Source organism: Dufourea novaeangliae, unplaced genomic scaffold, assembly GCF_001272555.1.
Source record: "Dufourea novaeangliae isolate 0120121106 unplaced genomic scaffold, ASM127255v1 scaffold443, whole genome shotgun sequence".
Lineage (NCBI taxonomy): Eukaryota > Metazoa > Arthropoda > Insecta > Hymenoptera > Halictidae > Dufourea > Dufourea novaeangliae.
In genome coordinates this window covers 113,021-185,109 of record NW_015374322.1, presented here as the reverse complement: position 1 = coordinate 185,109, position 72,089 = coordinate 113,021, and the positions used below count along the sequence as shown (strand labels likewise).

The 72,089-nt window shown below is 35.4% G+C and overlaps 1 protein-coding gene across 1 annotated transcript; it reads left to right on the top strand.

Annotated features, from left to right (window-relative positions):
• The first annotated feature begins 12,294 nt into the window (after positions 1–12,294).
• Positions 12,295–51,767, top strand: LOC107192867 (paired mesoderm homeobox protein 2B). Its single transcript, XM_015582215.1, has 5 exons — positions 12,295–12,379; positions 29,478–29,683; positions 41,170–41,335; positions 43,126–43,339; positions 51,269–51,767. The coding sequence occupies exons 1-5, from the start codon at positions 12,295–12,297 to the stop codon at positions 51,750–51,752; spliced, it is 1,155 nt and encodes a 384-aa protein (XP_015437701.1). The 3' UTR covers positions 51,753–51,767.
• The last annotated feature ends 20,322 nt before the right edge of the window (positions 51,768–72,089 follow it).

The following is a 72,089-nucleotide window of genomic DNA, read 5'->3' as shown; positions in this document are numbered from 1 at the left end:
TTTTAATTTATAAAGCAGAACTCATTCATCCTTTATGAAGCACATATATCTGTTGACAGTAAAAAATATGATAAGTACGAAAATATAATTAAAGTCCCTTTTATATGTCAATAACATTGAAAAATAATTAAAATATTAAGAATATTTTTAACAAATATTTAATGGTACACTCAAGAGGCTATGTGCTGTAATATTAAAACACATAAGGTATAGTGATAAAAAACTATATGTACTTAATACCACCGTTTTATAAATTATTTTTCTGTTCATACTTATTATTAAGTACTTCATCACTTTTACTAAAACTTCATCCCACGTACAGTACCGGTAATATTTGTTACAGCACTCGAATATTAACCACGTCATATCTCTCTTACTATTGACACCAGTAAAAGTAAGTAAAACAGATATTCGTTGCAAGAATGTATAGCTCACTATCTTGACCAAAATACGTTGGATATGAATAATTTTATTAATCATATGTATTACATACTATGGAAATTCTAGATACTACGTAAATTCTAGAATGATGGAATAAAATATTTCCAGTACTATACATTTTTAAGATAAATTAACAATCATTGTTATAGTGCGGATTTTCATGCAAAATGTTATATTTTGAAGTAATTTTCCAAGACAAGAGCAAATATAGGAACATCTTTCTCGTAAGGGGTAACGTCACGACGATTGGCCAAAAATAATACGATAACTTTGGAGGTAATTTAAAAAAAATTTAACATAAGGCCCTTATTATATGTTTACAAAAGAACAATTTTGTTTAGAACTTTTTAATAACATGTAGCGAGTCATTCTGCGTTATAAATTCCACTGACAATGAGTCATTCCGCGTTATAAAATTCCACTGATAATGAGTCATTCCACGGTGGAATTTTTCACGTCTACACCGTTGTCCTAGAATAAAATAACAAAACGTTTTGTTATCTACACACCAAATACTAAAGAAGTACCTTTTTCTAATTAATGATGTTATAAGAAATTTTTTAAGAAAAAAGAAGAATTGTTTTCAAATGTTCGCCATTTTTAAAAAGATCAATATTTTTTCAGAATTTCGGGTGCTTCTCTAGTATTTAGTGTGTAAATAATAAAGTTTTTTGTTCTTTGTTCTAGATCTATCTGTGGACGTGAAAAATTCCACCGCAGAATATATATATATTTTTTTTCAAAAATTCTAGAAGAAAATTTGTTATCCTTGTGTATATCATAAGGACTTTATGTTACATTTTTAATGACACCCATTAATTCCTCTCAAATCACCTTCAATGTTATCCTATCATTTTTCGCCTGTCATCGTGGCGTTACCCTTTAAGTATAGCAATTCGGTTCAGAATAAAATAGAAAACTGTTGAGGTACATGTGATGAAGCTTTTGCTTTTTACTGTAATTCACAGAACTTTATTGGCTCTAAATGGACAACATACACAGTCTAATAATTGCCAAATAAATTTGTTAAATTATGCCTACGTTCCACATTCTGTTCCTCTTTTCAACTTCCCTGTAACTTCGACTGTTGGATGGAGTTTACGAAAAATCCATAAAATTGACAGCGATCAGTCTGAAAGTTTCCAAAGGCGTATAGAAGCACGATACGTGGCACAATCGTCGAATAACCGAGTGTTTAGATTCCGCGTGTATAACACTGCAATCATTAGAGAGCGGCGCTAATTACATAATTGGTGCCGGCAATTACGAGCAAAGCGGTGCCCCGTCGGGTGACGTCAACATCCAATAATTCGGCACGCGACGACAATCGCGCTGCACCGCCGCACCATTGCGCAAATAGCACGAATCGCAATTAAAAGCGATAATTCTATAATTAGCTTGCCGTCACGCTTGTCCCCGCCATCCACGTTTTCGCTCTCGACGTTTCCAACCCCTCGGATTCGACGTCGATGCGGAAGGGGCTGAATCCTGGGACAAGTATTACGTCTACCTTGTGATTCCTTCTCCCTCTCTCTCTCTCTCTCTCTCTCTCTCTCTCTCTCTCTCTTTGTCCCCCCTTTGTCCATTCTTCGTTCTCTTTTGAAGATACTTATTGTTAGTCTCGTGGTGTTGATTGAAGGACTTAGGGAACTAGTTATCACACGAATTTAATAGAGTAGACTGATGGAATAGAGTAAGTTAGACTTTGTAGATGAGACTTATCGTTAGTATGTTAGTGGTTATTGAAGGATTTATGTAGTAAGCTAATTTTCAAATGATTTCGATGGAGTAGAGTAATAGTATAAAGTAAGTTAGACTTTGTAGAAGAGACTTATTGTTAAGCTGTTAGTGGTTATTGAAAGACTTAGTGAATTGGTTATAACACGATTTTGATAGAGTAGATTTATACATATAGTAGAGTAAGTTAGACTTTGTAGATGAAATTTACCGTTAGTATGTTAGTGGTTATTGAAGGATTTATGTAGTGAGCTAATTTTCAGATGATTTTGATCGAGTAGAGTAATAGCATAAAGTGAGTTAGACTTTGTAGAAGAGACTTATTGTTAAGCTGTTAGTGGTTATTGAAGGACTTAGGATTTTAACCGAGTAGATTGTTGGAATAGAGTAAGATTAAATTTTCAGAACAGAGTTATCGTTAGGCTGTTAGTGGTTATTGAACGACTTAGTGAATTAGTTATAACACGATTTTAATAGAGTAGATTTATAGATATATTGGAGTAAGTTAGACTTTGTAGCGTTCCAAGTGAACTGTAGGTGGTTAGTACAATTATAACTCTAACAGCCTATATTGTGGAATCTTCCGTGAAGACTTGGTTTAGTACTCTTTGTTGGCAGATTTAGTGTATTAGTTATCACGCGATTTTAATAGAGTGGCAGTAGATTAATAGAATATTGTAAATTAGACTTTGTAGCATGATAAACAGGTTTCCAATAGTTATTTATGTTTTAATTTTTGTAGACTACTTTAGAAAATTTTGTTTAAAACGTGGTTTTATAGTGTCTATTATATACTAAATTATTTTTTAAAAAGAATTACTTATCATGTAATTTTAATGTAGTATATCAGTAGAGTGTCGTAATCTAGATTTTTAATTTGAGACACTAATTTCAAATATTTTGAATTTAAAAAAAGTTTCATAATAATTCAAAATCAAAATAGCAATAAAAAAGTATAACCAATTTTAGTTAAAATAAGTGGGAAAATTTGTCGTATTCTTTTAGAAGTTTTTCAAATTGCAAGAGTAGAGAAAGTAATGAGAAACACCTAGTAATTCTATAATATTTAATTCTTCAAATGTTCTTAAATCGTTCCTTAAATAGGTAATTTTACGTTCCATATTATTATAACAACACAATCCCCTTTAATTAATGAAAAACAATCACAAAAGGAGAAATCTTTGTTTTGTAAGTACACGTGTTTCCTTATTATTTATAATTGTAACTAATATTTATAATACAATCAATTTATATCGTTTTTATTTAACTTCAGTGTCAAGTTATCTTTTATTTGTTGATTTCATTCTACTATTTTAAATGTTAACCTATACTAAGTCTCTGATTGTTTCTTTATGTCTCATCGATATTGATTCACTGTATCAAAATTCAATTACTAGTTACGTTTCTTGGTCGAATAAGTGATGCACGATACTTGCCAGAATGTTAAAGCCACGGTAACTCAATCACACTGGCCCTGCGCAATTAGAACTACGGGTAACAAGATATTCTACGTGTACCCAAATAATTGAATACTGGCATTACCAGGATGCCCATAATCCGAGTTACCGAACCATTAGATGTGTATATTACTCACACAGCAACACGGAACTAACATCGCTCTAATTTTCGTAAACTTCATAATGCGCCAGCTGGTAATCACGTGAGTTGATATCAACGTCAGTATCGACGAATCAGCCAGGCTTTGATGAAGCAGTTTGCATATTCACGTGAAACCGCCAAAAATAGCGCAAAGCAGAGAGAAGCACTTGTTCACGTAAATATTAACGAGACGCTTCGTGAATAATGATACAAATTGCTATTGAGAATAATTATATAAAAGGCAGTGTTAATGTGGCGATTATTTTAGAAATCGATCTTCTCTTGAAATAAATTTGTGTTAAAAAATTGCTAATGTTTTATGGTAGTTTATGTTTCTAGTATTTCTGTTTCGAACTTTTATTCGAGCTACAGAAATTTAAATTTACTCAGTGAAATATATTAAAAATAATTCAACTGGCGGCACTAGTAATTTATAGTAATGTAATACAGTAATATTCATAGAGACAATACGAAAGAAAATAAAAAAAGGATAATAGTACAGCACTAAAGGATCAACGGAAATGATATTTAAGTAGATCCATTCTATTCTCTTAATCACACATGAATTAAATTTATTAGATGTCCAGTACTACTGAAATGAAATTCTGACCGGAATTATCTTATCATACTATGCATTATATAGACAAAAAGAATACATAATCAAAAATTAGTATTACATAGTAAATATTCATTTATAGGCATGAAGTTAATCGAATTTACGTCAGTAACAATAATTACAGTTTAATCATGCATTCAAAGAATATCCGTCAGTAAATTGCAATATCTAGAACACAATGTATATGTATAGTATAATAGGTCCATAAGTGATAGTATAACCTAGACGAAAGTATTAGGTGAAAAAATAAATGGAAAATATGCATGCAAATTTTTAGATAGTATTTACGAGAAAATAATAAGGTGGATGAAACATCAATACATAATGCAAACACTGCTTATTACAAGTAGAATCAATGTCTAATAGACAGCCAGAATCTATATGAAAAGTATATTTCATCTTTTAACCAGTCTGCAGAAGAAAATCATTTTCCTGATGACATTTTTGAAATATTTTTTATTTTGTAATATTCTGCTTGCATGCCTGTTCTGTTATATGTGCGCGTATGTGTTTGATACACAATTCTGGGTGTATGTTAAACCAGAATAGGAAAAATTAGCGAAAGAATATTTTAAGGAACTACTAAATAGATTGCCCGGAATTTGATTGGAAGTCATTTAAAATACAGGTCATTTAATGAGACAAAAATGTGTTAGATAAGATATGTATTAGAAAATAAGTTTAGAAACGATAAGATATGCACGTGATGCAGCGATACGAAGATTGCAACTTTGCATTGACGCAAACGGTCACCATGTCGAGCATCTCCTGTAATGTAAGAAAGTTTATTTTACTACCACATTTGACCTTGCATGACCTTTAATGATAGCTCGCTGAAGTCGTCTCAACACCGGCTATCACATCGCGATAAAAAAAACATAGCCTTCCATTAAAAAAATAGAAATGACCTTGAAATCTCTATGCCTTCACCCACGCAGAAAATGTTTGTGTAACAATATGCCCCCCTCTATACCGTATAAGTTTTGTATATAGCATTTTTTCATATTATTACAAATAACGGCAATATTCAAAGTGGACATAGCTATTACCCCACCCTGTATATGTATAAAAGCAAAAGTCCTGACTGACTCATCCCCATTAAAACCGGATTTTACTTACGTAATCGCGTTTTTGATGCTCAAATTGCTCTTTTATTTTTTAATGTTAGTTTCTAAACACCAGGTACATACAAGTAAATGTATTTCTTTGTTTTTCTGTAAATCAGAGTTCCAATGTAATAATAAAATTGTTTGTACACAATTCTTTATTCCTTACGTTTTTTTAAGTAACATAAAGAAAGTAACAGTATTTGGGACACTGATAGTAATCGGGATATGTACCCTATATGCTTTTGCGATAAAAAAATCTGAAACTTGATTTTTTAACATTGTATTTACTTAACTGCTTTCAAGTGGTAATGTAGGTATACTCTTTTTTGCGGCATAACAAAGGCCGCATTACAATCATTACCAGTTTAATCCAAAAAACAAATAACAACCCCGAATTCTACCCCAAAACCGTCTCAATCGTAATAAAATTAATTAAAGCCCAGTACAAAAATCCAAAAACCCCATGGTAATTCCAAAAACAATCCACCGTCCCAGATTTCACCCCCCGAAATCCACTCACACTTACAATCGAATCAATCACAAACATTCCTCCGATTCGAATTCCATTCCCGCTTAACCATTCTGGACGGTCGATTACGCGATCACAGGAACAACAAGAACATCGTGTGTATAACGAGCGTGTAAGAAATCCACGGTGCGTGTGCCGATCTGTAAACACCATTCCACTCGAGGCCCCCCACAATCCCCTTTCCCCGTTGCGGCGGGGTATAGTCGGACCGCCGCACAATAAAACACTGGCATAACGTTTCGCCCGGCTGGTTGAACACCGCAAATACAGCCCCCGGACCGCATGCCGGTTTATTTTGGTGGGGGGGGGGGCGATAGAGCACGTGGGGTCGCGTATGCCCCCTTCTAGCTCAGGGGCCAAAGACCTGCCATAACTCCCCCCTCCCCCTTCTCTTGGGTACTCGGCTCGGGGGACACCCTCGGGGACCAGTCGCGGATTAGCCTCGCTACATTTCGCCCCTTATGTCGGCGCGTATGTTCCGTCATTACGCGTCTAACTCCACGACTGCCACGGAACCCTGCGAGGGAGAGATCGTTTTCTTTTTGCAAGGGGGGTTGGTTGGTCTGGTGATTCGGCCCTCTTTAAGTCGCGACGAATTGACTAATCCTTTTATTGGTGTCACTGGCTCTCGCGATGGTTACCACAAGGGTTCTTGAATTCGGACGATCCTTTTTGATTTTTGATGGTTTGGGTATTTTGTGATTGGTGAGTTTGTATTATTCGGGTATCTGTTCAGTTCATTTTGGTATTAGTTACCATAATACTTCCTGTTGATTGGTGACGTGTCAAGTATTTTGTGATTGGTTAATAGTTACTCTGTTATTGAGTCGTCTGGTGAGTTACTTTCGTAATTAGTTGCTATGATAGTTTCTGGTGCCTTGTGACGGTTTGGGTATTTTATAATGGGTGAATGAGTACTCTAGGTATTATTGCGGCATCTAATGATTTCATTTCGTTATTGATTACTATAATACTTCCCGTTAATTGGTGATTTATCAGGTATTTTGTGACTGGTGATTAGTTACTCTGTTATTGAGGCGTCTGGTGAGTTAATTCCGTAATTAGTTACAATAGTACTTCCTGTTGCTTTGGGACGGTTCGGTTATTATGCGATTGGTGGATATCTACAGTATCTTTGAGTTCATTTCGCAATTGTTTGTAATACTTGTTGTTGATTTGTGACGCTTATGCTATTTTGTGATTGGTGACTACTTGCTGCATTATTGTGTTGATCACTTCCTACTGATTTGTGGCGGTTCAGATGAATTTTGTGACTGGTGCATGTTTAATGTACAGACTACGGATCTTTATGCAAAATAACATTTTGTAAGGTAATTCTGGAAGACACGAACCATAGTAGGAGTTTTTTTCTTCCCTTAAATATCTTCTGGGGTTAAGAATAAAATAGAAACTTCGTTGCATCTGATGGAAGTTTTGTCCATTATTGTAATTTACAGAGTTCTATTGGCTATAAATGCACAAAATCCGCAGTTTATTAAAATATTATTGAGTCGACGTTTCATAATTAGTTATAATACGTCCTGTTGATGTTTGATGGTTCAGGTATTACGTCATTGGAGAATGCTTACTGTATTATTGGGACATCTAATGACTCGATGTCGTAATTAGTTATGATTAGTCTGTAGATTTTATATATTTGTAGCATATATGATTGTTTAAATGTCAGTATACAAAAATATTTTGTTTTATTAGGAATCTAATAGAGGCATCCTTAGTGAAGTAAAGGAACTTCTGTTTAATGTCAGTTGTAAAGTGGAGAATAAAAATCTATATTTGCATAAAAATCCGCCGTCTAATTATAACGAAATACGCAATTTCATTAGTCTTGATGTTCGTCTTCCAAAACATTTGTCTTGCGTAAAAGCGTATTATCTATTTGATTATACGTCATCCTGCAGAAAATGAAAGAAAACTTCAAATATAAGTATTTTATATTTGGGTAGAAAATGAACTAACATTTCATCCAAAAAAATAAAAAAGAGTGCTATTTTTTAAATGTATTGTTTAAACAAATGGATTATTCTTAAATCCAGTCATATAGCTGGATTTCTTATGAAAAGAACACAATACGGTAATGTCTCGATGAGTGCGACGTACTCGGGTCCGCTTCGGAGCATTCATGACAAGGCGGAAATGTTTTCAGCCCCCCATAAATTTGTTTCTTGCACGATGCCGAGCCTCTGTTTAATTTCCGTTTACTCTGTTTTCATTGGTTCCAGAAGGGGAGCCCCGCAGTGCTGGAAATAATGCAGTTGTTCGTCTCGCACTTATCAAAGAATCACTGTATTGCAGTTCGAACCGTTTTTCTACCTCTAATAGTTTCTGAGATATTCAACCAAATACATTTTACATCCCTAATTTTGAATGCTGTGTTCATCCCGTCGACGTGGATAAGAACAGCTAAAAAAATGTGTTCACTATTTTCACGAAAACTATTATCTCACATAGTTGCATAAAAATCGGCAATTGTTACTTCAGTATGTTACCTTATTAGTTTGACATACAGAATTCACCCTGCAAAAGTGTCCCACATTTTTATAAAAACCCTCTATACCATATTCTCCTAACAGTCAACTAACGATCATCTAAAATGCATCACTCCAAATCACATTCTCAGCACATGCCCAAATTCCTCTGTCCAGAAACGTACAACTAACTTCGAGACCGTTCTTCTCGGAATCATCCCCAACCCCCACAATCGTGACCCCCCCCCCCATGAAATACACCTATGTAACGTCCACCGCTGCCCCGGTTACTTCCGATTTACCCGAGCGGCGCGGCGGCGACACGCGGATTTTCGAAAGCGGGGTGAAACACGATTAAGAGGATGCGCGACAGGGGTGGGCGCCGTTCACGATCACGGCGGAGTACGGAGGGTGGGATTGGTGGATCGAGGGCGAAGGGAAGGGTAGAGCAAGCGTGTATGGGCGGCCGATTACGCCGATCTCCATTAGAGGGATTGTAAACTCTTGTAAATAAATAATGCACGTATCGGCGAGGAGCGTGGAGGGCTCTTTGCCTAAGCAGCCATCGGTCGTGGAACTTAATAAACGGGCGCAGTTATCAATTTATAATGGATCGGCGTGTCGGGCGCATGCGCGTGCCTACAGGGTCGTATCTCTGGTTACATAACGGCGTGCACGCGAGTGGCTTTAAACTCGGTGTATTCTAACCGTGCTCCCACACACCCCTCTTCTCCCCCCTTTCGTCTCCGCGCGATTCCACGTTCTCCTCGCTTCCTACCCCCTCCTCTCCGACGCCAACCCTGGCTACCCCCTTCTACCCCCCTGCACTGAACTTGGTCTTCTTCGTCTTCCGCCTCTCTCTCTCTCTCTTCACCCTTTGCGGCTCCGCTACAAGGGACAAATTGAATTTTAGATCATGCCCGTGCTCTTCTGGGGGTCCACGGGATACTGGAAAGGGGCGGAGGGGGAGGACGAACGGGGCGAGAAGCTCCGAAGGGGCGGAGCAGACGTCGAGATGATACTAATTGAAATTTGAAATTGATATTAGCGAATTATTACCCCTCTACTGCTTCTGCTTGGCCCAACGCAATTACGGCCGCGTGTCGGGTATCAAAAGTAATTGCTGCCAAACTTAACGAAATTCAGGCAATTTTCGTTTTCGGCCGGCCTGACCTTCCACGACGACGAATTACCGGCTCGGGTTTCGCTTTACGTATGCACGTAGTTTTCATTGGGGGGGGGGGGGGGGGGAGTTGGGCGAGGAATCGTTTGAGCGACACGGACACCAACGATGGTCTTTGGATTTCCGGTCGCGTATTTGGAGACGGTTGAACCGTGGCCGATTTGAAGGAGATTTTGGTTTTTGAATTTTTTTGACCGTTTCGATGGAAGTTTGTTGTTTATTGTTTTTTCGGTAGATTTGTGGCGGATACGCAGGTCAACGTTTATTAGTATGACATAGTTTAATCATATAACGCCTGAATTTTTATTTTAAGGAAAAATCTTCTTGATGCTTCAGTTTTATATTATAAACATATAAATTCTAAAACACATCTAGAAATTGATAGGTTTACTTTTCTTTTCATATGTTATAAAATCGTCATATACGTCCTTTGATTAACTTTACTAGTATGTAATATATCGTTATAACCAAGGGTTACGAGAAAGTCATGTTCGGTGTTATCGGGTTAAGAACGATATTCCTACAAATATATATACATTTCTCATTTCATTCACTGTCAATTATTGTATGGAGATGAGGATTTTTAATGTAAAGAATATTTAGTTACTTGGACTCCATGATGTAATAATTTCTATACAGTTTAATTGACAACAATTTAGTTCATAGACTGTTAAAGAAATTTACATTCAATTAATTCAATTTTACTCTTAATCAGAATATATGTATTTGTAGTTGGCATGTCTGACTGTAACTAGCCTTTTCTACTGTATGGTCGATTGTAATCATTAGCTGACAGTAGAGCTTCTTTAAAATAAAATTATATGGGGTGGTTATATAATGGTGACCATTAAATGAAATAAACAAATATCTCCCCAATTTCTCTGAATTTATTGTTAACTTAAATCATCTATTCTAAACGTATTTAATTATGAGCCTCCATTACAATTAGTCGAAATTCTTAAAAATTCTCAAATTGTTTCTCGTGTTTCGTTGTTATTAGACAACGAAACTTGAATACATTACGCATAAAATAAGAACAGGAAACTAGATGGGCCTTCTTAAAATACACAATTTTTTAATATTATACAGGGTGATCCTTTTGCTGCGCAAACCAAAAGTCGTGTCGTTCCAAACAATCACGATCTTCGAATTTGCGCAGCAAAAGAATCACCCTATATATGATAATACATAATTGTTTATTAGCTATTGAATTTATATTATACTCTACCTACATTTAAACTAGTGTCGTAATAAATTATTTGCAGACAATCTATGGATGTTTAGTCAGAAAATTTATATGAAATATGGTTTATTGAGTGAAAAATGATAAAAAAAACTGAATAAATACATGCAAAAATTCACTTCAGTGACTTTTCAAATCTTTAAATGTTACTTCTGAATCTCCCTTCACAATTTTTTAACTACTTATGAATATATGTTAGAAACTTTCTACCAACGCTTGGATTTTTAATAAGAACTGTATTTACCAAAGATTCTGGGGTAAGTGCAGTGCGATTTAACACATTCCTTTCACCAGAAGGTACCCTTACCTTCCCTAGATCGTGACCAGATCCTCCAAAAACAATGTCCTTACCTTTAAGACAATGCAACCTCGGCCTACTCACTATTCCCAGCTTTCTCTCATTTGTCTCACATTAACAAACCTACGACAGTCGATAGCTGAAGGACCCAACGTTATCCGCAGATATTCTGTGACATTAGGGCTGTTTAGTTTCACGCCTTCTCTTTCAGATCCGCACATAGCCTAAGTCTCTATCAGAAATCCTTCGAAAGCAAAATAGGGCCAGGAATTCTACCTTCGACTCCACTCGAAACACGTTGACGACAACACATTTTTAAAAAAATTATTAAAATCTACGTCACTTCTCCTCATATAGTTTCATATTATCCTAAATGCAGTGAATTAACCCTCGAATTCAAACGTTTCTGATCATTGAATAGACGACGGCCACTGGGTATAAATATGTCCGTCTGTCTTTAGATGTGTTTTGGAACGGATTTCTTCAAATGTCGCTGGTTTTCTCATTTAAAAGCTAATACGAATATCAGTTAGCTTCTGTACTTACAGGAATAGTGCATGAAGTTTCTGGCATTTTGGATCAAAATAGACCCAGACACCTTCCGAGATTTAAAGGAAAACAAAAATATATGCTTACAATACGAGATTAAGATTCTATTTAACTAAACCAGTCGTCAGTTGGGCAAACAATAAAATTAAACGACAAGTCACTCCAATAGAATCTATCGGGGGACAATTATAATCAACGAATTAATTCTTTCATCTCTGAGTGACTCACTCATCGTCAGAAGTACACACGAGAATCTTCTAAGCGTGGTCGTAATAGTCTCTAATTAATTTCCCCAGAAACATGATTCATAACGCAAAACACGTCTGGTTGCAGATTGGAACTGTTCACACCCATCAACCCAACAATAACCACCACCACCCGCACCATCAGCAGTCGCAGCAGCAACAGCAGCAGCAACAACAACAGCAGACGAGCCAGCCGCAGGTGCCCGGAGTCGGCGGTGGTGGGGGGCCGGGGGGTGGCACGGTGGCCAGGGCTGGGGGCATGTTCTGCTACCACTGCCCCCCGGGTCTCCCAACGCCACGATTACCGCCCACCCTTGAGTACCCCTTCACCGCTACTCACCCCTGTAAGTTAGACGATTTGTTCCGTTGATCGACAGTGGAAATTTTATGCTACGTTCTACGAGATTTTATATTTTCTTCCTCTTATTAACCTCTTAACCTCTTCAGGGACGGATTCATTAGGAGTAGAAAGAAAAACAGTTTTTCTTTTTTTTCAGCTATTTACTTAACCCTCGCATAACGATGGCTGGGTCACTTTGTTCGAATGAGGATGTGTCTGATGAATGAACAAAAATCAATTTCTATAAAAATGCAAGTTTTATATTATTTGTTTATAAATTTTTATAAATGAATGTATTAGGTCGAGTTACAAATAACTTCTGTCATACGTATTAAGTCAATTATGAAATAACAATTGGATAGCAATGGGCATAGGATTAGTTAACACTAGAACTACCAGCATTGAATGTATGCTGAGTGAAATTGTGTAATGTATTAATACGTGTAATATACATATAATGCAATATAGCTTAGTATACTATAATATAAATTGTATAAGAAATTGAAGGTTAACATGAATTCCGATGGAAGTATCTCTACGATTTCAATAATTGTAAAATAAAACATCTGGAATCCGTCATTTTGACGGGTTTCGTAGTTCTAGTGTTAAATTGAACATCAATTATTAAGTTTACAGGTAATGAGGAATGTTGCATAAATTGATATTCATTGTAAGATGCCTTGAATTGACATAAATTTAAAAAACTACAACGGATGTTATTTATAGCTCAACCTAATAACATTTTTATGTAGTATCTGTTATGGGTCACGTGTGACCCGGTCGTCGGCTGCCACGTCTATTAAGCGTGAGTTAAAATATATTAATGAATATTAATGAAAATCAATTGGCAGGATATCTTTATTTTTTGGGTGAGGAATTTCTTAATGGGCACTTATTCGCAACGATGTTTATTATATCATTTGGAATCATGCTTAAATGAAAAAGAAACTAAACGTACACATGTGTGGTACACAATATCCCTCAAGAGGTTAAACGTTGTGGTTCATCACTGAAAGTGCAGTTCACAGTGGCACGAAATTTTCCACCGTTGGCGTACACGTACACTCTCGTCCATAAATCACTGGACACTTGCGCTACTAAACGTGAAATAAAAAAGAGTTAGAGTTAAAACATTATTTCAGGCATGAAATAAACGTATTCTTATTAACTTTGCACATCGGAGAGAAAATACTAATTATATTCAGTGTTGTCAACAATATTAAATATCCATTTAACCCCTTAACGTGCTCTTTTTTTGAAAAGAATATCGTAAAAAAATCAATTTCTTTTATTTGCTGATATCATTACTTGAACACATTTTTGTACAATACTCACACATATGGGGACAAGAAATATTATATTTAATTAGAAACATTAATTTTACTTCTTTGTGTTATACATATACGTGAAATGAAGGCACAATAACTAAATCGGTTCGAAGGACAACACAAAATTAAAATTTTTATCTCATTCTGTATTAGAACCACAATGAATGAAACTGATTGCTGAAATAATAACAGTCGTAAATAAAGCAAACTTTTGAAAAGCCGCTCTCTCGACGCTTGTATTTATCGATGGGTATAGATGAACAATCACGATATTTTAGACTTACGAAAAATTAGGTTAAATTATGCAAACAGTGATGCAATAATTCTTTTTGTATACAGATTATTTTTTATTGTTCGTGTTTATTGAAGCACGAACAATATGACAACATAAAATTCTATGGTGCTCGAGTTAACTCGAGCGTGCACGTTAAGGGGTTAATTAGTGTTCATTTCATTCAGGAATATTTATCCAGATGAATCGTGGCACTTTAACAGTGACTTTTTTGAAGCAATTCTCTCCCTCAATCAATCGAGTTTGCACAGAATGTCACGTAGGAAATTAATGGTAGTAAAAAGTAGCAATTGCTTTATGAATCATGGAGGATTAATGGTAATATACAATGTAAAATCGGTGATTCCATTACACATCATACAGTATAATAATCGAGTCTACAAACATGCTCAGCTATCAGAATCCCCCTACATCATCCGGCGACACGATTACAAACTTCCCTAGGGTACCGTTTCGCCCCGATTTACCTCTCCAAGAAAAATTTGATTCCGCCCATAATCTTACATTTTCTCATCTATTTTCACCCTCGCCATTCTCCCCCAATTTCATTCTGACCGCTGCAAAGTAGACTTTAAAACGAACTATATCATGAAAAACTGTCAAACGCCTGATGCAATTTTCTGAATTATTTTCACTATACGAAAATGAAAAAATATTAGGTATATAAGTATAATATTCCAATACAATTTGACTTGTTATAACCAATAATAACATGTTATATCGAACAGGGTAAGGATATTCTCTTATAGTTTACTGTAAAGCTTCGATCGACAATAAGAGTACTCCTAAAAATAGTTTCAATAATTCTAGTTTATTTGTTAGTTCATTATCAATTTATACAATTTGTAAATATGTTCAAGTAGGATTTAAAAGATAATATATGTCTAGACTGCTCCTTGAAAATAAAATCGAATTTCTATAGAACCAGAATTTACAGTGAAAGCTAATAATTTCAACAATTTATATATTTAATATTCAAAAGTAAAAATATGGTGTACGACTTTAAAAAAGATTATAACTTTACTGTTCATTAAACATAGGCATCGTACTGCACATACTGGAGGTTACTATAAGTGTGCCATTTTTGAAAAGACAATTATACATATATAAGTATTAAAATTACGAAAAATGTTTACATGTACGCAGTGAGTATACATGCACACTCAGGTGTTCCACAATAAATATACAAACATTATACAATAATAAAAAACAAATTATTTGAAAGTTTGTATTGAGAACCAATGGGAATAAAACCCCGACGTACGTACATATATGTATACATATATTAGCCCTAGGAAGTCACAGGTCCGTTCTACCTGGCACAAATTAGCCACTAAGCTTCTAAAAGTTTCTAAAGAGAAAAATAACAAAAAAATTCACGTGCTAAGCCCAGGTATTGGCTGGTAACGATCTCTGTCCCTGTCCCACCTAAATGGTCATCACGTCCCTTTGTTTATAGTCGCTGATTCAACTCGTTGGATAAGGTACAGACTTTTAAATAACCATTTCAGAAAGTCACCTCTAATTGTCTTGAAGTCATATAATATGTTCAGTTTGCTACGAATATCCGTGCAGGTCGCCTCGACGAAGAATCGTTTCAAACACAGTGCATAAACTCTCAGAATGTTCGGACAGTATATTCACTTCAGTCTTTCCATTATATCACACTAGTTTCGTCTGTACATTTGTTTCCTTTATGTCTCTTCGTGTACTTGTATTTCTGTTAGTTTTCTTGTGCTTTTGTGTCTGTACTAGTGTTTTGTGCGGGAACTCCTCTGGATATGGGTGTTCAAAAGAGAGGATGTAGTTTCAAACAACAGTTGTACGTGAAAGGTAAGTGTTTAATAGTATTTTTATGAGTTGAAGTATATGAGTAAATTAGGGTAACTCTTAAAACCACTATAGTCTTGCTACACTATGGTGGTTATCCTTTTTCAGGAGTTTATGGTTGTTTCGTGGACAAAAGAAGAATTTGTGATAGGAAAAGTCAAGCCTTTTCAACTGTACAGGGGGTAAAAGTATTATTTGCATATACCCTTTTTTAAAATGATTCTATGGATTCTTACATTATTGTATTAAAATTTCTGTTGCCTTACATTATCTTCATATACTTCAATCATGTACTAAATTTTTAAACATGTTATTCATCGGTATATATTTTTCGTTGTGTTCAATACGTTTACCACAAGAAACCTGAGTGTGCAAATAATGGTTTTACTCATTACATGTGCACAGAAACTTGGTTTTATTATTTTAATTTACAGAATAGTTACTCAAAAAATGTCCACATTTTTAAAAACACCCTGTACATGCTTATAGTTACAAAAATGTATGTGAAAAACAATGCCGGCTATCATGTAAATCTAAAAAAGGTTTTAAATGATTGCCAATCTCATATTGCAGAGCATTTATTAAGAACAAATACAAATAGTTAAAGCATTCCGTGATATCGTAGAATCCAAGAAATATTTAAAATAATTGTCTATCTTATAGCATATGTTATTTTCTAAGTATCAAAATAGATGTTTAGAATAATTTACAATATCACCTAAATCCAAGAAAGATTTAAAACAATCGTCTATCGCATACTATAGATAAACCAAAAAGCCTATCCACAATACCACCCAAATTCGAGTAAGATTTAGACTAACTCTCTATCCCATATTCTACGTTATTTCATAAGTATATAAATATATATTTAAAGCAATGTATGGTATCATTTAAATCCAAAAAAGATTTCTATACTCTAGATCACTTTGCATTCCATAAAAAGAAATGAAGATCTATTTTTCTTTCCATTACCAAAAAAGAAAAAAAAAACAATTTAACGCTTCCATTTTGCATCCACAACGATCAGAACCTGGAAACACGGGAACAGAAAGGGATCGCGATAGAATGAAATAAAACCGGCTACAAAAGGTGTGTACGGGGTGGGTAGTTTGCCGGAGAAAACGGGGGAGGAAGAGAGAAAAGGGAGATTGATTGTACCGGCACTTGCTCTGGCGGAACACATCGATGAAGTTACATTACCGACTAGACCGAGTTACGCAAAGTGGACGCTACAAACTGGACGGCCGCTAAACTTAATTTGCACTTCGAACCAACTTCCGGTTAAACCGCGTCCCGACGGCGGCGGTGCCGAGTCGCCTCTTCGGAACTTCGACGGGCGGCTCGCCTGCCTATTCACCGATCGCTTTCCAAGTTGAATCTCGTTTTCTATCGGATGACGTTAACCTCCGTTTGAGGAAATTCCATGCTGGTTTACACAGCAATGTCGATTTTCATGCTTGATTTTTATCGTATCGACGAAAGCTATTATTTAGAATTATTCTTTATAGTTATTGGGTGAATTTGGATAGTCCTTGACAGGTCATGCCCCATAGTCAGCACGCCAAGAAAGATTATATTTGGGAATTTTTTTAAAGAAACTAATAGATTTGTTTTTACAATTAATACTTTATTCAAAAATGTATACATTGATTTATTATATAAATATATATAGATTATATAAATATATAATAAATCAATATGCTTATGCATAATGATATATTTTTATGCATAAAAGACTTATTGTAGTTTTTTGTACCAAAATATTAAAATATAAGGCGCTTTGTGCTGAGCACGATTTCTCGAAATTGGATGAGCTGAAATTAAAAATTTAGAAAGATTCTGGTAATATATGATTTTATTTGGTAAGCGAACGAAAGGTTTTTTAAGAAATTGATTGTGGACAGAATGGCAGACGTTGAACGCAAATATAGGGTTTTTCGATGCTTAACTTTTCGTTTTTCGTGAATTGAAAAAGAGTTCTCATTAGGAACAAAAATTCTTCGTTCACCTATTAAATACAATCATATATTAACAGAGTCTTTTTGAATGTGTAATTTCAGAACGCCCTGCTTCGATAAATCGTGCTCACCGCAAAGCGCCTTAATTTTTTGATATTTTGGTACAAAAAGGCTACAATAAGGTGCACAATATATGCATTTTTGAATGAAGTATTAGTCTTACAAAAAAGTCGATTAGTTAAAAAAAAAACTTCAAAGGTCGTCTTTTTTTGGCTTGCTGACTAGTCATGACCCCTTAAGAGGGTACTCTAGTGTAGATGGTCGGAAAAACGATTTTTTTTTGCATTATCTCGTAGTTTTTGGTGCGACTCATTTTTAGACTGTGGATGTTTATGCAAATATAGGCTCTTGTGGATTAATTTATAAAGATTTCAGTCAAATAGAAATTTGTTTGGCTTATTAAGGTTTCCCTATAAGGTTCGACAGAAAGTAAAATTCTCACTTCAGTTTGTTAAAAATTTGACTGTACCGAGTTTTAGTCAATCGTGTATGCTATAAATAGTCAGTTAAACAATTAGAAATGTTTCTTGAAATATATTAGAAATGTGTCTTCAGTATATTTCAGTTACTCTCCACCAGCGTTAAAGAATTCGTTTCTTTGCATTGTCAATAATTAATATTACTTTATCATTTATTTTCCTTTTTATATACGCCCTTCTCTTGTTATCATAATTTTGTACTAAAGAGTATTTATCCCGTTAATAAATAAATAAATAAATAAAATATTAGTGGAGCGCCACAGACCAGTATCAGTGTATCATTCAACCCCCGGATGAAGCTACTTGCAATTCTTGCGAAACATTGAGAAAATAATTCCACAAGGATACAGCTTACACCCGGAAACCTCAACAGTAAGAACTGTATGCAGTGAGGATTTCAATTTCTGTCGAACATTATAGGGGAACCTTAATAACTCGAACAAATTTTTATTTAACTCCAATCTTTATAAATTAGTCCAAAACAGCCCTATATTTGCAAAAACATTCGTAGGGTGCTCGTAATGTTTCGTTTCAATATTTTCAGATTTTCTTTGATATTTTTGTAGCTTTTGCATATACTTTTTTTATAAATTGTACAGTGTAGTATTATACTTTGCATACCATTGTTTGATAATCGTTAATAAATATAGATGCTTGAGGCTTCTGATATTAATTGAGTCGTCGATTCAATGATTGCATCTGCTTTTTACCAACAAAATGTTTTAAGTAAATTAAAAAGAAAATGCATGTCAATTAGGTAAATTGTTACATAAATCTTTAAATAAAATACTTCGATAGTCCATTTTGAATATTTTTGTTTTTTTTTTGTATTTATTATTGCATCTTCTTTTCTGCGGAAAAGTTTTCTCTATAAGGAGCTTGCTTATTTATTTTTAGTACTCAAAAATTGACTAAAACATCGACAACTACCAATTCTACTTTACGGTAATTTACATATCTACTTTCAGAAGAATGATACAAAAAACCACGAAACATAAAATTATTTTCCTATACTGTTTTATAAACTTAAACAACGAATGGTGGTTCTAGTTTCCTTTATACTTTCCAAACACGGTTCATCGAGTCACCGATGTATATGCTCACTTTATTGCATATTATGAGCCTCAATGAGATACATGTGGTAGGTAGATAATCGAATGGGGAACGTACGTGTAGAGGGGCCGGAGGAGGGGGGTGAAGCCAGTATCCTCAGGGACGTGTAAGTGCCCCTTCTATCTAGACGCGAAATACAGTTTAAATAAAATATTGATTTCTCCGGCGCAAATTGAAATTATGTTTTTAATACGCATTTATCATTCCCTTTATAGTCAAAGATACCTGCATTTCCACTTAAAATTACACGTAAACTCATGCGTGCGTTTATCGTGGATTAAGACACGGTGTTTGAATATTGAATTGAAAAACGAACGAGGCCACGCTACTGCACAGAGAACCTATCAGACAGGAATTGAAAGTTAATTCTCCGTGACTTTACACAATAATGTTTCATTTTTACATGCAACGTACAGTTTCGGCTTTTTAATTACTATTGATATTAAATCTATACAGTGGCTTGAAAACAAGAAGATAATTTTAAGTGTAGGTCTAATTTAAAAGATAATTTTTTTTTTGGATCTTACAAAATCTTTTCATTATACATACATCAACTTGTTCTATTACGTATTGGAAAAAATGATGATACCAGACAAACAAAATGAATGAATGTCTATAAGAATGAAATTGAATTTGGAGGACTTCTTAAGGTAGGAATTATTCCACCAAAAAGGGGTGTTGCACTGGCGGAACATGCAGTTTCCACTTGAAATAGCAGCCGATTTTTTAAAAAAGTATTTTGATAGTCAGGTGCTACAAAAATTGCACTTTGTCATCAATACTTAAACAATTGTTTATGCTGTAGTTGCATAAAATCTCCGCTCTACTTGCAACTTTTATGTCAGTCTCTTATTATTTATAACGTTCTGAATGTTATCATCAATGCATCAGAATGTTGTCATAGTAAAAACTATGGTCGCAATCGGATAACATTTACTGAAATAAATGTTACTGAAATTATATAATGTTTCCATAATTTTATGTAACACAAGGTCTAAGGTTGTTTATTATATGTTAGATAATTAATATTTCCCTAAAATGCGTGGGAAAAAATTCTGCAACCTTCATCATCACCAGACTGAGGACGTTTATGCACTTATAGCATCTCCTAGCCTCCAATACTCAGTAGAACTATGACTTTGTTTAAATTTAATTCTATTTCTGTTATTATTAACATACTAAAACCTTTAGTACAAGAAATAAAATTCTGTCTAAATCTGGTGGTCATAAATTAGTATTTAAAACTTTGAATTATCATAAACATCCACAGCCCAGTTATCAGAAATCTGGTGCAGGAATTGAGTGAAAAATGGAGCATTAATATTAAACAAAGTGTTAGAATATGTCCTATTCACTATCTGATTCCTTTTCTGCAGAACAGTCTGTATTCATCAATTCTTCTGATGTTTCTTCTTTTAATAATAAAATTGTTTACGGGACCATAGACTCATTCATCCTTCTGTATGAACTATCAGAGTGATTCATAAACATCATTTATCAGTCAATTCTGTTTGCCCATTTTAGAGGCATTTGCAACACAGAAAAAGAACAAAGAATATATAATGAATATAATATGATTTAGTGGTACTCCGAAAGGGCAGATATAGTGGTAGCTAATTATCTCGCGAAGATCTCAGTCAATCAATTTAGGGATTCTGGGAAAGTGTAAAAATCACCAACACTGCGGAGTGCATCAATAATTGACCTGTTGATAGGTCCAAATGATTACCTCCACAAAAATATAAAAATATGAAAAGTTAAGCACCAATCAAGTGTTTTGGCGTTACAATTTGACAGAAATTCAAAAAGTGGAGTTAGTTATTTTGGCTTTCGAACGGCTCAATTATGAATCACCATAATAGTTTCGGAGTATCATTGAAGTGATTATTAAGTCTGCCTAAAATCATGGGTCACAGGAGACCCAGGTGTCCGCAGACGGAGGGTTTAATCGCAAACCCCTGATCCCCCATACTTTGCCCTTGTGGTGTGTAAGTCCGCACATGTGCGTCGAAGTGACGCTTGCTAGTTGATCTAGCGCAAAAGGGACGGGGAAGGGGTGTCCTCAGGGACGTCCATGTACCCTTCCAGTTTCTCCCCGCCCCGGTCACAGCATCGTCCTCCTTTCACCCCCCGTTGGGATAAACAGATTAGGTAACTACGTGATAAGTCGGTAAGTGGGTTCACTCGGTCCACGGTCCGGCTCCGAACCCACCGACGTACACTCTTACATCTAACTACCTTGTTAGTGTCATTAGTAACGGTCGGGGTGTCATTAGATTTCGTTCTACGCCTAGTTTTTTCCACGGAGCCTCCTGCAAGATCCATCCTCGCGTTGTGTTAACGTCGAGGTAAACCTGGAGGGTTATTCCTTTTTATCGGAACGGGTCAACTGAGTAATTTTATGTAGGGAAGGAGATATTAGTAAATGGTTTCGTGTAATTGGAGAAGTAGTAACGATAGACATTGAATTGTAAAATAGTTATCAAGATGTCTTTTTATCTGGATGCACATTCTTTTTTATCGGAACCGGTTAGCGGAGTACTTTTGTGGGCGGTGGGAAATATTCATAAATGGTTTCATGTAATTGGAGAGTGTAATGACGGTAGAAATGTAACTGTGAAACAGTTATTAAGACGTTTTTTGCGATGTTAACATCGAGGTGGATCTGGAGGCTTATTCTTTTTTATTGGAACTGGTTAACTGAGTAATTTTGGGGTAGGGGGATCAGAAAATATTAGTAAAGGGTTTTGTGTCATTGGAGAAGTAACAATGACAGAAGTTCAACTGTAAAACAATTTTTAAGATTACTTTTTTTGACAGTTGTAGAATACATCTCGCCATAATTATTGATAGTTTAGAAGTTTATGGTTTTATTATATTTCTGCATAAGGACACGTGCTGCTAGTCCGCAGGCTATAACCCTTTCACTACTGCAGCGTCAGCCAAGTTGTAATTATGCACTACGGCAATGTCGACAGGCAGGAATCACTATACGCTCTTTAGTTCCTTCACTGTTTTAATTGGTTCATTGAAAATATCATTTTTCAGCAAATGAAATTCACGTAAAAACAATCCAAAGACAAACACGTTTAAACCCTCGTATTTAATAGCTAACGGAAGACAGCTATAGGGGCGGAAGGGTTAAATACAAGTTTTCAAATAATGTCAAAATGCAATTTTTGCGTAAATATTATCTTTATGTGAATTCTATTTGGTTTATCTGCATGAAAAATTATATCGTCGATGCAATTATTGAGAACAGTGAAGTCAATAGAAAATGTATCGTGATTCCTGTCAGTTTACATTGACTTACAAGGGTTGTTCGTGAAGTGATACATACCGATTTTTCTGTCACTTTGCTCAATTGTTTATGGAGCCAACCTAAGAATTTTACCATACTTGGTTGGTGCTACTTATAGATTTTAAGAGAGAAGCCACACCTAGATTGCACATGATGCATTGAAGACGCCCATTTTAAGCCTATTTTAATTCTAAGGCGCCTTTAAGCCGTCTTTAAGGCGTCATTAGGCGTCATGTGCTATCTGGGTCATAAGTTAACCAATCTACCTCGGCTTTAACATATGTAAAAGATGGACGTCTATTTATCATGTTAACTATCATTATGTCAATATCTGCAATAGTTTCTTTTTATCGTCTGAAAAAGTTGCAATTTGAACGAACTTTTGCTTTACATAGCTGCCATTTTGTTAAAAGATTTTTTTTCCCGATGAATACAACAACATGAATCGTGGCGGCCATTTAAACTTATACGCTGCAAAAAACATTTAATAACTTTGTGAATATAAGGCAGGGGTCGGAAACTACGGCTCGCGAGCCAAGTGCGGCTCTTTGGGTACTTACACGTAGAGATGGGCAAACTCTTTATCTAGATAAAAAGTTTCGAATAACGAATAAAAGATAAAAGTATTTCGTCATTTTTAATTATTTGAACGTGGAATTTTCAATTTTTATAATAAAATAGTACTTCTTTATAAATGAATCGACATTTGTAGAATAATTATTTAATCTCATTAACTGTTTAAAGCTCCGGATGACACCCTCAGATACTGCTGCTTTTCACTGATTTTGTGAACTGAGATTGTTTCTTCATTTAATAAAGATATAATTAATATTTTAACTTGTTATAATGTTACTTTAAATTTGCCTTATTTATAAAAATATATTTGAACCTTTAAAATAATTTTTAAATTGTTATAAGGGACAGGTTTGGCTCTTCTGACTCAAAAGTTTGCCGACCTCTGATATAAGGGATAATTGCACAAAAGTTTTACTATGTATTCTTCAAATGTAAACAAACGGGTACGAAACACTACAAGTTTCTTAGTCCATTAATTCTTAGTTCTCAAAATCACTTAAAAATGATGCCTCAGAGTGGGAATACCCCCTTAACTTACCCCGCGGCTTTTATCAAGCACGCGTCCTGAGCGGTCCTGTCAGGACAGACAGGACTACAGAAGTGTTTTAAAGGCGCACGTAGCGCGCGTCGACTAGGCACGCGTGAGCCTCGGCCGTCTCTTTTCTTACCGGCAAGAAATTAATCCCCCCCTATTGTTTTCCCTCTGCGGGGGAGACAAAGCTCGCCTGTCGACGTCTCGTCGCCGGGAAGGACACACAGGAGCACGAAGTGGGAGCCCAGAAGTCAGCGGGGGGAAACAGACGGGGACCTTTCTTTCCGTGCACACCCCCCTCCCGGGTAGTACACTAATAAATTGGATCAAGCCGACTCACGATGAGTTGTACGAGTTGTCTCGTGGCGGGGATTTACCTCGGCCCGAGTTTAATCTAAGATCTTGAGTGGATTTTAGTCTCGGCCGCCGGTAAATGTGTTTAGCCGACCAACCGGTCCTCGATTCTACAACCACGTCGGCCATTTTCCTCGCGATTCTCTGATCTTGTTGCGAGTGTTTTCGGTGCTTTTGATCGGGGAATGGTGTGATAAAGAGATTCTGGATATTCATGTTAATCCTTAACTGGTGATGTGAGGTCTGAGCCAATGAATATTTTTTGGATATTTTATTTTCATTCCGTAGTTATTCGAAGTCGTGTTACAGTAATGTTTCGATGAGTGCGGCGTACTCGGCTCCGCTTCGGAGCGTTCATGGCAAGGCAGAACGGTTTCCAGCCCCTCATAAATTTAGTTTTTACTAAATACCACCGTTGCTCGTGTCGCATTCATCGAGGAATCACTGTATTTGGTTGTTCGATGATTTCTTACATGAGAATGCAAAACAACCACAGTTGTGTAATAAGTAATAAGATTTTCACCTTACTAATTGAGGGTTAATTTACAGTTTTTGAGGTTGATCTGTGAATAATAAACTTGGTGTAGATGGTTTATTAGAAAGAAAATAATGTTTAAAATTCATTAGATAGTGGAACCTTCTATTACTTAAGGGTTACGTTCCGTGTTATATGAGTCTATTCATGTTGTGCAAGTCATATAGATTATACATATGTACATATACCCCCGTTCATAAGTGTTAGGACACTTATCAGATACGCAGTAAATATTACAAGGCATTCCGAAATTACTCGAAGTCTGACATAAATATTGTTTAATGGATATTTCATATAAAAGACGGAGCCCCTTATAGGTAAACTGTATATTTAAAGAGGGAACACTATAGATAAATTTAGATTTATGAATCTAAAGGAAAAATGCAAATATTCATTCCTTATAATGGGCGCAATTTCATGATTATACCTATAGCTACAATAAAAGTCTCTCAAAAACATAAATTAGCTTAATAGGATTGCTCTTCAGTCAATTGAAGTTATAAAACAAAAAAGATCACACGAAAATATGTAGAGTTTAAAAATGACTTAAATAGGTGCATGTTATAAATTCGACTTATTCAGGTTAAATAAAAACACCGAATTTTAAAAATATGATATAAATATTTAATACCGTGGAAACGCGAACATTTGCATTTTTATTTACTCATTAACTCGAATTTAGAGAAAGTCTGAATTTAAAAATTTTCGTTAGGTACATCGATCAACTCAATTTTCCTCGAAAACTAATTCGTAAATTGTAAATATCGGGAAATCACTGAACTAAAAGGAAGTTTATGGTCATCGTCGAAAGTTTTGTTTTCCGTGAACATAAATGAAAACGCCATTAAATATTGCTAATTTTCGTGTTTAAAAACTTCTATAATAAGTGAAAAAGTAAACGATAAAAGTTTTACATAATTTTGGCGTTGTACAAATTCGACTTTTCTGTAGCAGAATTCGAAAAGTAATATTAGCTTATGTAATAATAAAGTAATACCAGCAGCGACAACATCGAAAACTGTTGCGAAAAATGCAGGGTAAAATTGCAAAAACAACGATCAATAAACAAACCGAGAGAATTAGAGAAAATATACGCCGAATATATATTTTCCGCGATGAAAAGACTGACCATTAAACGCGGGGACAGGACATCGATCGCGGGAAATTTAATTCCAAGCGTCATATATACCGCATGGCGAAAATCCTCGCGAACGGTTCGTATTAATTTTGCAGGGGCGGGGAGACTATTGCCAGTGACACGATATGAGTTTGCTGAACGGTGTAATTGTTCCGCGGCAGATTACGAAAGTTCGTTTCCGCCATGCGTAACTTGTTATCGACAGAACGTGAATTTTATCATCTCGCAGACAAACGCACGACAACTGTTTGTTCTATCAAGAAATGTTTCAACAAAAAGTTGTATGGTATCGAAAGGGCTATACGATGTAATAATTAGTCTGTTGCTATTTCGTTTTTTTACCAAGATATGAAGTTTGGGACCTTGAATTTTTTCACTGTAATGGGTAAAAGTTGACTTTACAGTTGGAAGAAATGTTGTATTTTGAGTAAAAAACTGTTAGGGTGTATAGGTCCAAAAATAAATAGTTACCGAGATATTATTCTTTAAACGATTTTTACTGAACGTGATGCTTGAACTGGAGATATCTAATAATTGTCGCAGAAATTAAGATACGCTTCCAATAATGCAATCTAAACAATCAGGCAAGGTAAATGTCGTCGTTCGTAAACACCGACGTACAATGTAATTGTTGTACGGATTTTACATTTACGAAAGTTTAACATCATTCACTGAAGAATATTTCATTAATTATTAGTTTTTAAACCCATACACCCTAATAGGCTTTTACTCACCATTCAACACCCTTTCTAATAACAGGATCAAATTTTACTCGTTGCAGTGAAAAAATTCAAGGCGACCTTCCTATATCATTAAGAAAAGGAAATAGCAACAAACTAATTGATACAAGGTATAGTCCTTTCGATACTATACAACATTTAGATGGCACCTTTAGTAGAATCACTCTGTATACATATATTAATGTTTTACTACTTCAAAACAATTGGAGAACTTTCATTTTGATGTTAAAATATTTACATCTTAACTGTTATAGCTTACTGCTTTCGTTTATCTGAACATCATTTGGCACTTTCTAATACACACTCCTCTCGATTATCGTCTGGCTTGTACTACACGATTATTGTCAAGGCAATATCCCCACCACTCGGGGGGGGGGGGGGGTGTTAAGCGCATAGTTTGTTGTTCCTCCGCTTTTGTTGCCCAGGCTCGGGTTTCGAGCAAGAGACGAATTTACGAGGGTCTGAAGCATTTCTTCCTATACGATTACTGTCCCGGCGCAGACTCGAGTTCGGGACGATAATCGAGAGTAGTCTGTAGTGTTGAATGCAGTAACTACCTTAGTATATAAACAACACTTATTGTCTATCATACAGTTAAAATTACTTAGACACAACAATTTACAGTAGGGGTCCAACCTAGGCGATGCGATGGTTCAAATTCGGCAACCTTTCCCTGCTTTTCGTCAGAGGCAACGAGGATAACACTGGTGGAAATTTGTAATTCCGTGTGAATCTGCACGCGCATATACCGTATGCATGCGAATATAGGAGAAGCCAGGTGCCAGTCGATATAGCGAGACCTGGCCGCTTGTTCGGTACCAAGCGAACCGTATGAATTTTTATGAGTTTAGGAAATTAATTTGTGTTTTTCGCTAAGCCTCGGCTTAGCGCCGCGGTAATTAATTGCGCTGATTGCTTTGCATCATTAATAAGCGGTTCTCCGGGCTTCGTCACGTTTACCCCCTCCCCCCCCCCAACCGGACTTGTGAATCCATGCGCAGCTAATACGAACGTTTCCCTTCATCCCCCTTTTGTCCTTTTGTACTTATGCGCACGCTTCGACCGCCACACGGTGATTCGAAATCACGAAAACGTGGCAAAAACTCGAAAAATTAAAATTAAAAAATGAAAGTTGTTTTATTGCATTATTATTGTTTTGTTGAATTATAAGTACTTCAATTAGTTTGGATATAAATGTGATACTCTTTTGATTCAATTTTTTAAGATATCTGATCGAATTCCCCTCCAAGTTTCTCTATAAATAAATTTTTGGCTTTCGATATGTCGTTCTTACCCTTCTGTATAACTCATCCCATACTGTTCCGATTTGGTTAAGATCAAGAAACTACAGGGATCATTTCATTATTTGCAACTCATTTTTATTTTATAGTTGATTCAAATAATTTATACAGATCTTCAAAGTATGTTTCAGATCGTTGTCCTGCATAAAAACAGTCATCACCATTTTATCTTCTAATTTCAAACAAATTAGAAAAATTATTCCAATGTTTCTGAAGCATTGCAAGGATCAAATATCACAATGATATTGTATACAGTATGTCTGATTTAAATGTATACACACTATTGTGTCTGTAACAATTGAAAATACGAAGAAATGTTTCATACAAAAGTTGTTTAATTTCATGGAGCAAACTTAATACAATAGATTATTCTAAATTTTTAAACTGTTATTTACAAAGATTTTAGTAAGAATGTATTTTTTTAAATAGAACTACAGATTTATTTATTGTCATTTTATTAATTAGCATTTTAACACGAATTCAATGACACATTTGAAAGCGTTCAGTTTGAATAATAATTTGTGGGATACCTATATGAATATGTTTGCAAATGTCAAATTCATCAAGCAATGAAATTGCCACCAATATTCATGCAGTTATTCGAGAAATTATTGTTCAAATAGAATTTTCAAACATGTTCATCCGTCGTACAATTATAGTGCTCCATAGCAGCGGTTATTACTTTCCAACAAAACTCCAATTTAGCCATTCAATTTCCCGTAATAATGTACGCGTCTATTTCTTGTCCGTTTGACTTCAATTGTGTATCTCTTTAATCTTTTCGACAATCTTATACAATAGACAATAGAGAAGGTCCAACATTTGGTCGGCAGCCGGTCCCGGTCGCGTAATATGACCGAAGCGAAGAACAATATCGTCATAAACTTGTACCGTTGGGTGACTTTCGCAACCTCGGCGCGGTCAAGCCAAATTTGGCAACGTGTTTTTAATTATTTTCAGGCGTGCATTTCTTCCTGAAGGAACATTTTCCTCCACCACGAACCTCGGAAAATTCAAGGTATATCCCTACTCCTTCAGGGTTCAACCAATAAGAATTCATTATTTAGAAACCGTTATTAACAAAGCATATCGCCAACGAGGGTGAAGTGCAACGTCAGAGGCGCGCCCAGACTTTGTAAATATTAGACTCAATCCCGAACTCACTCGGTGAACATCACACATACACACACAAACACACAATATTGTAAATACAGTTCATTAAGAACCAATCGAAGTGTGCTTTATTTTTGGTTTCATTTCTAAAGATCGCGTAACGTTTCGGCAATTAAACTAACACATGTATACATCAGAAAAAAGAAATTTCTGGTCTATCATTTTCTTTCTATATAATACATAGTCCTGTTGGCCAAAAGTGTAGCTTTTAACTGTGACATTCAAGTGCAAATAGTTAATAATAACCATAGTAAAAATCGCGCATATGGCGAGATATGTACAATAATACAACATAAAAAATTACTATTTTAAGATACAGCGAGCAACCCACTAGCCACGATCATTTATTGACGAGGTGCCAAACTCAACCGTACAATTTTTTATCGTTTCAGATACTAGTTACTCTCCGTATCATCCAGCTTTGCACGGTGTCGGCGAGGATTCGTTCGTGAGACGGAAACAGAGGCGGAACAGGACCACGTTCACTGTGCAACAACTCGACGAACTCGAGACAGCGTTTGCGCAGACACACTACCCGGATGTCTTCACGAGGGAGGATCTCGCGATGAAGATTAACCTCACGGAGGCCAGAGTTCAGGTTAGTGCTGCTACCGTAAATAAATACGAGACCAGAAACGTGACACCGGAAGACAGACAAGCTCGAGTAGCTCGCACTGACTCGAGCGTAAATTGGTTAATTGGGAAAAGGGATATCTAATCAGAATTCCGCTATAGATACTGTCAAATTTTACCGCTCATGGTAATTGCTCAAGTAACTTTCACTCCGAACAGACAATCTATAGTCCCTGGCCAAAAAATTAGAGCCACTTATACTTTTCCAAATTTTTCGCTAATTGTAGAATTATAAGGCCAAAACATAATTTAATAATAGTTTTTATTAACTACTAAAGTACGTACATACATATACAGGGTATTTCACCTAACTTGACCACCTTAAAGATATCGCTTATTTTGTATGATAGAAAAAATATCAAGGGAGAAAAATATTCTGTTCAAAGGCACCAATACGGTGATGGGCCGATTTTTTTTCTCAAGGTCATTTTTTTCGAGATTTCAAGGTCATCGAATTTTTTTTTAATGGGACTACATATTTTCACTACAACACTCTTATAGCATATAAAAAAACAAATCCAACGAGGTGCAATATGTTGACCTTCACGTGACCTTTAGCGAAAAAATCATGAAATGTTTGTCAGTAAGCTCGGTACGCGTTCGGGGACAGTAAATGAAGGAATTTCAATTTCATTGGAACAGTGTACCGTGTAATTGTCCCTTGTGCTTGTAAACAGACATTCGTATTCTCCTTTCATCGGCTGAAGTATGTTTACAAGCATTATTATCAAAGTAAATCTTAGGGTTAAGGTAAGCTCCTTGACTTCTTTCTGTGGGGACACCTAAAAAGTAAAGTTTACAATGATGTTCCCACAACAGCAGAAAACATGCGACAAAGGGTTCTACATGAATGTAGATCAATTACTGCAGAGCAACTTAAAAATGTACAGCAAGAATTTATTTACCGCCTCCAAAAATGTATCCAGGTTCATGGTGCACATTTTGAACACCTTCTAAAATAAAGATTTAACTAAAGACTGTTCCAATGAAATTGAAATTCCTTCATTTACCGTCCCCGAACGCGTACTGAGCTTACTGACAAACATTTCATGATTTTTTCGCTAAAGGTCACGTGAAGGTCAACATATTGCACCTCGTTGGATTTGTTTTTTTATATGCTATAAGAGTGTTGTAGTGAAAATATGTAGTCCCATTTAAAAAAAATTCGATGACCTTGAAATCTCGAAAAAAATGACCTTGAGAAAAAAATTCGGCCCATCACCGTATTGGCGCCTTCGAACAGAATATTTTTCTCCTCTGATATTTTTTCTATCATACACAATAAGCGATATATTTAAGGTGGTCAAGTTAGGTGAAATACCCTGTATATTGCAGACGTACATATTAATAATTTATGTGTATATTATTATATGTAGTGTCTTGTTATTTTTCACTTTTGTGAATTTATGGATACAATATGATTTTTTTATATTCTTTTTTTCTGACAATATCAAGGTGACCTTGAGTTTTATCAAGGTAAATACATCTTTTGTTAAATACCATCATGCTATAGGTCGCTGAATTCGTCCTTCTATCGACAACAACGTGGTATTAAAAAAAGATGGAAACGATATCTCAAACAAATAAAAAAACATCAAATTGCATTAATGCTACATAATTCACTAAAACGTTTTCTGATACAGGCAATAGGTAACGAGTTATGTATTTCCTACAGTAGTTCACATTGACTCACCCTGTACAATATTTCACGACCTGATTGTTATAAAAATTTTCAAATTTTGTCATTCTTATCCATCTGACGAGGAAATATCCAATAATACGACACTAGACGGTGCTGGATCATTTTTGACCTGTTCCAAATTTTTTAACGAATTTTTTTCTAACAAATTTATGAAAAACAAACGATCTCGACGGTTGATTTCTTTGACACGGGAGGATAAATCGTCAGCCATAAGTGCGTGAGCGTCAGCTACGCGGGGATAGATTTAGGGCGCAGCCAATGCCCGAGGAAGCTGCTGACACCCTCGACCTGACATAATCTTCTGACAGAATAAGCCGGTAATCTCCGGGATTACTTTGTACTCTTGGCCACATCCTCCCCGGCCATATTTACTCACACCGGCGTAATTCGCGCAGCAGAGAATCCCTGCAGTAATAGCGATTCCCTACTGAAATCCTGTTGGAACATCTGCAGGATATCCGATCGCCGATGTTAGATTTTTAATTCCCTTCCCCCTTTTCCCAGAACAAATACCGACAGAATTCAGTCGGGGATCAATTTTTTTTTTTTTTTTGCTACTCTACGTGATCATCCACCCGTGGTGATCAATTATCCGCGTAAGAACGTAAATGAACTATGTTTACGGTTTTTGAGGATTGATGGAAACGAACTATTGAAAGAACTTAATAAACATATGTCTGGAAATGAATAATTTGTGGATTTTATGCACTTACAGTAGACACTAATGTGATAAAGCTGTGGGAGAATTGGAGACAAAGGAATGTGATTTTTCTTTTATTTTTAATTAATGAACCGAATTTTACGTCGGTTTCGACATACTAAAATAATCTATGGAAATGGAAATTCGTATAAGAAATATGACTTGATAATAATTTTAGATATATAAATTTTGACGATTAGATTATGTGCTTTTCATTGTGTTTCACAAATAACTTCTAAATATTTTTTAACAATAAAACAAGATTATCCCGTTCGAGTCAAATAATATTACTGTACCTACCTTCCAAAGGAGTAGAAACAAAATATATTTTATTGGCTTTTACGTAGTCAATGTTATTTATGAATTGTTTTTAAAAGAGTCCAGAAGTACTTTAAAAATAGTATGTATATGTTCTTTAAAGATTTTATTCCAAAATTGATGAGTTTTTTCTTGAATACAGTTATATTACATACATTTTCTTAAATGTATTTCCATACTATTCATACTGTATTAATATCTTTTCCTTGAGAAAATATATCTGAAATGTTAGTAAAAAAGTCAGACTGTATTTATACAGAGTGCATTCGTACAGTTGTGTTTTTGTAACAAATCCAAGAATACTTTGACTGGAATAATAATGGATGGGTTCTTTAGACTCAACAATCGATGGAAATTAAACGAGATTTAAAACATCTTAAATGTATTATGAATCTTCGTATAATGAAAACTTCACATCAGCGTCATAAAAAATGACCACCAACTTATCTTATGAATGCACAAGTAAAGGATCATATATTTTAACATCTATAACTGTAAATACAGTGTGAAATTTCTGGATAATGTTTAATAAAAACAAAACTAGATGTTAGCATCGCATGAAAATAATGTTAGTTTATCAAACCTATACCATTTATCTCGTTTCTCTAGTTTAGTAAGGTTGTTCACTACAGGAATCCCCTAATTCTTTTGAAAAGTGTGTGCAACCAGCTTAATACCCTTAAAAGAGTACTAACTTAACATTTAAATACTCTTTCAACACTATATTGAATACGATTTTGAAAACCAACGATTTACACCTTACCTTATAATGATAAGTCAAACTGGTTGTGACGGTGTCTAACTGAATTTAGTAAACATGATTATTATCAATTTCCTGTAAATCGAAGTGAAATTACTAGTTTGTTGATTTTGATATTTAACTTTTAGGGTATAGGTGTACACTCACGATGAACATGGAATTTAGTAATAATGAAGAAACTCATATGCGTTAAGTCGTCAAAAAAGATGTAAGGCAAGGGGTTAATCTCCAAAAATCCATAATTAAATTCTTTATGGGGTCGTCTTTAAATTACGCAACGGTGGTTTTGACAATTTTTTACCCCTTCCCACCCTCAGTATAAGAATTCGTAAAATTTTATGTTCCAACGCCCTACCCTCCCTTCCTTACGTAATATTTTCACATTACATTTCTTCAGTTACAAAAGCATAATTTTTTAGGGTACTCATCTTGAAAATTAAGTTAAAAAAATATTACGTAAAAAATTCGCCCCCCCCCCCCCGCAAAAGAGTATTATGTAATTTAAGAACAATCTCTATTCCTAGTACCAAAACATAATCATAAACCAACAATCTCAAAGCCAAGTAACGAAATACACCAGTAATTGTTCTCATTCTAATTTGTAAAAAGAAGTGAATTGACACTTTAATCTCCACCGAGATCAAATGCTCGACCACCGAGTGGACAATCAATTAATCCACGTGTCAACGCGCTTAATTCGATCCTCTATCGTCCATCGAACCCGAACTATAAACACGAAGGGGGTGGCAGGGTGGCGGTTGAAACGGGCTAAGAAAACGAGAAAAACATGATGGAACAATGGGAAACGGCCTGGGCAAAAGAATCCTTCATAGTCCAGCGTAGAGGGGGGCCCAACGTGTATTATCCCGCTGCATTGTCCGGATTATAAGACGAGAAGGCCATGCCAGGCCAGCGGTGTACACAATGGGAGGAGGAAGGTAGTGACAGGACGGCTATGACGCAATTACGGCGCAGACTCATTGTTTCATTAGGGAAGACAAAGGGAATCTGGAATAATGGACAAATAGGCGCGTTTATGCAGTGCCGGTCCTCTTCTCCTACTCCAATTAGAGCCCCGTGCGGGGCAAAGGGCGACGAAGGGGTGTGGAGGGGGTGGATCATCGCCAGGGCAAATCGTCGAGGCAGGTTCACTCTTGGAGTGCACACGGCTGACATTTGTTCCGTCGTCTCTCTCCCTTTCTCTTTCTGCAACGTGTGAGACAATTACGCCGCGCGCACATCGACGGAAGCTGCTGGACGCGCATGCGCGTTCGACAGGGTCCGACCGACGAACGACCGTAGTCGCGTGCTCCCGCGTTTGAATTTCAAAGCGCGTAATGTGAATTACGGGGGGCAACGGAATGCGAGCCAGACACATCTGACCACCCCCCCCCCCCATGGCACACTGGGGTGTCTTCTACCGTGCCTTGGACTGACTAACCGACGGGGCTAGTTGACTTTTCCGACAATGATGGGACGATTCTTCGATGTTGAACTATAACGGTTCAAATGATCCCAGATAGCAAATGACGCTTTGAAGACGCCCATTTTACGGCTATTTTGGGTCTAAAACGCTTTTAAGCCGTCTTTAAGACGTCATTGGGCGTCATGCGCTATCTTGGATTGGAACGATTTTTTACCACCAAAATCCAGATGGAGTGGGTAAAACATTTATTTAGTGTTCAAGTATATTTTGCATAACTTTCTTCGATAATATACTTCCTTTCATTCTGATGAAAGGAAGTAGTGGAGGACGCAATGTTTAAATCTCTAAGTATTTCGTGTGAAAAATGTAATTGTAATTTATAATTGTATATAAACATTATCATTCTAGAAAAGACAAAATTCACACGCTCTAATAAACGATATCTTCTCAATTAAACTTGTAACTGTAATTAATGTACATTAAGTTTTAATTTATAGTCATAATTAGATTCGAAATGTTATAATGAATAGAATAATTTTCTTGAAAGATACATGATATTTACTTCATGTATGAGTCATCATTAAATTACATCATTTATTTAACAAAACAGCCTCAAAGCAAGAATTACAGTGGTTTCGTTGGAGCAACCTGAACCGCAGGAAGCTTTGTCTATTAATAATTAAAAGGAAATTCGTGTAGCAAGTGTCAAAAGATTAAGTATTTACATTGGGGTGGAGTGTAGCAACGCCATTATCGATGTATGCTGGATTAAATGCGGTACAAAAGAAGATTAAAAAAAATGAAGGAGAAGAACAGAGACACGATGGAAAAAGGGTACGCGCGGAAACTCTCAAGCGCGAAGAATAACGATGCCTTCTACCATTAGATTATGTATCGTGCTAATGCGCTTAAAAATTTGCACGAAAAAATGTTCCTTTTAGTTCTACCGACGTAAATACGATGAAGAATTAAGAGGCTTTGGCTAAATGAGTTTTGCATACATTTGTTAAGGCTGACTAGTACATTTTCAAAACACATTATAGAAACAATTAGATAATCAAGTTGTTAAGAATTATATTATTCTTTAGAATGTGTAATAATTTATAAAATAGAAAAATTTATTACTGTTTAACTTTTTTTACAAATACTTTGACGTCCTTTTTATATTGATATACTTTTTCCATTGCTATTTTACTTGTATTCATTTCCAGAGAAATTTTTTGAAAATACGCAAAACTTCGTACTAATTTTCAAAGATATAACAAATGTTTAAATTCATTGCTTACAATGCGAAAATTCTTTTTTATTGAAGTTGAAGTAGCATGTATGAATCAAGATCTGACTTCACTCCTGACGACAAAAGTAATTTCGTTGATTTGAAAATATTTCCTTTTTGCGATGTTGATTACTAGTATTCCTTTAAATACCCGCTACAATTTGTATAACAAGTTCTCGATTAATTCAATTTCGTATCAAATATATTTTTGGGTCGACCTATACAAAAATCATTGATATTATTAATTATATAAGTTATTTATTAATAACTTTTTAACAAACAACGACCATCAAGAAGAAATTTGATGGTCGTTGATGACCTTTACACCATATTAAAAAATCATCCAGATCGGAGGGTGGTTCTTTTTCGTAAACATTTACCCCAAAAATGTTCTACCTATGTTCCTAACATGACACACGAGCTCCATATGCATAATTCCTTACAAGGGGCCTAAACATACTAATCCTCTTCATATCATCGTCTCTCGTGAACCCTAACCTACCTCTACTGTCTCTCCAAGAAATTTTCCTCCGCGATTCAATTGACTCCGTTACAGAAAGGACCAGAGACAGTTGTCTGAGCGTATTCAGCGTCCATCGTAGACTCACGTAACAAGTGTCGAAAGATTAAATGCGTTTATCTTGTCGAAGAAGGGGGCGGGGTTGAAGCAGCGCCATTACCGGCGTCTTTCGTATTAAATTTGAAATGAGGAAAAAATGGCTGAAGGGAGAGAGAGATAGGTATGAAGAAGACAAGCAGAGGAAGGTCCCGATGGAACCGCGGCTTTGTTCTCAGCTATTACTCGCCCCCTGCAACCCCAAAGATATTATATCTCTCCTCGTCAGCCTCCACCCCTACCCCTTCTGTACTTCCTTGCCAGTACGCGAATTCGGAGCCACGGGGGCTGCGGAGCTCATTGTATTTATTTTATTAAACCATTTTCCAGGCTTCCCGCCGTGAAACTTCTCCTCCCGAAGCGAAAGATAATCATCTCCGCGACTCTTGTCCCCGGTAGGTAACGCGGTTTTGTCTTCCGTTAGTGAATTTGTGTTTGCGCGACCGTAATCGACTTCACGGAGCCACGTTTATTTTATTATCGATTCGGAATCCTTCAGTCCTTAGGTACCGAAGCTCCGCAGATCTGTGTAACCCTACGTAATTAAGCTATCCTGTAAGAAACATTCGTAAAAATGACGAATTCAATTAAAAACACGAATGTAATTGAAGGATTTTTATTTAACAACAAAAGTATTTTAGTTTATTATAGTATTGAAATTATATACAGTATTGAATTTCTTAATTAAAACCAGAGACCAGGAATAACAGTTATTTTAAATATTTTTTGGAAAAAAGTCATTGAGTAAAAAGTAATTTTTATTTAAATGGAAACCAGATATTAATAATTTTCGAAGAAATTTTTCAAAATGTGACGTGAATAAAGAATATGGATTTTTAACTATTCTGTTTACGAATAACCATAGGTGACGGAAATTTTGTTTGGTTACGCGGTAATCTACATATATCAATGACGAGAGTTTCATTTTGGTTACTTTCGACTGTCGTCAATTTTTACTAACGTATCTATCAGTGACGCAAATTAAATAATAAAAATTGTATATTTTAAGTTAAAATATAGATACGTTAATAAAAATAAGTTTGAAGTTCTGTGGATATTAATGTACGATATAAGGGATGGTAAAAGTATGAGTTGTTAGTTCTTTACATTTCAAAGGAACCAAATCTAACAAGGGACTGGTACTAATGCGATTGAACTTACATTATAAGGGTTGATAAGTATACATAGTATTTACTCTAACGGTATCTACAATTTTTCAGATGCTCACGATAATATAATTAGTAAGTTATTAACCAAAGTTCATGTGCGTTATGTGGACTTTTAAATGGAAAGAATGTGCTGGCTCGTAAAATAGCAGAAACGCTTCAACTCTATCTTGATTTCGTTTAACTACATACTTCTACTGCTGTGAATTTAGTGTAGCTTGAATAAACATGTAATATTTTGTGTCGGTTGAATACATCTTAATATTCTTTATAATATATTGGGAAAAATGATATGCTTCCATTTAAAAAGAACTCAAGATGACATTGAGTACATTATTCGAAATGTTTGCTATTGTTATACGTTGTCCACTTAAAGCAGATAAGTTTTGGTTAATAAGTTGTTTTATTAGGTTGTCGAAAAGGGCTGAAAAATAGAGGATACAAATTATTAAGGGTATCTGGCTCGATAGTTTTCGAAAAATTACATTGTACTCTAATACTTCAACATAGTCGGATAATATTAATTCTATATGAGCATGAAAGTTAAAGACATAACAAATAAACAATGCTTGTACCCTTTGAACATTCTTCTGGTGTTCAAAGTCATCTGAAGATCACAAACTGCAATGCATTTTGTCATCTGCTAAAATATACAATAGAAAAAATATGCTTTCCTGCAAAAAAATATCGGGGTCTTTCAAAAAACACTGAAAAAGTTACCTTAAAAACATTTAGATTCTTCTACATTTTACAGTATTCCTCTTTCGAAGCCATTGAAACTGTGCTTTAAACATTTCCCATGCCATTAAAAATAAAACGGATGTTTTAGATGACCTTCTTCAGCTGGGACACACTGCATAACAATTATTTTCTCCCTAGTTTCCATACATTCTTCCTTCTCATTAAACTTAATAATTGAGGCCGCTGATAGAAAAAGGGTACGTACTCCAAAACGCTATTTCGAGAAAATCGACTTTGAAGTTTTCATTAGAGTATTACTTAATGAAAAGTAATGCAATTAGAACCAATGTTTTTTTAAAAATGTAGTAACATTTCCTTCAGACGTTTTGAAAACAGAGGTCACGGTTTGAAGATAATATATGTTTTTTGTTTATGAGTTTCAAAAAATCGTTTTATGTGTCCTTTTCCCGTAAACGGGGTAAAATCGTAAAAACGTGCTCTTTTTTATTTATTTATTTAAACAGAATTACTTCTCAAGTTTACAACTTTATTTATGTTGTTGAAATAAAAAATAAGAAATTAAGTAGAAAATCAAACAAAGACTTAATTTTTTAAAGAAGTCTTATTCTTCAAGTTGAAATGTATAATTTTTGTCACGTGTAGCTCCAATGAGTTATGTAAAGATATATTCATGAATTTATACAAATCCCATTTTCAAAACAAATATTGTACGACAACACTACCGCTGAGCGTGTGACTGTGGGACGAATTATTGCAAAACATTGCGGTCATCTTCAAGATCAGCAGTATAATAGCATTTAGATATGTAATATAAACATTCAAGAAGTAATATGTTAAACGACGTAAAACGACTTCTATTTACTATTTTTGTAATAGCTAAGTAAGACTTTTCTTCTTTTGATAAATTCAATATTATTTTCCTTTCAGAAATTGTTGTCTCCTGCGATTTGCGACCCATTTTTGTGCGTTTTTGTTTTTACAACAATACTGGCAACAATTTATGACAAATGAACATCAAACTGAATCGGGGAATATTTGCGGGCATGACAATCGTACAAACACTCGAAATATTTATTTCAAAATTCCATAGAAACATGAAATTTTTATGTGTGCCAATACTTTTGTTCCGCTGAAAACGAGCCATGATATGGTTTTTATTTTGTTTATTTGTTACAGGTCTATTTAACTTTTCTGACTTGTAATATATTTGAACTTCGAACTCCAGACTTACATTTTAAAAGGATTAAACAAGAAACTGCGTTCTTTTAATATTTACTTAACATTATGTATAGAAATATCTCCTGTGCCTATACTTTTGTTCGCCACTGTATATAAACCATAAACATAAGTCTATGTGCCCTTTCCCATCAATGGCCTCAATTACTATTAAAATCAAAAATATCCATTTTTACTATTCTTCAACCTCTATACCCTAAATTCTGTCACGTGATTGGCTCTTCTAGAGGCTTAGCTAAATAATCTAAATTTTTAACGACATAAAAAATTCATGTGCTATGTATTTGATGCAACACAAAACAATCTAATTGGAAGGCGAACCTGTCCTTCGACGAACACCTTGAACGTAAAAAAAGAAAACAGATTTTGGCCTTATTCGCTCAGAGGATCAGGAGAGGATGAACGCGACACTCATTCCCTGTGCGAGCCTAGAAAGCGACAGCACGTTACGCCGTCAGGGTTGAAGATACCAAGCGGAGACGTAGCGGGGCCGCTGGGTATAATAAAGTCTATTTCAGTTGATATTATGTCAAGTTAGCCTCGTTAGCAGAACTCGAGCTTTTTAAAAAACACTCGGCCGCCGTGGTTGCTGTCGGCTCGTTGAACATGTACGCCACGATGAGAGGGCCCACCCCTCTTTGACCAGCTACGAACCCCCAACTCCTCTTCCCCGTACATGCAATTATCCTTCCATATCCCGCGCACGAGAAGCAGGTGTAGTTAAAGCAGCTTAAGTGCCGCCTTCAGCGCCGTTCCTCATCTTACGCTCGTTTGCTTTTGTTTTTCTTGTTTCCTTCACGCGTCACCTTCTACTCCGGCTTTCTACTCACTTCTCGCCACGGTTCGTGGCAGGACGATCAGACCGAGCGGTTTTACCATGTGTGAATGAAATCTGACATACTTTAGCCCCCAGACACAGCTCACCCCCACTGACAGTGCTCAAAAAAAAAAATTGTACGAGTGAAGTCTGACAATACGCAGTCACGTAAAAATTTGATATGAAAACTCTTGTGTATTAAGTTGTGTGTACACTTTGGGTCGAATTCTAGATCGGTGGTTGAAATTTTTGAAAGGGATGACGGCCTGTATGAGGAATTCTAAAAAAATCGATTTGTTAATTTTTGTATCGAAGAAATCCATTTATTATTAATTGTTTCTTAATTATACTTTGAAGTGATGACTTGGTGGTTTGATGACACTCAGAATTGTTCATCTACCTAAAAGCTGTATAGCATTTCAAGTAATTAAATAGTTATGTGCAATAAAGATTGATTTCATTTTGATAGCGTACCACTCACATTTTTCGAATTTGTAATTTCAAAGTGAAAAAAAAAAATGAATAGCAGTAGATAGAGCAATTTATAAGGATTTATCAACGAGACATTAATTTAGTGACTTCTCATGTCTCCGATATTTAATTAAATATCTTTCAATGCACAATGTAATTTTAATTGACTGTGTCGAGAAGGCTGTTAAAAATATCATTTATTCCCGATAAATTCATTGTTCGTATTCATAATCAACTAACAAAAATATTCGATATTTTTAGGTATGGTTCCAAAATCGCAGGGCAAAGTGGCGAAAAACTGAACGTTTGAAAGAAGAACAGAGAAAAAGAGAGGGTGGCGGAGGGGGTGGATCTCTAGAAACGACAGGTCTGGCGCCACCATCGTCTTCATCGGCTGGTCCAAGTCCCACTGGCCACGATCCTGAAGGTACGATTTCTAGACACATAAAATTTCAAAGTTACCTACTGCAGTAGAATTTTAACCCCTTCAAGCGTATGTCCGTGTCTTGTACATGTATTAATCCATTAGAGTTAATTTGTATTCGAAAACCTGTATTTACAGGGTGTTAATCAAAATGTGTGACACTTTCACGCAGTAAATTTTATATGCCAAACGAAGACAAAAATCGCAAATGGCGAAATTGCGTTGCAGGTTCCATTTTCTACTTTATTATAATAATTGCTGAAGATATGGGCAAAATACGCGTGAAATTTTGAGTTATTAGGAATGTTCGTAGTGTTTTTAAGAGCAGAGTTAAAATCCACATATTTTAATTTATATCATATTATTGTTTAGCTACTACTTTTCTTGTAATATGTTTCAATTTTTTAATTAATTTCATTGTACCAGTTACATCCAAGTTCGATTGTATTAGCTAAGAAAGTTATTCAACCTGTTTCCAAATGAATTTTATTTTCGAAGTTATTTCTTGATACAGAATATTCTAGCGATCTAAAGGAGTAATCATCTAACGGGGCAAAGTCTAATTAATTGGGTAGATGCTATAAAATCTTCCAGTCGAGGCAGTGTGATTTTTTTACAAGTTTGATGGAACGTAATGAAAAAGGTCTTTGTGATTGTTCATATATTTCGTAGGTATTTTTTATAGAAAACAAAAGGAAACGACGAGTAAGTTGTACAGCGAGTACATTCAGTCCACATCTAGAAAGTAGTATGAACCAGAACAAACGACTTTTCCTTCGTCCAGTAAAAAAGCAATATGTCTGCCGCGATGAGTTATACTACATACTTCAGCGGCTTATGAAATAAAATGGAATTAGTCAAACTAACTCGTGAAACGGTCGAAAAACGTGTCTCTCAAGTAGACTATCCCGTCGTGTCGGACGTACATTACCGGCCAAAAGTATGGGATCAGAGTTCATGATTGATGGAACAGTAACTCATTATTCTGTTACGATATCTTAAAAGTTACGGAATCGGTACATGTACAAATCCTTTCTAATCAGTTTTAGCACATTTCCTTTATTAAACCTTGTAGAATAATATTTTTCGTTTCCACTATTTATCAAACCTGGTTTTAGCCAGCAGTGTATTTCAATCATATTTTCAAAAATCAATAACTCATAAACGCAATTTCGTCATTAACTGTTCTCACTCCATTTTTCAAAAAAATTTAGTTCATCGATCTATGTGCGTCTGATTGGTCCAAATACAAATTCACCATAATATAGAAAATCGAACCTAGAAAATAAAAAATATTCTTTTAAGTCCTATCTCCGAAACTTTGAAAGCTTTTATTCTCAATGATTGTATCTGCAAATACTAACAACAATTACAAATTGATGTTGATAATAACATAATATGTTGTTAAATATTGTAACAAATAGCTACTCAGTAGATGATATTATAGCCCGTTTGATTTTTTCACTACTTTCCTGTTTCTATAACATTAAACTTCGTAAGCTTTGAACTCAGTTTTCTCAGTTTAGAAACTAGTAGAGATAGAGCAATTAAGAACTAGAGCGGCGATATACAGTAGAATCCACCCTGTGAAAGTGTCCTACGCATTTATTAACACCCTATACAACAGACAAAACTCTAGCCCATCTCCTGTCCATATCTCATTGCCACAATAACAAAAAGAGCCCTGTCCCCATTTCTCAAACGGCTCCACCGTATACACGAACATAATAACCAGCAAAAGCCAAAGAATGGTATTGACGCGAATCCTCCTCTCTCTGCTATGCCCCAAAAAGGTACAACGAGCAGCAACGCCCCCGACGCGGAGGACGCCGGTCCAGATGGGGCTGGGGGATCTAGGAGCCCCAGCACGACTTCCGCCTCGGTCAGTCCGCGGCCCCAGCAGAGTCAGCCGTCCCTGGGTGGCGTCTCGACGCCACCGCCAACCCCCATAAGGGCGCCGCCGCCACCACCTAGCACCGTGGGGGGCCTTGGCCCACCCGCCGAGAGGTGAGCTTTTAGCTTCGTTTGTATTTACGTCTTTAGGAAATATCTTCCTTCCCCCGTCCCCTGCTTCCCCTGGGTCACCCCTTTCATCCACCCACCATCCTGGCTAACCTCTGGACGACCATCCAAAGTCACTCGCGATTCCACGGTGCAAGCACCGCTGAACACGTCGGCCGGATGCTTGATACGCGCCATTAAACCACTCCTCGCAGCTTCCTCCGGCTCTCCCGGCCCTCTTTCACCGTCTCCCCCCCCCTCCCGCGGCCCCCTGCTTGGGTTCCACTCGTCCCGGCAGTCGCTGCCACTCGTATAATCGCGATAATCGTCGCCTCGTTAAATCGCTATCGGGACCCCTACGCGCGCACGAGCGGAGATTCCGCGAGAGAACTGCTACGCTTCGAACACCTCCAAGATTTTAAGAACTGACCATACGCGTTTTACGACGTTTGGGAGTGGAGTACAGACTGGACGGGCGCGATTCGGGGGAGGATATTACTGGTATGGGAGTAAGGGTTCGGAGAGGTGACGGATGTTTATGCAAACTGTGCTGCATTTTATAACTGTTGGACTCATTTAACAAATTTTATAGCCGACAACGTGATCGTACGTCGTTTTAACAATAAACCTGCCGACAATTTTTAAATACATATTTGTAGCGAACCAGTCACATGACCGGTCTTTAAGAGGTTATGCTCAGTCAGGAGGCCGAAAAAAGAGTGTCATTTGCGAACTTTTTTCTGGGAAACTATAAGATCTTTTTCAAAAAATGGGTTTGTGTTTTAAAAATTGCAGTTTGTTGATTATAAGGTAATTTTTTTATTTAAAAATATTTATTAGTAAATAAATGGTGAGCTATCTCCCGGATGTCTCTTCACAAAAAGTGGTCTGCCGTGATCACTGTAACTTTGTAACGATTCATCTGAAATTAAAAATTCAGTAAGATTTATGTAATGGAAGAACCAATCTTGTCCTTGAACGTGGGGTTTTTCGAAATATTGATTAGGAACAAAATAGGGGACGTTTTCCTGAAAAAGTGCGATTTTCACCAAAAAATGACTCGTTTTTGGTCAATTAAAAAAAAACTATTAAACAAACAAAAGAATCCTTCGTTCAAGGATAAGTTTTTCTGATTTGTAATAAGGCGCAAAAGGTTTCATGTAAATCGACACAGTAGTTTTCCAGAAATATTGATCACCGATTTGAAAAATGTAGTTTCGAGAAAAACGCGTTTAAAGTTTCAAGTCAAGCTTACACTTATATAAAATGTTCATTTTTTAACGCCTGTGACACTGTCATTTTTAATTGGATTACCTTGAAACTTGCACAGAATATTCTCGAGATGTTGTACTTAAAGAAAATGTAGAGTGAAAAATCGATTTTTTTTAAATTTCTAACTGAGCATGACCCATTAAGTAGAAGTTATATCAAGCAACCACGAATGTACATCGAATACAATCGAAAGTACAATTATGTATGGCTCAGACAAGGCTCAGTAAAATTTTGAAAAGTGACCTCAAGATGACTTTGTCCATGTCAATTATCGGGCTTGTTTATTTTATGAATTTTGATTGGGAACCACGGATCAATTGAATCCAGGGACTTTTACCGAAACCTAAAATACCGCATTATAGCGATATTTTTGGATGTACGTTCGCCCTATGTAACCTTATATAAGCCCAACCCTTGTAGAAACCGAAAAAATACCGGTATTTATTTCGGTTTTCGGTAATATGATATGTCCCTGATTGAATCATCCCTCATATTCCCGAGAAATGGCGTCTTCAGACTATCATCTTTTCGTGGCTGTAGACAATCATTTACGAAATCGACGATTCCAAAATCGACAAAACATGTCTCATCTTGGGGTAAAAAGTAACAACGCTGGGGTAAAGTTGTACCGCAGGTAGATTGAACAGAATTGTGCACAATGAAAGACAAAAATTAGAACCAGCTCATACTTACAAAGAATCGACATAACATTATCATTTTCTATTTAATTGGCTCAAGAGAATATTATTTCTTAATCAATGGGTACTCATCATAACATAAGATGTACTTTTATAATTAGCAGAACATAACATTATCTCCTTATGAGATCAATTAATTATCATTATTAATAATTATCATAATTCATTGATTATTTGTTGTCACAACGCCGTCTCTTTTATTTATAAAGTTATAAGCCCTGTTACAACCTACCCCTGCCACTTTTAACCCCGGTCTCCCCTACACACAGTTCCATAACTAACAAATCCATTGTTTTTGTTAGTGAACAAGTTCAAGTTACCGAATAATATGTAAATATTGCAAATATCTAGATATTGCAAATCTTGAATAGAAGAATAAAAAACAGAGCCACGTAGAGAACTTTCAAAACCAAATAACTAAAAAACTTTTAAGTATCTGCCCCTACATGTACAAGGATAATCATTTGTAAAGAGGAAGAAGCCCACCACGCGTCCGAAAATTTTCCTTAAAATCAACTCCCCAATGTCTGAACCCTCTTGTTGTTAGGAGCGAAACTGTATCCGTTTTTTTCTCGACCCCAGTATCCAGATGGTCCCTCTATAATCCCACACAGTGCTCCTCCGGAATCGACATGGAGGGGGGAGGGGGTGAATGGTAAGAACAATGCCGAAAAGGTAGACACACGGAATATACTTGGCGGCGAGTGACTCGAGTCAAGATGGTGGAACAGCGGCGAAGAAAACGCGGTCGAGAAGAGCAGAAAGGGGGGTGGGGTGAGGGGTTGTGAGAGGCGAAACGGTACGAAGATACTCCTTCGCCGTCTCCGCAGTTGTAATTTATTTAAAACCGCTCGCCGTAAATATATCCTCATCATTTATTCAGGGGCTCGGCAGTTCCTCGGCTTGCGAGGGGGTGTACTACGCTTTTGCGTTCCTCCTTGCCTACCTACCAACCTAGGAGTCTCGCTCCGTGGCAGTCGATTCCGCGGAACCAGGGGCGGATCTGGGGGTTACTCCGCTCGGGAAGGGGCTCGTCTTTCTTTTTACCTCCCCCCCCCCCTCGGCCGAGTCTACCTTGTTTTATGGTAACGTTCTTAGCATGGGATTTAAATTACTCGGCGGAGAACGTAATCTTGAGTGGAATTGGTTTCCGGCTACGTATAAAGGTTTATGCGACTGGCGCGTGGCGACGACCGGTTTACACGTTTGTAGTCTTGAAACCACGATTTCCAGGGTTTCTTGCAACTGCCATGCTTTAGTGTTATTCGGGTCGTAGCTTGCAATAGACGGTATTTATGGGGGTTGAATATGAAGCAATGTGACTCGACGCGATTGTAAGTTGATTGTTAGTGTGTAATGATGGTTCTTGGATAGTTAAATTAGGTAGATTTAAAAGAGAGGAAGTAGATCTTGCAATGACAGTCGGTTATTTAAGAAGATATACGTTTAGGTGGTATTTATAGGGGTTGAATTGGAAGCAACGGAATTCGACGCGATTGATAGTTCACCTTTGGTGTGTAATGATGGTTGTTAGACAGATAGAAAAGTGGACATGTTGAAACTAGGTAGATTTAATAGAGAGGAAGTAAATTTTGCAATGATTGTCGGTTTATTACGAAGATATACATATGTATATATTGTATAAAATCAAAGTAGTAAGAGTGAATGTAAAAATGACGAAGTAGGTGTGCACTTTATTTGTAATGATAGTATTTGATATGAAAAATTCCTCCAACTTTATGTATATTATCACAGAATACAAGGCTTTTACCTATGTTATTATTATATACTATAACTTATTAACACTAGAAAGGCCGGAAGCTCAATTAACCTAAAAGAATCGTCAGATTCATTTTGATCCAAGTATATTTCTTTTGTTATCTGTAATATTCATATTTTTTTGTGTATTATTACAATATGATCTGTCATTATCTTATGCATTCTATGTTTCTAGAAATTCGAAAACAAAAATAACAACAGTACATAATAAAAAAGTTAACATTTTTTTTAAAGCCGAATATTTTAACCTTACGATTCTTCTAGTGTTAATACAGACATTTGTAGGCTAATTTCGATAGATTTATTATTTTCCAATTGGCATAGAATGTATTTCTCTCTTCATCGTATTTACTACCAATAAATAAAGAGTAAATATCCGAGTCGCGTATAGTTACTCGCAAAAGGATATTTTAAATATTTAATCATTGCTGCAGTCGGAAACACTAGTTGAAATTTGAATTAGTTTTAGATTATGGTGCAATGTTGACCATTGCTTTTTCTTCCATTTAGAGATCTTACGACGTTCTGCAATTTCAAGAAATTATACTATTTATAGCACTATGATACACCAATTCATTCCTAAATCATGGAAATTTGTTGGTGTATCTTTCTCATGTAATAGACTTCTATAATATGGTGTCTGGTATTGTTATGCATTTATTATATTGCGGCAAAATAATGTACAAATTAGTTTATTTGCGTTTGTCTATAAAAAATTGCCCACAGTCGCATAAACGCAACATTTTTTTATACACAAAGTACCGATCCAAAAATGTTTTGGATATCATTATTTCTATCTTACTATATAGTGTATTTATATTCTTTCTTGTACACTGTTATAAATAATAAGTAATTATATGTGTAAAAATCACCTTATTTCACTGCTTGCGACTTAATGGGTTGATACGACCTCAAACTTGCAAATTTCAACGCTGATGCACTCCAGAGGCGAGTCTGGAGAGAAGTTGTCGCGTCTGAAAACGAGGAGGCTGTGTGTGGATATCACGGTTAAACGCATGACGACGAAGAAATTAAATGTGTATACGTGTGGAAGGCAAGCGAGCGCATGTAAGCAGGGCGCACGCAAGGCTACGCGGCAAATTGCTGCTAATTATCGCGCTTACCGCAGTTTGGGCTTTCCTCTCTGCGCCTCTGTCGCCGCCTCCCGCCTCCTTTAACCCTTTACCACCACCCCCAACGTACCAATCTGTCGCGGTTTCCTCCCCCTTGGCTTCTCCACCGACGAAAATCTCCTTCCATTCCTGATCTCCGCGTCTTTTAGACGCTACCACTTCCGTTTCCGTTTCCTCGTCACGACCTAGATACCATCTCGTGACTGTGTTCCTCTGCAGTGTTCGTTCAGGATAATATAGATCATCTAGATATTTTGTTTGAGGCTCATTTTTATTTCAAACTTGAGCCAAATCTTGTTGATCTTACTTTGAGATATGAAGTTCTTTGTGCAGAGTGTTCGAAAAGATGCGGAATATATTTTTATAGAGTGTAATAAAGGCAAGAAGGTGAAAAATAATCACGCAGAGATGGATCTCGAAATATATAAATAATTAAAAGTAAAGCTTCATAATTTGAGTGTGGAATGTTATGTGTAGAATGTGAATATAATTTATCGTGTATAAGTTTTACATAACTTTAAAGAAGAATCTGACGATACGGATTAAATTTAATACAAATAAGTTTTATATGTATAACCTGAAGGAGGTAACCTTTTTAAGGATAGTGTTGTGATGCAGCAGCATTCATTTGATTTAGTTAGAATTCTTTAAAAAAAATTAGTGGCAGTATTATTTATTTCACGAAAAATGTATATTTACGTATTTTATATTATGTAAATCATTATAAATTAATTGCAACATAATTTGGTTCTTATCTTCTTAGAATTGACAATTTGCCGTTTTTTGTCAAGTGGACTTTTCACGATTATTTCGTGCCTATTGCGTTAAAAATGGTAAAATTTTATACGTGAAGTTTTATGAAAACTTTGTAAATAAACTGAGACCTTCTATTAAATATAAAAATCTCATATGTGTTGTTATAACTAGACTGCAGTAGTTTATGCATATTCAAAATTTTAAATACTAATATACACATAAAACCATACTATTGGACAGTTTCATTTTCTGTAGGTACTACAGGCTTCAGAATATGAAGAATAAAACATAAATAACATTAAACTTTATGAAAGCTCTTATTGTACTATGCTTAGCAAATTAGAAAATGCAATAAATCCATAAACATCCACAGTCTAATATACATAAATAAAATAATTGTAACATAAATAATAACACCCTGGCTCAACGAATGAAAGGAACCCAAAAGAGAAGATTCTTTTAAGACATATTTAACAATACCTCCATTATGAATTAAACGATTCAAACAATCTTCTCGAAACGATAAATTTTTAAGTAAACATGTGTTACACTAATTTTTAAAATTACGTAAAAATGAAATTCATCCGGTATTTATGTTCATAGAAGAAATCACCCCATTCGCAGTTGCACCATCGCTACCTTTACATCCCCTATAATCTTCTTAAATTCTCAATTATGTATGTATATTTTTAAAATACGTAGTAAGTATTATCCGTGTTTGCGCATCTTCAGATACAGACATTGCTATTTATTTCCCCTATTACGTTCGTATTTCCCTTAAATATCCCTTTTTCCATCATCCATCCCTACGAAATTATTTACTCGCCCCACCGCTTCTCGAAGATCCCTTAGCCCCACTTAGCTTCCGCCGGGTTTCGCTTTTTCTCCGAACTGCTCTATCCACTTGTACATGTTTATCCGCCCATCGTGTTTCTCTGTTTACCTCCTTCGTCCGCTCCCACTCCGTCAGACGGATCGGAGAACTCTCTGTCTCTCTCCGTCTCGAAGTCTCGGCTGCATCCAGAGTCGTCGACTCACTCGCGCCCCGTCCGCAGCTTCATCCCCCCGGCTCGTTACATTAATTAAACAATATTTGCGATTAATATTTGAGATAATCATCAGCGCCTCGAAGCAGCCACTGCTGGCTGGCGGCGGACGCGGAATATCGCGCGTGCTAATCGGGTTAGCGCTTTCGTGAGCCCTTCTGCTTCTCTTCGAACCCCCCCCCCCCCTTACGCGGCATTCCCTTCACGACGAACTGCGAGGGATCTGAAATTGTAGCATCTTCCTCGACACGTCAAATAGATTCCAACTGGATCGTTAAAGACGAGCAAAGTTTGATGAGAGACTAGAGGAAGATATCTACATGGCTGGAAGTGTAGAAATAGTAATAAAATCTGGTAGTTCAGAAATTTCGAGGAAAATAGAGTCACAGGGCGGGAAGTTCGAACAAGAAATGTATACAGGGTGTCCCACCTAATGGGAACTTCTTTAATATCTCACTTTTTTTTGAAGATAGAAGAAGATGTGAGGGGAAAATTATATTTGCTTGGAAGGAATGAATATTACAATAAGATCAAAATTTGTCTTAATGTCATTTTTCGAAATATCAGGGTCATCGATGTTTTCCTAAACGAAACAAATATTTTTTGCATCATGACGTAATAGTTGAATTAAAGACTAACCTATTGACCTATAGTAGTGAGACCGTCATGTGACCTTGAGAACGAAAAATCTACAAATTTATGGGAATTGATTTAAATAATAAAATAGCTAGGGTAGAGGGATTAGTGCAAAAATTAATTAACGTTGATGGACATCACTGTGAGAATTCGTTAAAATAAATTTTCCGCAAATCAAAAGCAAGTGAGATACTTGAGGCGCTCATGTTAGGTGAGACACCCTGTAGATGAATTTTTATCCAGAACTGGTTAAGAACAGTTAACACAACGTTTATTTACGTGTTACCTGATCAAGATCAAATAAATACGCATCGTGGTTAAATAAATATTTTTAGTTTCACTCGACTTGATAATGTAAACTCTCCGTTGGTTAACCCTCATCCGTCCTTTGTGTCAAGTCGACACATTTTTCTCCTAAGAAATGACGTTATTCCGTAATGTGTAGGTAACTTTAGCTGAGGCTCCGTGACTTTTATTTTTTAAAATTCGCAAATTTATTGGATTCAATCAACTTGAAACCGAAGGACAAATTAAGTTGGGAGAATAAGGGACGGGTGAGGGTTAAAAGGTTTGCGATCAGAAACGCGTTTAACATTATTTCCATTGGTCTTCCAGTGCTCCAGGTTTGGCAGCGGGTTTCAGGCCAGTCGAGCCGCCCACGTCACTCTTCTTTTCGCCACACTTGGCGGCACAGTTCTCCCCGCCGTTGTTCAGCAGCAAGATGGTCAGCAGCGCGCCGGCATCTTTGACATCGACGACCCCGTCCCTATGGACTTCCAGCGAACATCGGACCAGCACACTTCAGGACATGTTGTCCTGGTCACCAGCTGGCTGGCCTGTTTGTGGGTGCTGCAAGCCCGGCACAGGTGATCTGCACAGGAACAGCAGCCTAGCAGAGCTGAGAAGAAAGGCTCAGGAACATTCGACTGCCTCCGCGCTCCTTGGCGGACTAGCCGGATTCCCCGGTGGATTACCGTTGCCCCTGCCTCTGCCATTGTTGCCACCGTTGCTGGGAATCTCCAGAAGGCCAGAGCACCATCACCACCATTTACCAAGTATAGTGCATCAGATACAACCGACCACGAAAGAGGACCCCTAGAAGCTATCCTCTGAACAGCAGCACCCTGGCTGATTGAACGTTTGGCCTCGAGACATCCTCCTTGACTCTGGGCACGTATAAGTATCAGGACACTGGTTTCTTGGGTTTCCTTTTTGGTTAAGAATGACAGTATTTTGGATACGGTTAGGTGGTTCTGAATTGGCTGGTGAATTAAAAGAGTGTATCGGTTTAGCTACCGACGAGTATTTAATAGAGAATTTGTTGATAAATCTTATACAGTCTGCACAAGAGATTACAGTCGTGATTTAATAGGGCACCTCGGATAATCTAATGGACCTATTTCTTTTTTACTTTTTATTCTTTTTATTGGGGAAAGTTAGTGAGCTCCTATGTTGAAAATTTGTAAGTGGAAATGTATATATTAACACGTTCACTGTGGTGGTGATCGTATAATTTTTGATAGATTATGTTCCTTGATATATGAATGTCTTCTGTCTGTTAGGTTATGTTTACAGACACTGATTAGTAGTAGTTGTATTGGAAAATTTACAGGAATAATGGAGATATCTTCAAAGTAATATGTATCACCTGAGAGTAAACAGAACATGGGACAGTTGTTCACGTTATTTATTCACATATTTTCTGAGTAATAATTGAGTGGAGAATTCTTATGTTTTTCTCAACTCTGTGTACTTTCAGCATTATTCTACGATAATTTTTTTGTAATTTTAATGTAAAATTTTCAATTTTTTAAATCGTTGTATAGTGTCAGTCGAAAGTGTGGAACTACATTTCACAATTAATAAGAAAATGAGACATTAATTCACAAAGATTTCGTAGAGTGGTCGGTTTTATTTAGTATATTAGCTTCTTTAAATTTTTATGGAATATTTTCATCCGTACAATTGTGAGAAGAGACCTCACACTTTTGGCTGATTGTGTACTTATTAGTTATCACAGTGAACGTGTTCAGTGCTTCAAGAGTTTCATATATTTTTGGGGCATGCATGCTTATGATAACGACAGAACTTTTGAGAAATCGTTAGCTTGCAAAGTTTAGTTCGAATGTTTTGTGAATTAGTTTTTGTTTCAACTATTTTGTGCAAATTATACGTTTTCTTTCAACGTTGTTTCGACAATTCGGATATTTTCTTTAAACTTGTGAACACTTAATACGATGAAATTGATTTTAAATGTTATTTGAGTTATGTTTGAATATTTATCATTTTAGCTCATCTTCTATTGGAGTTGAAAAAAGTTACAGGTAATTATGTTTATTGATTGACAGACATTATGAAAAATGTTAAGGTATAATTTTTAAGTGTTTATCACTGCTTACAAAATAGTAGGATTTTTATAAATATTTCTAACCGTATTGAAAAATACTGCAATTTTTCAATATTTTTCATTTAAACGTTTATTTATCAGCACCCTAACCAGTCACAAGATTTTCTTCTACTTTCATTTCATAAATAGTACACGTCTATTCGCTTTCAAGCAAAGCAGTAGTCTATTAGGAAAGCCAACATTTTAACAAAACTTTAAGAAATAAGAAGGTACCTATATGTATTGAGATTTCTTAATGTCAACTTAATCAAAACAGAATACAATCAAAATCTATTCACAGCGTTTCTTCGAATTCATTCATCGAAATACATATACAAGTGCAAGAATTTCAATAACAGTTAGTGTATATGCATTCAAAAATAGCGACACTAAAAGTTTAATATCTATTTTATTAAACTTTTACCTTTGGCATAACAAGGAAAACGCATTACAATGATAACAATCTTCTTCTGTTTCTATAATAAAAATTTGAAAAGATATCAAAAAACTTTTGTCATCAAGAAATTGTTTAAGTATCAGTCTAAGAACCATAGAAACGGCGATCATATCATTGCATTATCTCTCGATTACAATATTTTATTTTTTCCATCTGAAAGTATTTTTAATTTAGATTTATATAACGGTAACAAAACCAGACGATGTCTTGTCAACATTCTGTACATAATTTACAAGACTCAGCAATTCGTTATAAAGCCACAATGTATACGAAAGAACAATCTTCGCCAGCACACTACGACTAATTTCGTTACCTTTCGATCAAACCGGAGACAAATCGTCGATCGCGAAGGACCAATACGTGCCTGATGTGTGTGCTCTATACTTAATTGTCCCGACAGGCAAAGTCGAAGTTCATGTTTATGAAACGTCATTCGAATATCCGTCGAAAATACTAATTTTCAACTGTGAGACGAAGAACAATTAGGATCACGTATGAATAATTAATAATCGTTCCTCCTTTAATCGTTAACTACAAGCTACTGGTTTCACAAGTGAATTTAAATATTTTGTTCACTATCAGCACCTGGTGGAGAATTTTTGAAGTCCTAAAAGTACCTTCAATTGACAGTAAGTGACAGAAAGTATTTCCAAAGTCGATAACCAGAAATAGCATTCAGTTTGTTGTTGCAAGTGTTGAGAAGCAGTCGTTGCCGGATTATTCATCTTTGAGACAAGGCGTCTGTCGTTAAAGGTTAATTGAAGTGGACATCCGTATTATTATGGAAGTATAAGTGAAATGGTAATTAAGAAAAGCAACGTTTACACGAAATTTGCAGTAATTAAATGCAAAAAGAACGTAACAACTAATTCAAGCAAATCCATTTTCGAATGAGTCATTAGTAATGCCTCATTACTTAAATTGGACAAAGAGTTTGTGGTATTTTAATGAGTTCTATTTAATGAGTTGTAACAATATACTATTTAATAATTTTGTTAAAAATGAAGTCAAAGGTAGTATCAATTGATAACAGAATTTTTTTTAATTTGATATCGATAAACTTGAAATTGTCTCCATATACAAGTTGCTGAGATTCTGAGTATGCGTATGTACCTCAAAAATACTGGATTCAGTCGTAATTAACTTTCATACCTTTTATTTTAAATTAATTGTTCTCGCAGAGAAGTTGTTATTATCCATTTGTTTGATATTTTAGTGTTATGTAGAAACATCTTGTAATTAATCTATTAGTTGAATTATTCTAGAAAACATTTTTTCCTATAGCAGGTAAGTTTTTTTACGACTGAACTCAGTAAATTCATTGAATTAAAATGAAAATGATAGAATGGTTTATTTCAATGAGACAACGAAGTGTGTTCATGTCAATTTGGAAACGACAAAATTTAACGGGTTAAGTTCCAGTGTGATCATCGGGTGAAAAGGATAATTTGTATTGTAATAGAATAATTTACATTATCACCCCCTAAATCGAGTCTACGACAATTTTCTTGAATTATATGATTACTCTATCATATTATTCAAATAATACGGATATCCGTATTATCCAAGTAACACGGATGTCCGCTTCAATCGCGCGACCCGGGCACGCGCCAGCTGGAATAATATTTCTATAAGTGAAAATTGATTGTTCAACTGAATGAATATCGGCATAAAACCGCATCGTTTCGTGGATAATCGATATATGTATACATGCAACCCGAAAATAAGTGTCTGGAACTTGGAGAATTCTTGTAACAAAAATACGTTTTATAATAATATCGAGAAAATTACAAAGATTTAAAATATTTGTTTACTTATGAAAATTACAAAGATTACACATTAATATTTACTTTAATTTCAGAATATTTTATTTTACTATACGCGAGAAATTAATTCAATGTGTAGAATTCATTGTTTGGGTTGTGTTGAGATGGATTAACATTTATTTAGATTTTTTATTAAATATCATCTCATAATGACTTATATAAAAAGTATTAATAATTTTCTGCCACGTGTTAATTCATTTAATTACTTTGTGAATGTATAAGCTCCCATTTCTGCTGTGCATAAAATACAAACATGGCTGATTATTAACAAAAGAAGATAAACTACAATGACAAATAAAAGTGTAAATAAACTCCAAATTTATTGCTTAAATATTTTTAATTGCACGTAGGTGTATTTAACTATGCAAATTTATTTCTGGGAATAGAAACATTTAGTCGTGTTCTTCTTTCTCATCATTTCTTTTAACAAAATTTTGTGAAATGTTGTGATAAGTATATTACTGAAAATAATTAATAGATAAGGAATTTTTTATGAAAATATAATACATTAAACATACTTAATACTTTTGCATACAAGCAAATTTATTTAACAATTTTGGAATCTGCTAGTTTCAGTCATTGTAAATTATACAGTATAATTAAAAAAATGATTAACGATTATGAATATTTATATATTGCTCTTAAATTGAATCCCATATGTTTCGCTCCTTTCTTGTACCACTTATTTTCTCAATAATAAATCATTGTCAAAGAAAGAATACATTAAAAAATTGGTTAAATTAAATTATATACAAGATAAACTTACACAAGGAACTTGAATACTGCAAAAGAAACTTGATTACAAATTTATGTACATATTGATATATTTACTACAAGTTACTCATGATACAGGTCAAAGTATCCCGATTCATTACAAAGGTACTAAGGAATCTCCAGTTTTCCAGACCGAATCGAAAAATGAAAAATTTTGTGTATCTTTTAAGATCCCATTACTCGACGTAAGAAGATCACAAACTAATAAATGATTAACGACAAGTCGACGGCTAGTCGTGCATGCCTTACGAAACAATTATCGACGATATAACGAACGAAATTTCACGAAAGTCAAGGGGATTACCGTTGTACGAGTATTATTAACCGTAGAGTTCGAATCGAGCGTGTAGAGTATTATAACAGCCGGAGAACAATGGTACGAAAAGCTCACCAGAATGATTGCATGGATTCGCTAAAGCGAAGCCACTTTAATATCCCTTCAATTATGCTCCTAACAATCGTTCCGTTTACGTTGCAATACGATTACCGTTGTTCTTCTGTATTACGGAAAGTGAAACACAATGACAGAGAACACATAGATAACTAGTAGAAGACCTGTATATTACATCCCGATGAATTGTCACTGCTAATCAAGGATAATCTAATAACAGTATGTTACAGACTAGCGACTATTATGTAGCCTGAACTGTGGGTAGTGAATTATTGAATAAACTTGTTCTCTCGTGATAAAGAAAAAAAATCCAAGTGTCTGTGTGTGATAATTGCCTTTCTTCAGCCTCTTCTGTCCTATCCCACCGACGACAGTGAATGGTGTTATAACATTTTTTGTCAGTTATTAGGTAATACCACGGAAGTATGTAACCATGTTATGTGAATTATATGTTTTACATGTTTAATCATTATTGAAGTTAGAAATATTAATTGTAATTTACAGTAATATAAACTGAGAGGCTCTTCCTTTTTTTAACTCTTTAATAGTCACGTAGAATTCCTCCAATTTCGATACGTCTTTGTGCAATAATGCTGCCAACCTTTAACAGATAATACAATAATTTATATTTACCCTACATTTAGTTAATTACAGTTCATTATATTCGATTTTATTTTATTTTTTGTGCAATATAGGTTCCATAAATGTGAGTATGTACTTTCGCAACATGTTTAGTTGAGTCAACAATAGTCAAACCTTTAACGAATAATAAAATAATTTTCATTTACATTTAGTTAATTTCAGTGTATTATGTTCAATTTTATTTTATTTTTTGTAAATAGGTTCCATAAATGTGAGTATCTACTTTTGTAACATTTATATTGAGTTGAGTTAAAAAGAAATTCCATTTCTCTTTCTTACAGATAATATTTATTTTTAAATTTGACAATTATTGTTGAATTGAAAAATTCTTCATAATAGTATTCTTTAATTATTGTAGTGTTCCGATCCGCCAGTCGGGAATTTTATCCTTTACAGATAATGAGGTACTTGCTCACATTATGTATATGTATCATATCAATTTCCTACTATTATTCAAATTCAGACTTTTTAGGATAGTTTTAATAAATATTCTTAGATGTTAAAAATCAACTAAAACATTAATTAAATTATACATTCATTAATTCAAATATATAATTTATTTCAAGTAAATTATATATTCATTAATTCATCATGTAGATTTCTCATTTATTTTATTTAGAAACATCGTACGTATTATAAAATCATAAAATCCACAGTCTATCAATAAAAAATGTATATTACAATATATTTATGACAGATTTAGTATTGTTTTCTTATCTTTTCTTGCTTTTCTTCTTGAACAAATTTTCTTGCCCTTTACAATCAGAATATTTCAATACGCCACTATTCTTAACAAATAAATTGGATTATGTGATAAACAACTTTCTACCCGATCAATTAACAAATATGAATGAAATCTGTTCGTGAATAATAATAAAAAAAATTGTAACTCGTTTACGAAAGCAACAGATTTAAAAAAGTGAAGCGGAAGACATTTATGACTCAACTCGATACAAACCATGTTTTGTAGTAAAGTTCATTGAAGCAATTAATTATTGATTAAAAATCCTATTTTACAATCAAACTACGAATTTTCTGCATTTACAGCATATAGTAACATGTGAAATTGAGAAAAAGACAGAGCATAAATTAGATTTAATACAATTTTCATGTCATTCTTACCCTAATAAAATCCTGATGAGGACGAAGAAGTTTCTGCTTTAACTTCTGTCGGTATAGATTACTCGAAAAAAATCAATTCTGCATAAAGATCCGCAGTCTATTTATCACATGTCCAACTTGCTATAACTAAATTCACTGTGACGTTGTCCGGTATAGTATATTGTAAAGGATCAGGTGTTCACTTAAGCGATTCCTGAAATCAACACACAATCAGTGATCAAAGGCTACGGTGAACCTATCAGAGAGATTTACTGGAGTACTAACATCTAATAGCAATTGATCGTTGAATTGCGCGCGGTGTACAAAGGACGAGATTGATCGGCAACATGTGCTCTCTGATATATTCGTAATTAGTTTGGAACAGAGCAAGCGCCGTTTCGGACATCAAACTTGCCTCATGACCTAACGATAATTTGCTGTTTAGCAATTTCAATAGAATGTCTTCTACGATCATTAATTTCAACGTCAAACTATTTTTGTACACTTTCTACTAAATTGACCATGATCGAATACGACTGCATTAAAAAATCATTCAATAAAATTGACGTAAATAAAGCACTTTTAATTATAAAGATTAATTCTCGTGCGCTATTCGAGTCAATTTAACCGAAAACCAATGTTTGCTTCTTAATTATACTTTTTATCATAGAAATTTGTAAACTAATCTGACACTAACAGCTTATGTATATTATAAGCTAGCGATAGATAAATATATTTACTTAATTTGATTTTAATTCAGGCCCAATTTAATTTAACAAATTAGAAAGCAATAAAATATTGAACAGTGTATGGGGGTTAAATGCAATAAAGCTTCAATAAAACAGTCCAATGCATATAATTGAACAACACGAATTAACCACTGAATGTTATATGATAAATTTGCCATATTATATCTGGATGGGCTTAATAATATACACAACCTATCAGTGGAATTAAATCAAATTTCACAGTTAATGGGCGAGGAAAGCATTTTATAACGATTTAACGAAGGTTATGGAATCAGCAGGTATACGTATAAATTACACGTAGCCATTTTGGCAAACATGTAATTTTCATTAAATCATGTAAAATGATATTTTCCATCGTCATTAATTGCGAAGTGTACTTCAGTCCAGATCGATCTTATTTGCATTCATATCTACACATTTACAAATTGGTGCTTGAATATTAAAATACAATTGATAAAAGTAGAGTAAAAATATGTCACCTATACAAGTACTAAATATTTTAATCTCGATTTAAAGAACGACTTAAAGTCGAAATTTTGCCATTTAAGGGTGAAATTACTACAAACACATTATCAAATCTTAAACACTTCAGGAAAAGGTAGCCATACTGTTATGTAAGACAAGTAAAGCTTAAAAAAACCTTACAAACAAATCACTGGTCTTTTAAATTCTGATAGAAAAAGGTAGTCATGCCACTTAAAAAATTCAGGGTCACCATGATATCTCATAAACACTTGGGTTAGTTAAAAAAAACCCGTTACATATTTTCCCCCTGATACCGCACAATTTCTATTTAAAAAAGTATTTTAGATGTCTATATAAAATAATTTTTATTTTATAACACATACGTTACAAATTATTCAAGGTGGACCACTTATGTGACTCACACTGTACACGGTAAGTCTAAGATGAATTTCTTTGAGTGTAAACAAAATCCCAAAAAGAAATAATCCTCTGTAATCCTATAAATAACCCCCAACACGCTATCAATGAGCTCCGAGTCAGTTATCCGTTCAAAGTCATGTTCGCCGGACAATCCATGTAACACCGTTACAACGTAAATCTGGCGTAATTTTAAACAAAGCGCGCACGTCTAGAAACGAAGACACGTTGCCAGACAACAGCAGATCCGGGGTGGTGTAGCGCGCGGAAGAAGGAAATAGGAAGGTCCGCATCGAGAGAAACTCCGCCGGGGGTTGGAGGCCGGTGGCGGAAGGGGTTGTTGGCAATCAATGCTCCTCATAAGAAAAGCTCGCCCTCTCTTATGGGATCAACCCTCCTCCTCCGGAGTTACGCGGCGGGTGAGGTCTTCTGTGTCTACAAAAAGGAGGAGAGTCACGAGGGCAGCGGCAAGGGGTAGGGGGAACGGAGGGGACGGGAGCAAGAGGACGTCAAGTGGCGGTAAGGGCAGCGAATACACGGACAAGACGAGGCAGCAGGGGTGGGAAGAAAGGAAATCCATTTCAGAAAAGAGACACCTTGGAGAAGAAGATGAGAAAGGATAGCTGGCGGAATAGGGGAATGTCTGCGAGCGATGGAAAGGGATAGAGGACGTGGGGGCAATGGTGAACCAGAATGAGGACTCTCTTCGGTAAAGGACGGACAGAGGGGCAGAGGGAGAGGGATGAAACGACACGAGGGGGTTGTTCCTGGCTCGACCAACCAGAGGCAAGACGCCATTGATCGGCACGTGGCTCCCGGTTGGTTCAACGGTATCCACGAGGGTGGTGGGTTGCAGCTTCTGCTATCCCTAGCGTTGCTGGCACATACAGCACGACGGCTGTATAGAAAAGGTGGTGGCGGAGGAGAAGCTCTGTCGGCGTGGTGGGGCAGAGACGCGTTCTGCACACTCCGTTACACTTACTGGTAAACCGTATTAATCAACGACATCATGGTTTATCCCCCCATTCCACCCCCACTACTTGGCATCCATCTACCTCAACCTACCGTGTACCGCTACCCACCGACCCCCGCGAGCACCATCGCGATCTATAGCGGGGACGTGCACTGACATTGCCTTACAGCACCCTCTGCTGTGGATTGGGAGGGGTGGAAGGGGGGTCGAATGGGACGGATTGATTGTAAGAAAAGAGAAGGGGGTGGGGGTTAGGGGATACGAGTAAAATGGAAAAGAAGCGAGCTAGAGGCTTGTAAGTAACGATAGAATAAGGAATGATATAACGGAACGAGTTTAGGTCGAGTCTGAACGGAAAATACGGGGCGGGGGGTGGTTTACGGGGGTTAAAGCGGGTAAAGAAAATTCCGGGATAAATTCGCGAAATGGGCCGGGGAATAAGCGATGGAGTGGAAGAAAACTGACAATGAGTGGGGAATGGAGGATACGTAATTTTATTTGACCACGAGGGTAGAGCGGGACGGATAGAATTTTTTGAGGGAAGGGAATTGCGTGGAATAGAGGACTAGTGGGATGAGGACATGTGGAGTGTACGGAGTGTCACTGCACAATTTTGTAAACGTGATAAATGAAAACGTAAAATGTGATTACTAGACGCTGATTTTTATGCATTTGTAGCATATAGAGTGGATGATCAAGTTATTATGAATAGGTGCAAAAATGACATAATTTATATTCTTTTCTTAACATATTGATACACAATTTAACTACATTTAGATATGCTCGCAACGGTGTTTTGTTTAATCAGTTTATAGTACGATGCATTCTTGTAACAAGCTACCAATTTGTGCTACCGTTGATAATGTTTAAGTATGACTTTCTACTGCCGATTAATGCCTTTCTTTTCGATGATTGTAGTTTTCGTTGATTGTTATTGATTCTAACACTGTTAAATTATATTGAGTCCAAAAAATGTCGAAAGTTTGCTGAGACGAATTGAAGCAATTGTAGATACGAAGGGAGGTGTGAATAAATATTGTAAACTTGGACGTTCCGTATATGTTGATTACGCTAATACTATTGGTACCTTCCTTCTAATTGGTTAAGAGTTGATAAATTATTTGTAACAATTTGACTGGATGTTTATGCAAATTCACAACATTGGACACTACTTTATAAAAACGAAAACTGCCTAGTAATTTCTTTCCTGTACTATATGTGTTATTATGTTAATCTTAATAACATACAAATTCAACGAAATATTATCAAAGATCCTATTTTACTCTGCTTTTAGGTTAATATTTGCTATAAACGTATAAACTTCCGCAGTCTAGTAATAATGTATCCCTTTGATTTCCGAATACGACTATCAGTTGCTTTCTTAAAACCAAGACTAAAATATTTAAGGCAAATATTGGAAAAATGTTTTCTATTTTGCTTTTGTAAATTATATTTTAATAGATAAATAGCAATTTATAAATATGTAGATGTGATCTAGGGTAAAATTTTGTCGTATTTCGGTTGATTTTTACAATTGAGTTTGAATTTAAATCAAGAATCCGTATTATATGCAATATATTCAATAGATTGACTGCTATGGGATCACCGATGATCAGCCATGCTAAAATTAACTAAAACATTTATACGACATTGTCCATAAGATTTGTAAACTTTTTAGCACTGTTGATATTGACCAATAAACTGGTAAGCCTTAACAAAATAAATGTACAAAGTACGATAACAAAGCTCAATTCAAGAATTTCATAAAATATTCTACTTTCATGAGACTTTTATTTTGTTTGAAATTTAATGGAAACTATAATAGGGTCAACAGTTTTTCATAAAAATCTATATTTAGATGAGTCGATAAAAATCTACATTTTATGTAGACAATCGTAATTCAGTTCTCTGCATTTTTCTGTAAAAGCAAAACTAATTTATTAAAGTAAACAAGTATTCAGTGATTGCCTGAACAACATATACAAAAAGTAGAAAATTAAAAATACAAGTATTGTACATTCTAAAAGAAATATGCACGTGAGATAAACAAATAATAGTAACAAATCAATGTCAGCTATTGGATAAATATAAAATAAGAAATTGTTTGAATATATTAGGACAAAATGTAGAAGAAGGTGAAGAAAAAGGATTCCTGGCTTTATTTATAAAACCAGATACATGCAAAAATGAGAAAGAAAGGAAAAATAAAAAATTAGAGACTCATCATTCATGTTGATCATTACAAGAAGTGAAGAGGGTGAAACCACGGTAAAAGTTTCTCTTGAAACGTAGAAAAGGAAGGCGTGCAGAAACGAGGCGCCAGGTCACTTTGTGGGGGAAAAGATCGACGCTTAACGATGTCTCTTGATACCCATTACGTGGCCAGTCGGGATTCAACGATCCACTGCTACCACCCCCCATCATTGTGTATAGTCAAAGAAAAGTCCGATTGATCCTCCAGCTAGCTTCTCCCGTCGCAACCTTAAGGGATCTCACGCGACCAATATCATCCATTCTATTTTAACGCTTTAGATTCAATAAAATCTCAGGCCACGACACTTTATAATCGAGATTAGGGTACTGATCACACCTTTTTACTTATAATATAAATACAATTATCATAAAAACGATAAGAAGGTGCAGAAGGTATGAATAATTCACGACGTATCATGAGTGCACATAAAAAAGAAAAAAAGAAAGGACAATTTCAGGAATGAACGAAGAAATTTTTAAATAATAAGACGATTACTGTGTACCTACATTGGAGTTGAGAAATTATTTATTTATTACGGAAGAACATTGTCTTTGACATAGTTTATGGCAAAAGTTACTAAATTTACTGATAAAGTCTACTAAATTTATAGAACAAAAAACTTTTTTGCTTTATTTATATTCGTAATAATTATCCAATAGGTTTTACATCATTTTCTTTCGGTGAAAGGTCGAGGCGATATTTTCATTTCACAAAGAGTGGATTACTATTCTAATATTCCGAAGTTTTCTTCTAGATTTATTAATAACTTTGACATATTACTATATTTTTGACAATTGGAAAACATTTCATTCAAAATAAGTCACGTATAAGCAGACTATTTTGTTCTAAAAAGAAGGAATTTTAAATAAATTCGGTGATAATTACGCATGATAAAATAAAATAGAATTTTTAACGGCATTTTATGTTTCTTATTTCATTACATTTTGTGCATTCAATCGTCGTATAAACTGCATAAAACCCGCAGTTTGGTAATTACTGTGCCAATAAATACAATCTGTAAATAGTAACAATTTATAGAACCAACAATCTAACTCCCGCCATTACAATTAATCAATAATATTATTTCCTCCGTTGAAAATTTAGTCCTAAGGGATTAGTGAAAAACGCCATCAATTCTACGTATGCGAAAAACGAAATTATTTCCCCACTAACCTAACGGTAAACTCAACGTTTCTTATGTAGTGGATATACAGTATTTCTGACCACACAAATTAATTACAATAATAAAACGTGTGCGATTTACCTGGTACCCTTCTGATACCCTACACAGTATCCACGAAAACTGTCTAAGACCACATGGTAAATAACTTCCAAGAAGAACATTGTTAGAAACATTCTCATTGTCCTTTGGAAAGATGAACCCTGGTTCCTCTACTAAAGGATCCAAACGAACGGTCAGTTTGTTACGAACATCCACACGTTTCACTTCGACAAGTAGTAAAATAGTTTTAAACACCGTAATTACGCTTTCGTGTTGTACATACAATCGTACCTTTAACAGTGTTTTTTAGTTGCATTTTTGTTAGTTTTCTTATGCTTTCTTATGTGCATTTGTATTTTGTGCGGAACGTTATATGTATACGGTTGTTTCCGAAGATGAGAAGGAATTTCGAACATCAATTGTAGGAAAATGGTACGTATATTTTTAGTATTACTTTTATTAGTGAAAGTATTCGGCAATGCAGGTTATGGAGTGTAAAAGTGGATTATGTAAGCGAGTAATTGGAAAATCTTCTTATCTGACATACAGTAACTATCGAAAGAATACCGACAAAATATTTTTCTATTTTATATGCATAGTTATTGTTTCATTTTTTTAAAAGGTATATATATTTAACGAATGAAAGCATGTGAAATTTTCTTCACTCTAGCTTACCATTTGTATAGAAATTTGGACGTGTAAAGATCTTTTGTGCATTCGACCGTTTGTATTCTTTCATTGCTTACTGTATGTGTATAAAAATTTTCGATCGCAAATTTTGTTCACCAAGAACTATTCCATATTTTTTATACTTGTACGTCCTGTATAAGACTACAATGTAGAATAACGACTCATGGAAAACAATGTTTCACTTTTAGAGGAAATTTGCTAAATGTGGAATAGTATACCTAATATGGAATAGTGCCAGTTCTAATGACGCGGTAGGATTGTTTTGTTTTGTTGTTCGAAAATTTTTGACGGTGCGTAAATTTGATGTACTCTTCGTATTTGTTATTATTTTACCACGCTTATTTGTTTTTTGTTGTCGTCGACATACACATTGTGATTTTTCTTAAAAAAAAAGAGTACCGCCTTTTAATTTGGTAAAATTTCAAATCTATATTTAATTTTTTAACAATGTGATTTTATAACCAAAGTGCCTAATCAATAGGAGTAAAACTACTTTTTGTTTATGAAAGTATTGTACCTGATGTCAGTGTTCCATATTTGGGTAACTATTCCATATTCGGTACATTTTATGTTTTTTTCATCTTAGTTCAATATTGCAAACTGTTCGTAACATTAGAAATATAATATATGACTGAATCCCATAAAAGTCTTTTATTTGTTGCGATTGATTTTGCAAAATTGACATTCAAGAATCAAAATGGTATGCCATATTCGATTACTCTCTTCTAATTTATACATATGTATACAGACTAGATTTAGGTTAGGCTTCCATACAGTTATGCAAAGTGTTTACACGGTTTCTAATTTTATATAATGTTGTACATTCCTCAGTTTTTTTTCTCTATTATTTTTTTCTTATATATTTATTCTATCTTTAGCGCGATAAAGTCCTTACTATTATAGTACACATAAAACGTTAATAAACGACTGTTAAAAAGTTTGTAAGCACTCATGTTTTTCATATTATGAGAAAACAACTTGGGCTTTTTTCACCCCCATAACGGTTGAACTTCGAAAAATGATCAAACGCCTGTTTGTTTATTTTTAATGGGGAGTTTATATGTCGAACCTCGCGTTTCCAACTTTAGCAACTCATGGGATATTACAGCGGTTTATGTTAGGCGTAGATGGGTAAGTCACCTAAGCCTTTTCTATACACATATACAGGGTGTTAATAAAAATGTGGGACACTTTCACAGCGTGGATTCTACACGCCAAACTAAGACGAAAATTAATGATAAAATTTCGTTCAAGGCTTCGATTTCGAGTTATTAATTGTTGAAAATCAGAGATGGGCAGATATCTAGATAAAGAATTTCGAATAACGAATAAAAGAAAAGTACTTCGTCACTTTTAATCATTTAGCTGTGAAATTCTAATTTTTATAATTACATAATAGGTACTTCTTATTGAATGCGTCGACATTTGGCAAACAATTATGTAATCGAATTAATTGTTTCAAACGCAGGATGACGACCTTAGATGCTGCAACTTTTCACTATGTATTATTCGACTAAAATTATGCCCAACTCTGTTTAAAATACGGGAAAAATTCGCGTGAAATACGGCTGTTGCGATGGATTATACTACTCAGTCATTTTACTAACAGATTATACTAACAGTCGATACCTAGCTGATATACGATATTAATCGATGGCCCAGCTAAATTTAGTATGAAATAGAATCAAATGAATTATACCAACAGGCGAAACAATTGAAGAGCGCGCCTCGTAAGTAGAATTATCCGCCATGTCAGACGTATTTTACTCGTATTTCGCCCGTATCTTCAACAATTAATATCTTGGCAACGAAACCTCGATCGCAATTTCGTTATGCTTGATTTTTGCTTTAGTTTTGTATGTAGAATTTACCCTGTGAAAGTATATCCCATAGTTTTATTAAAACCTTGTATATACAAGGTGACCCACCTAACGTGAGCACCTTAGCACTAGAACTACCAGCATTGAATGTATACTAAATTAAATTGTATAATACAATAATATACAGAATATATAAGACAATCTAGCCTAATATACCATGAAATAAAATCTGTAGTAAATTAAAATCCAACATAAATTCCGTCAAAAGCACATTTATAATTTCAGTAATGGTAAAATAGTAAATCTGTAATCCGTCATTTTGACGGGTTTGGTAGTTCTGGTGTTAAATATCTCATTTTCTTTTGATTTGCAGAAAATTTATCTTAACGAATGCTCAAAGTAATGTCTACCAACTTCGATGTACTTTTGCACTAATCCCTTTATCCTAGTTATTTCATTATTTAAATCTACTCTCTTACATTCGTAGATTTTTCGTAATCAAGTTCACACGAAGGTCATATTTAGGTCATTGGCCTGATCTTGACTCAACTATTCCACCACGATGCTAAGAACAAGTAGTCCCATTTAAAAGAAACATCAATGATCTCAAAATTTTGAAAAATATGACCATGAAAAAAATTTTTGCATATTACAGTATTATCTCCTTCTAACTAAATAATGCTTTCCCCCACATTTCTTTGGTACCTTCAAAGACAAGTGACATAGTGAACTGTGCTCACATTAAGGGATCATGCTCAGTCAGAAATTTTCAAAAAATCGATTTTTCACTTTCTACATTTTCTTTAAATACAACATCTCGAGAATATTCTGTGCAAGTTTCAAGGTAATCCAATTAAAAATGACAGAGTTACAGGCGCTAAAAAATGAACATTTTATATAAGTGTAAGCTTGACATGAAACTTTAAACGCGTTTTTCTCGAAACTACATTTTTCAAATCGGTGATCAATATTTCTGGAAAACTACTGTGTCGATTTACATGAAACCTTTTGCGCCTTATTACAAATCAGAAAAACTTATCCTTGAACGAAGGATTCTTTTGTTTGTTTAATAGTTTGTTTTTTGATTGACCAAAAACGAGTGATTTTTTAGGTGAAAATCGCACTTTTTCAGGAAAACGTCCGCTATTTTGTTCCTAATCAATATTTCGAAAAACCCCAAGTTCTAGAACAAGATTGGTTCTTCCATTACATAAATCTTACTGAATTTTTAATTTTAGATGAACCGTTAAGAACGTACAGTGATCATGGCAGACCACTTTTTGTAAAGAGACATCCGGGAGATCGCTCACCATTTATTTACGAATACATATTTTTAAATAAAAAATTACCTTATAATCTATAAACTGCAATCTTTGAAACACCAACACATTTTTTGAAAAAGGTCTTATAGTTTTTGAGAAAAAAATTCCTAAAGAAAACTCTTTTTTTTTCGGCCCCTTGACTGAGCATGATCCCTTAAGTGGGACACCCAGTATAGATAAATGCATAAAATCCGTAGTCTAGTTATCACAATTCGCACCGCAAAGAAACTTGACTGACCCAATATCGTCGAGGATGAGCCAAGTAGCTCCGATTGGTTACGTAGAATCCCGAAAATTGATCAGAAAGCGAAAGCGGCCTTCGGGATTCGCTGTTCCGGCAAATCGACCTCCATACTGTCTGAACACCTAAGAGGGGGAGAGATGGAGACGTGGTAGCTCTCCGAGTAACCGTCTCGCGGGCTTCAATTTCCCTCGTTACAAGCCCCTTCCTTGGTATCCTCCTTTCCTTCCCCTACTCTAGCCTCACATCGCGTTTCGCCAACGATTATTCTAGGACGACGTTCATATTAATCGTGATCCGGGAAGCGTGCACGCGATGAGCTTGCGAATCAGGACGTAGTAACTGATTTTAGAGCATCGGTAGGATCCAGGAACGTCGAGGTCGTGAGGTGCCGCGGCACCCTGATGCCGGTAGACAGTGATTAATACGGTAGACGTCGTCTGGCGTCTTCCAACCCCGCCGCGGCGCTCGGAGCAGCAGCAGGCCAGGCCGGGGCAACCCGCGTGGGTGGGCGGGCCCACGAGAGCGTTTTCAGCTGAGCTCCTCTCGAGCGTACTCCGCGGTAAAAGGTTTTACGAAATTCATTGTCAGGCAATTTGCATGTCAAAGCCGCTCGAGAGCACGCTCTACGACCTGCCAGCTAGACGGAGGGGTAGGGTGTCTGTCTCTACTTCTCCGTCGCTTGGGGGAGGGCTGTACACTCCCTCTCATGGCTACCCCAGCTGGTGGAATTATTGGAAAAATGAGGCCAACCAGCGGACAACGCGACCAACTCCAACCGATAGCGTTGTTTGTCGACTGGGTTGTTGTAACATGTTTGGCTTGGAATTAGGGGGTTGGATGCTCTGACACGTCGCGTGCTGATTAGAGATGGCGTGAAAAATCACTAACGGTGATTTATCACAATGGTCGCCGAATCACGATCACGGTCGTGGTTTAACTTCATTCACGTCTGTGATTGCGATTTTTTTATCTTGAGTGAATTTGCTCACTGCGATCGTAAGTCCTTGATCTTTAAACAAAAAAACGTATTCAATATGATTTTGCGCTTATTTTTTATAACTTTCCTATCATCTCCAGGGTAAATAATTATACATTTTGGATTCCTTAGGGTCTGTAGAAATATATCCTGTAAAAAACTTTCGTTGCCAGCCAGGTCCAAAATTGGCCAATTTCTACCATTGTCCTTTCTATTTAATTACAGTTTCTGTAAATTACTTCATAAGGATCTATATTTGCGTAAATATCTATTCACTGTATGGTCCATCGATTTCAGTGCCTTCGAAATAGTCTGTATTAAGTTATATTTACAGATAGGTACTACCAATCCAGTGTATCTACCAGTCACAAGTTGTAATTCTCTCCAATTTTTGAAGTTGATTATTCCATAAAGTGAATCTTCCTGTAAAACAGTCGTATATTACATTTTCAACAAATTTTTGTCATCTAGAAAATGCTTCATTTTTCTTTTTCATCCCCTCTTGTACGTTTCTTGGGCACTTTCTGTAGAAAAGGACATTGTAATGGTTTCCCATTATACATTAGTTCCGAAAATAAAATTCCTTGAAGGATCTTGTTTTCATAAATTCCACCGTTAAACAAGGTACACCATTTACCCGTGAAATCGATCGGTAATATCTTCCCTGAATTATGAATTGCGATTTTCTGTAAAGTGGTATTACAGGTGGAAACGGAGTGGCGGCGTTGTAATCGAATCACTTTGTAGAGGGAAATGAGGGTACTTTATGGCGGGGTTTCGCGCTCGACAAAAGAAAACAAGCGATCCACCGCACGAAGAAAATGCAACGTTTATTTTAAAAGATAGTTTCCCAGCGAATTCGCTTCTCTGACGGCACGAAATTACGCGGGACCCCGTCGCGATTAATTGAATTCGCTTAACGAAATTCCGCGATAAGATTCGCTGCGATTAAAGGGCCGCTGTAACTTTGGTAAATAGATTGTTACAAGCTTCCCGTTAGAGATCCAGTTTATAATTATTAAAACGAAAAATGAAACACACCGACACAGCGAATCATTTGAATATAAAATTATAAGAATACGCTTAAAGAAGCGTTTAGAAGCAGTTGTGTACACGGAATTATTTACAAAAGGTAATCAGCAAGTGAATCCAATAGTCAAATGAATAAACCTAAAAATATGGTTTTAACCGAATTGATTATTTAATAATTTCGAATAATGGGGGAAGGGTAATAAATTTTTATTCAATATAATATTTGACTAATATTAATCATAATTCAAAGAAAGAAACATTTAATTTTATATTAATAAAAGTGTATGAACTTTTATTAAAATCAGTACTAATAATAAGTATGATTCCTCCCTCTTTATGGGTTTACTGTTTAAAACAGAAGGCGGAAAACAAGATTACAACTATGTTTCATCCCTTTTATCTCAAATTTTCTATTATAGCCTTTTAAATATGATCAAAGCATGTATTAAATTACATTGCTTCACTTCGGTTTTTGTTGACGTTGCAATTTTTATGCACAGCAGTTTACTTGTCTTTTGGACTATTAGTATAAATTCATGAAGTTACAAATACACTGTAGTTATTTATGCACTTATCATATACTTTAAAGCACAAAATGCAAATTCACGTTCATATCTAATTTTCAAATATTAATCTAAAAGCAAAATCGCATAAATTTCAATGGTTCAGTTATGAATGAAGCAGAATCAGTATTATTGCTCATTTAAGATTTTTCTAGTTCCCTTCGATCAGAAGAGTATAATTAATCCCTTTATAGGCCAACGTGAGTAACTCCACTTTCCCAGTTCTTTTTTTCAAATCTTGGTACCAAAGGACTTGATTGATGTTTAACTTTATAATTTTCTTAGTTTCCTTTATTTATTGTTTTGTGGAGTTAATCAATCTTCGGCAAAAAACCGGTTCAGTTATAAGATAATGTGTTCTTCAAACAATCGACTAGGGTGGCGATGTGATAATTAAACTGCGGATGTTTATACATACATTTACAGCATCTCCTAATTAGCAAATTGTAATAAAATATTGGACTTATTAAAAATATTACTGATAATGTATTGTGTCGTTCGGAAACTTCATAATTTTTCAAGCACAGTGTTTTTGTTACCTTTTTAATGGATGAAGGAAAAATCGTTCGATTTAGTGAACAGGTAACTATTTTCAAAGTGTCGATTGAATGTATTTTCTGCACAAGGATCGCCTCGTTTTTTTTTATTTTCTGTCAGAAATACCGAATGAACTTATGAGCAAGCACAAAGTCCATCTTCATTACGTTTTATCAAACTTGTAAGAAAATTACGCTACTTCGATTGGAAAATTTTATAGCATCTACCCAATGTTTTGCTGCAATCCTCTAACTTTGCCCTATCAGATGATCATTTCGGTAGATCGTTAGAATATTCTGTATAAAGAATGAACTTCAAAAAAGAAATCCATCCAGAAACAGGTTGAAGAATTTCTATAACTCAAACAATCTGAACTGTATGTAACTCGTACAATAAAATTAATTGAAAAATGAAAAGAAATTGTAAAAAAAAGGGTAAAAACCAGAATATGATATGAATTGAAAAATATAGATTTTAACTTTGCCCTTAAAAAGGCTCCGAACTTTCGGAACAATCCAATACTACAACCCTTAGCACAAACAATGAATTTCCGTTCACTTTTAATTATCATAAATAAACCTAGAAACGTTGCCCT

What these genes read in the sequence shown, in the direction of transcription:
- LOC107192867 (XM_015582215.1), top strand. Translation starts at nt 12,295, where the DNA reads ATGTTCTGCTACCACTGCCCCCCGGGTCTCCCAACGCCACGATTACCG. An exon ending in TCACGGAGGCCAGAGTTCAG is followed by an intron (nt 29,684 to 41,169) that starts GTTAGTGCTGCT and finishes CGATATTTTTAG; the next exon opens with GTATGGTTCCAAAATCGCAG. An exon ending in CACTGGCCACGATCCTGAAG is followed by an intron (nt 41,336 to 43,125) that starts GTACGATTTCTA and finishes TGCCCCAAAAAG; the next exon opens with GTACAACGAGCAGCAACGCC.